A 71,741-nucleotide genomic window follows, 5' to 3' on the forward strand; every position below is an offset into this window, starting at 1 on the left:
TGTGTCCCAATCATTTAATTATATATAACATGTTATGTGACAATAAAATTTGTAATCTATTGTATCCCGTGTAAGCCTCTTAATGTACTCATGTCTCCTCCTACTCCAACCTAAATCATATTGAATCAGCTTACTGTATTTATCTCTTCATTAGTATGAATTATATAAAGAAAAGGTAAATTCCAGTAGCAAATGTAAAACAGAACGAGAACAAAAAAAGAGAGCAAGCGAAATGAGAAAAATCAAGCGATATTGTAGTTGGCAAGCGCAGCTACTTTCAGAATGGTAGAACACGTACAGCCAGATGTTCGTGAAGACGAGTTGGCATGGTCATGTGATGTTAATTTCCGCTCCGAAACGCCAGCGTAGCCAGGCGTTTTACTGGCGCGATTTGCTTCCTAAGATTGTCACTTTGACATTCTCTTTCAACGTTTCATCTTTGATGTAACATCTTTGGTGAGTATTTTCCCAGTGTTTGATGCTGATTTGTTCGTGCGGTTACGCAGCGGGTTTGGTGTATGTTGAGAAGAAGGTAGTAGTGTCGTGATACAATGGGTTCTAGATATGATAGAGCCATCACAGTTTTTTCTCCTGATGGACATTTGTTGCAAGTGGAATACGCGCAAGAGGCAGTTAGGAAAGGCTCTACAGCTGTAAGTGTATTATTATGTAAATAATAGTACTGTGTAGCCCGGAGTGTTGCAGAGTTGTTTGACATCTATGTAACTATATACTGATAGGCATTCAGTCAACAAGACTCCACACAACCTTAACCAAAGAACCTTCCATTTGTCTCGGATGTCACACACTGCAATAGCGTTACATGTATCTCCACTACATATCTCTCTATCTCTCTCTCTCTCTCTCTCTCTCTCTCTCTCTGTCTCTCTCTCTCACCCCCCCCCCTCTCCCCCTCCCTCCCCTTCCCTCTCCTTCCCTCTCTCTTCAGACATACACACCTACCTCTAAAAATATGCGCACTAATTTCTGATGAACATGTTATCTGTTTGTAGGTTGGTGTACGTGGAAAGGATGTTGTTGTTTTGGGAGTAGAAAAAAAGTCTGTTGCGAAGTTGCAGGAGGAACGAACTGTAAGGAAAATTTGCCTTCTTGATGACCATGTTGTTATGGCATTTGCAGGTACGTGTACAACCCGTAAACATTTATTTCGCGTGTGTAATCATCTTACGTGTCTTATGGAAAAGAAAGAATATAAAACTGTACATACTGTTTTTGGTGCGTAAATTAATTCCAGCCAATATGTTCTGTGAAGTGACAAGGTGTGGCATAATTCAGGTTAAATACTACCTCCAGTTGATGTTTCCACTAGCATGACCTGCCATTTCACTACTTCATTATCACAGTGCAGTGGCAGTAAGCCAAAAATAAATTAAAAATTTTATAAAGCATAATGGGTTTTTGTAGTTTTTATTAATTAATTCGTATAGCTTAAAGTGCAGTGTAAAAATACAAGTACATAACATTAGGTTTTGTATACAAAGAGAATACACACCGAGCGAGGTGGCGTAGTGGTTAGCACACTGGACTCTCATTCAGGAGGACGACGGTTCAATCCTGTCTCCGGCCATCCTGATTTAGGTTTTCCGTGATTTCCCTAAATCGCTTCAGGCAAATGCTGGGATGGTTCCTTTGAAAGGGCACGGCCGATTTCCTTCCCCATCCTTCCCTCACCCGAGCTTGCGCTCCGTCTCTAATGACCTCGTTGTCGACGGGACGTTAAACACTAATCTCCTCTCCTCCAAAGAGAATACAGAAAAACAGAACTACTTATAAAAGTATCTAAATTTCAATAGCTAAGTTCCTAATCCATATAAGAACTGTATCATCAACTTTCATGAGATCACTCCAAATCCCCCACTATCAATGCAAGGGGCATTCATCTGTAATGTGTTTGTATGATTTGCATTGTCCATGTGAACTCTGTTCAATTTCACCTAAGTACTTAGGGTACTTCTTATGGCAAAGAGTGTTTGCAATAAGTTTCACTCTGAGCTCTGCGTTTGTTATTCAGATGGAATGATACGTCAGTTTTACTTGTACTGGATTTAAAGTTGCCACTTTTTAAAATAGCTCATAATGGTTGGATCACATGTGAGAATTGTCGCAGCTTGTTTGAGATATTTGGTTCTACAAACCACAGCAATATCGTCTTTGTAGCAGAATTTTGTTGACCTAGTATTGGGGAGATCAGAGATATATAGACTGAGTAATAGGGTGGCTAGTGTGCTAGACCATTACTTAATTTCCTTTCCTTGCCCACATTTTCTCCCAAGTAAACGTGGAAATACCTATTGTTTATTTTGATGTTGATGAGAGTTAGTGTTTCGCAATCACATTGTTTCTTGTAATTTGCATATCATCTCTTCTCTCCAGACTGTCATATCCTGCTGTTAGGTCGATGAGCCGACAATGTCTTCATGTTTCCTTGGAAACCAGCCTCTATGAAAGTTGTTAGTTCCATTACCTGGTCGCAGCAAATATGCTGTGGCCTGAAACCTGCTTGCTCAGCTGCGATATGTTCCTGAACGAAGCCATTAATTCTACTATAAATGAGCCTCTCCAGAGTTTATAAGTAGGCCTACGGCTCGGCTCAAAAGGGAAATTGGTCTGAAACTTTGAGGGTGGTCAGCTGGTTTATCTACATTCAAAATTGGCATTATTTTTGTCCTCTTCAGCTCGTTGGGCAGTGATTGATTATCTAGGATGTTGGAGAACAAGCGGACAAGCCATTTTTTCCACCATTACCAGCGTTTATCAGAAATTCTGGGTGTATATTATCCAGACCAGGTGCTTTACCGAGTTTAGTTTGTTTCAAGGCCTCGTCCAATTCAGTCAGTGTTAATAGTGAAGAGAAATTGGATTCATTTGGACACTGAGCTTTTAGAGAAGTGTGTTTTCATTTTATTTTGGAAGTATGTTGTTTGTCTTGGGACGATCTAGCTGTTTCAACTATACGGTTAGCGATTTGGTTACCTGAAATACAAGGCTTCTGACCGCGTTTATTGGAGGCTCCACCAACCTCTCAAAGAAGGCTCTTTGCTTTTCTACCTGAATGTTAGATGTTTAATTTTCTACTATCTCATAACATCGTACACTTCTAGCAGCGTCGAAACTTTGACGGAGGTCATCTGCAATATCACTGTCACCAGTTCTGTCGCTGTCACCAGTTTAGCTATTTTCATCATAAAGTTCTTCACAGTGTTCATTCCATCCCGGTATATGTTCCTTTCTGTCTTCATGAGGGATAAAATTCTTAGCAGCAGTAAGAACAGCCCCAACAAATCAAGTATAGTTTTTAGGTTTTGGTGGAATAAAACAGATGTATTTATCTAGGTGCTCGAAAAAGCTCCACCCCTCAGCCCTGTGGAAATTCCATCTGGGTCACAATATGGATCCCGCTGTTGGAACAGAGAGCCCAATATCAAGGATTACGGGCCTCTGTCGGCTCTGGGCAGCAATTGGTAGAACATCCAGGGCCAGAGCACATTTGATTGCTTCTAAATATTATTTATAATGGTCACTTCCATTTCTGTTGACACATAATGTATCTCATTTTCTAGGGTTTAAACTAGCTCATGTCCATAATAGAATACTACACATGCACCCCAAGTAATGCCAAATGATCTAGAACAAATGACCAGTCAGACCAAGTATTCGATTTCCTGGCTACAAAATTACAGGTAAATCAAAATCAAATTTTTTTGTAGTTTGATACAGTAGCACACCAAAAGGCTGATACAGTTAATTACTTTATGTGACTTTGATTTGTCAAGATTGCTTGTTTCTTCTAATGAAAAACTTTATTTTAATTGTAGGCTACTGGATATGGTAATCTTCCCCGAAGTCAGTGAAAATGCCATGGTCAGCAATGGTTGCATTTAGGTATTTGGACATTTATGTTGAGTGTCTATAGTTCTATTAATTTAGCACTTGTGGTGGCATATTTACAATGCTTGCACAGAACGATCCATAGTGTTTACTGACCAGCAGCTTTCCAGTATTCATCCCAAGGTTGTAATCAGTTCCTCCACATATTTTGCACAGTTTCTTTCAATTTATCACCAGAATTGTGATTGTCACTTTCTCTTGCAAACTTTCTCTCGGTACCTACATAAACATTCCCCTTCCTTAAAATTGTTGTCATGGAGCATTACTTTTCTCTGACACCAAACCACATGATTTTGCTGAACCTTTTCACTAACCATGTTCTGCTCAAAAAGACACCTTTCTGTGCCAGTATGTTTGTGCTTTCAAGAGAAATCCCTCATATCCACTTAACACGATAAATCCTTTCTAAGATCCATATTCATTGATGGCATTTACATGATCTAAACCCATGGTGTGGACAGTGTTGCTGTTTCCTGCAAAACCCTGTCAATTTGCTGTCAGCAGTACCCCCTTTTTGACATTTCTCTTATCCACCATACATGAAACTGCATGCTTATTCCTCATGCCTTCACGTGACTGGAGCATGCCCGTAGAAGCATCAGTTTGTTTCTCCCCAGAGGGCTCATGGTTCTTTCATGAGTTTGTGCGTGGCGCACATCGGCCCCGAGCTGTTGCAGCCCAGATTTCCTTTTCAGGCTGCATTGCCTTTACCGTGCCCCTCCCTCCCCACCCTCGCTTCTTTCCAGCTGCCCCCTCTATCCTGTCTCTGTGTTTTGATTTATGTCAACCTGGATATTGGATATCCACCTGGTTCCCTGTATTCCTCCCCCCCCCCCCCCCGGTCCTTTTGTGAGTATGTGCATGGCGAGCACGGGCCCCTGAGCTATTGCAGCCTTCCTTCTTTCCCGGGCTGCATTTCCTTTCCCTTCCCCTCCTTTCCTGTCCTTGCTCCTTCCCCTCCGCCCTCTCCCCTCCCTCTCTTGGTGTCCTTGTTTATGTTGGCCCCGCTATCCTCGTGGTTATGTTGGCTTTGCGATTTGGTTTTGTTGAGTAATTACCTCATCCTTTTGACATTCTCTGGTCCCCATCGGGGATTTGACCTCCATTACTAAATTTCTCTTCCGTAGTGTAAGCCATTTGGAGAAAAGCACCTTACCTAGTGTCTCTGGCGTGTGCCCTCCTAGTTCCTTCCATCTTTTCCTTCACGTCGTTGTCTGATGCTAGGGTACATAGCCAGCCCGTGTGGTGGGGTTGCTATGTTCCCTTTTGGTTGAGCCCCCTGAAAACACAGGGATCACACTTCTGATACCTGAGCTGTGACCACCTCATGTAAGCCTAGGAATGGTTGCTTGTCATCATAAAGCATCAGAACTCCCAGCAATGGCCACCGTGCCAGAGGGTCCTTGCTGTGGCTGGGTGGTGACCTTGGGAAGAGCCCCCCTGATCAGAGTGGGTAGTATTAGGGCGGACTCTATGCAGATGAAACACATATGAGTCCAGAACTCTGGCCGTTCTTCTATGGCCATCTCTTTGAATGGAAATGATACTTTTAGTGCTGCTTCTTCTGCCCCTTCGGCCTTCCCCTCCATGGCTACCCCCTGGGAGGAGGGTCCGGCTCATTGGCTGGGGCCGAAATCTTTCCCCTGCTATCTGGTTTGCAGCAGGACTGATGGGGATACTTTCACCAATACCAAACCTTTATTTTTTGTGGAACACATTGAAAACAAGTTTGGCGATGTGGGCCATCTGAGCAAGATGCGGTCAGGTTCGTTGTTGATCAAAAGTGCTTCAGCAGCCCATTCTGAGGCCCTTCGTGCCTGTGACCATTTTGGCACAATTCCTGTGTCCATCAGCCCCCACCAGTCTTTGAATATGGTTCAAGGTGTAATTTTTCACAGGGACCTCATCCTTCAAACTGATGAGGAACTTGGGGACAATCTAGGACTGCAGGATGTTCACTTTGTTCGGCATGTTCAGAAGGACCCGAAGGACAATCACATTGATACTGGTGCCTTTATCCTGGCCTTTGAAGGGGATAACCTCCCTGAGGAGGTCAAGATTATGGTTTATTGATGTGATGTGAAGCCGTACATCCCACCACCAATGAGATGTTTTAAGCGCTTGCGTTTTGGACACGTCTTCCCACTGTTCACAGACCCCTCTCTGTGGTGGCTGAGGACGTCCACTCCATGAGGGGGGGTTTCCTGTGTTCCCCCTCCTGTGTGTGTTAATTTTCATGGCAGTCATTCTCCACGTTCACCGGATTGCCCGGCTTATAAGAAGGAAAAGAAGATACAGGAGTATAAGTTCTTTGATCATCTAACCTGCACTGAGGCTCATGAGAAGTATGCAGATCTTCATCCTGTGCCAATGACGTCTAGTTATGCTTTAGTTACATCTTCCCTCTTCCTTGCCCCACTCCCAAACCCCTCCCCTGCAGTTCCCACACTCTTCCCACCGGGCACCGCTTCCCGTCCCCAGCCAGAGAAGTGTCCCACTTCTTCGGCGTCTGCCGGTCAAGGGCACCCCTCCCAGGACCCCCCTTCCCGGCCAAAGGTCTGACGACCACGAGAACCATGGTCTGTGGGCCCCCAGGTTGCCCGCTCTCTTTCTTTTCCAGATCTTGCTGCAGCTGGCTCCTTTTTGCAGCACAGCCCTCCTCGATCTCAAACAGAAAAGAAGAAGAAACATAAGTCCCAGGGCAAGGAGCCTTCGGTGCCGCCAGGGGTCTCATCCCCAACTTCGCAACCTGACTCTGACCTGCTGTTATGGATGTCACCCCCTTCTTGTCAGTGACCCGGCTGCATGACTGGCTTTAACCTCCTCACCCCCCATTTGAATCATCATTTTATGGTTATCCAATGGAATTTTAATGGATATTACCGTCACCTTCCAGAGTTGAAATCCCTTATTTCGTTTTACTCTGCAGCTTGTGGTGGTTCTACAGGAATCTCATTTTACTGATGATCACTCACCGACCCTCCGTAGTTTGCTTGTTTTCTGTCAAAATTGGGTCGGCCCCTTGCGGGCCTCTGGTTGCGTTTGTACGTTGGTCCGTGCAGGTGTTCCTAGCACGTGGATTTCCCCTCAAACTACATTGGAAGCAGTTGCTGTTAAAGTCCACCTGGACTCTGAGGTCACAATTTGCTGTCTTTATCTCCCTCCTGACAGGGCTCTTACATCTGCTGCCTTAACAGCCCTTCTTCAGCAACTTCCTCCTCTCTCCCTCCTCCTTGGGGATTTTAATGCTCATCAACCCTTGTGGGGTAGTACATTTCCATCTAGTCGGGGTCTTCTCATAGACCAGTTTATTGCAGACCACGACTTGTGCCTTCTTAATGATGGCTCCTCTACCCATTTCAGTGCCGTTCATGGTACCTTTACTGCCATTGATCTTTCTCTTTCTTCTCCCTCCCTCCTCCCTTCATTACACTGGTCACCACACAACGACCTTTGCGATAGTGACCACTTCCCGTTGATTCTCTCGCTCCCTTCCCACTCCCCGATGGGCAGGTTACCTCCTTGGTCCTTCCAACATGCGGATTGGCCTCTATATACTGCACAGGTCAGTTTTTCTCCCTCTTTGTTGGGTCGTATTGATGATGTCCTACGTGACGTGTCTGATACGATTGTTCGCGCTGCTAGCCTTGCTATCCCACGATCATCTGAACCATTTTGCCACCGGCAAGTCCCGTGGTGGATTACGGCCATTGCCATCCTTGATCGCCGTTGAGCTTTGCAACACCTTAAGTGGCACCCATCTGCTGCCAATCTTATTACCTTTAATCGCCTTCACGCCAAAGCCCATTACTTAATCAAATGAGTGTGTTGGGAATGCTTTGTTTCTTCCCTTGGTTCTACTGTCCTTATGTTACAGTATGGGCTATACTTTGCTCTCTCCAGGTTGCCATCGGCAGTCTACCCTCCGGGGCCTTGCCCTCCCGGATGGCCTTTGCACGGACCCATTGATTCTCGCGGAACACCTTGCGACCCATTTTGCAACAGCATCAGCATCACCCTCCTATCTGTCTGCTTTCCTTCATCCAAAACAGCGGGTCGAAGCTTCCGCCTTATGTTTTACCCCTTGTCAGTCAGAATTTTACAACGGAGCTTTTACTGAATGGGAACTTCTTTCCGCACTTACTTCTTCTCATGATACGGCCCCTGGCCCAGACTCCATTAGTAACCAATTGCTTCAGCATCTCAGTGCTCCACAATGATGACATCTTCTCTGGGTGTTTAACCGTACTTGGCTCCAGGGTGACGTCCCTTCTCAATAGAGGGATAGCATCGTGGTTCCCGTCCTTAAGCCTGGTAAGAACACCCTGTTTGTCGAAAGCTATTGGCCAATTAGTCTGACAAATGTTGTTTGCAAGTTACTTGAACGGGTGGTAGCCCCGTCGGCTCAATTGGCTCCCCTACTCTCGGGATCTATTATCCCCTTACCAGTGTGGCTTCAGAGAGGGGTGGTCTCCAATCGATCATTTACTTCGATTGGAATCCGCAGTTTGGCAGGCTTTTCCTCAGCACTGCCATTTGGTTGCTGTATTTTTCAACCTTCGCAAGGCCTATGATATGGCTTGGTGCCATCGTATTTTACTTACACTTCATAAGTGGGGTCTTCGGGGCCCACTCTCGATTTTTATCCAGCAGTTCGTGTTCCATTGGTCGTTCAGGGTTTGGGTTGGTACTGTTTTTAGTTCTACACGGACCCAGGAGAATGGCATCCCACAGGGTTCTGTATTTTGGACTTGTAGCCTCTGTCTGTCCTTTGGTCACCCCTGCTCTATATGTGGATGATTTCTGCATTTGGGTTAGTTCCTCTTAGAGTGCCTCTGCAGAGCAGCAACTCCAGGGTGCTATACGGAGTGCCTCTGCATGGACCCTCTCACAGGGGTTTCAATTCTCTCCTTTAAAATCACAGGTGGTCCACTTCTCTCGCTGTACTACGGTCCATCCCGATTCAGACATTTACCTCGATGCACAACGGTTACCTGTGGTCCCACAGTTTCGTTTCCTGGGTCTTCTTTTCGACAGCAAGCTTACTTGGGTGCCTCATATCAGACTTCTGAAGATAGGATGTTTCTGTAAACTCAATGTCCTTCGCTTCCTTGCCCACACTTCTTGGGGTGCGGATCGTTCCACTCTTCTCCACCTTTATAGTGCTTTAGTGCTGTCTCACTTGGACTAGGGTTGTCAAGTTTATGCTTCGGCTGTTCCTTCTACACTGCGCCTCCTGGATCCAATCCACCATCGTGGTATCCGTTTGGCCACCGGTGCCTTCCCTACTAGCCCTGTTGATAGTCTCCTGGTTGAAGCTGGGATCCCCCCTCCCCTTTTCTGTTTGGCAGTCACAGCTTCTGGTTTCTTATGCAATCGCTGTCCGTTCCTCTCCCACTCATTCTTCCTATTCTATTCTGTTCCCAGACCAAGGATGTCGCCCACGTGATTTGTGCCCTCGGGCAGGTTTACCAGTTGGGCTCTGCCTTGCATCTCTTTGCTGTGATTTTCAGTTTCCTTCTTTGTCCTGTCTCCCACATTCCCTCCCCAACACCCCCAATGATTAGTTCCTCTGCCCCGGATTAGGATGGATCTCCACCAACATTCAAAACACTCCGTTCCCCCGATGGTGTTCCATTGTTTTTTCCGCCGAATTTTATGGGAGTTTCGGGATGCTGTTGTTTCTTCCTTCCCCACTGTAGCCTGCCCCTCCCCCCCCCCCCCTCCCTCCTCTCTGCCACAGTAAGTCACAAGCGCATTTATCCAACCTGTGTGGTGGGGCTGTTATGTACCCATTTGGCTGAGCCCCCTGACGATACAGGAATCACACTACTGATACCTGAGCTGTTCCCTCCCCATTTTTGCCAAGGAGTGGTTGCTTGTCATCCTGGAGCATTGGAACTCCTGGCAGTGGCAATCGTGCCAGATGGCCATTGCTGTGGCGCCCTTCAGGAGAGGTCCTGATCAGAGTGGTTGGTATCAAGGCAGATGCTTGGCGCATGAATTGTGTCAACCTGCAAAAAGCTGGCCATTCCCAAATGGCTGTCTCTTTGAGTGGTAGCGGATCATTGAATGCCACTATTTATGAACTTGCAGAAGAAGGGCCAAGCTTTACCATCTTGGGATGAAACTTTCCCCACCACCTGGTCTGGTGGATGGGGACACATTCACCACCATAAAGCCATTGTTTTTCTGGAGAATATTGTGGACAAGTTTGGCGAAGTGGAGTGTCTCAGACGCGATTGGGCTCCCTGTTGATCAACGCTTCTTCTGCTGCCCAGTCTGCAGCCTTTCGTGCTTATGATCATTCTGATGACATCCCAGTGTCTGTTATCCCTCACCATTCTGTAAATATGGTCCACAGAGTGATTTTTCATAAGGACCTCATCCTGCAAACTGGTGAGGAACTGCATACTAATCTGGAGCAATGCAGCGTTAATTTTGGTCAACATGTGCAGAAGAGTTGTGAAGACAACCATACTGATACTGGCACCTTTATTCTGTCTTTTGAGAGGGATAATCTCTCGGAGACCGATGTGACCTGCCACCCACGAGGTGCATGCGTTTTGGGCAAATGTCTTTCCACTGAATGGCTGACCCTGTGTGTGGCGACCATAGCAACCCACTCCATGAGGGAAGCCCCTGTGTTCTGCCACCTGTGTGTGTAAATTGTCATGACTGCCACTCCCTGTGCTCACCAGATTTCCCAGTTTACAAGAGAGAAAAGAAGATTCAAGAGTAAAAGTCCATGGATCGTTTATCTTATGCAGAGGCCTGCCAAAAATATGACCCCCTCCACCCAGTCTTGATTTCTTCTACTTTTGCCTCTCTTACATCCTTCCTTCCTCCCCCCCCCCCCCCCCCCCCCCACCTCTGACTCACCCCATCCCCATCCCACTCTCATCTTCACCTCACTTGTGGTTCCCACACTTTCCCCTCCAGGTACCACTCCCCCTCCCTAGTCGGAGAAGTGCCCCTCTATTTTGGTGCCCGCCAGTGATGAGGTCTCCCCTGTCCCCTAGGACCTCCCCGCAATATCTCTCAGGCTGGAGTCCTGCTGCCACAACTCGGCTATGGGATGCACTGTCTGTCTTCCCCAAGGTTGCCCGCTCTCTTTTGGTTCCAGATCTTGTGGAAGCCTGCTCCCCCTGTGTTCTGCTCTCCTCAAACTTCGAAAGAGGCGAAGAAGAAGAAGAAATGTAAGTCCCAGGACAAGGCTCCTACCCAATGCCCCACCCCCTGTGGGTCCGGGGGTAAGAATAGGCCCGCGGTATTCCTGTTTGTCGTAAGAGGCGACTAAAAGGAGTCTCAAATGTTTCGGCCTTATGTGATGGTCCCCTGTTGGGTTTGACCTCCATATCTCAAAATTTTTCCGAAGCGCGAGCCGATTGGCGAAGGGCGCCTTACTTGGTGCATTGTGTCCATCTTGCGTTGAGAATTTTCGCCAGCTTATTCGTCGTTGCATTGCAGTCCTGCCCACTCTCCATCTCTTGGGCATGGATCCGTTCCTGCATGCACTTTCCGCCATGCGATGAGCAGTGCCAGTTTCTGCATGGATGAAAACCATGGACGACATGTCACCTAAAATCCAGCTCGGTAGCCAGTCCGTTGTGGTGGGGCTGCCATGTACCCTGTTGGTTGTAACCCCCTGACAACACAGGGATCGCTCTACTGATGCCTGCGCTGTTAACTCCACACGTATGCCAAGGAGTAGATGCCCATCTCCCTGGGGCATCGGGACTCCCGGCAATGGCCATCCTGCCAGGTGGCCTTTGCTGTGGCTGGGTGGCGCCCGCAGGGAGGGCCCTTGGTTGGAGTAGGTGGCATCAGGGTGGATGACACGCAATGAAGCATGGCACATCTTCTCTTGCTGGTGGCCAGCCACCAGCAGTCTCTAAGCGTTCGAGGGCTCATTTTAAAGGTAACGTTTATGACCCCAAATCATTCCCCTCCCTGGCCACACCATGGGAGGAACAAAAGGCAATGAATGAAAGTGATACGTATTCGCCCAGGTATCTCGTCTGTACCAGAGCTGATGGGGAATCCTTTATATCCGTGAAGCCTCAGTTCTTTGTAGAGCATTTAGAGGACAAGTTTGGGGAGGTGGAGGGCTTGTCCAAAATGTGGTCCGGTTTGGTATTGATAAAAACGGTATCCTCTGCCCAGTCGCGGGCCTTGCTCGCTTGTAATAAGCTGGGGGTGTCTCCGTTACTATCACGCCCCATAAAAGTTTGAATATGGTCCAGGGCATTATTTTCCACAGGGATCTCCTTTTACAGTCCGATGACGAGCTGCGCGCCAACTTAGAGCGACGAGGTGTCCATTTCGTCCAGCGCGTCCACCGGGGTCCGAGGGATCATCAAGTTGCCACCAGTGCCTTCATCTTGGCCTTCGAGGGTGACACAATACCTGAGAAGGTCAAGGTGATGGTGTACCGTTGTGATGTCAAGCCATATATCCCTCCCCCGATGCGGTGCTTCAAGTGTTGGAAGTTCGGCCATATGTCTTCACGCTGTGCTTCCAGCCTCGTATGTCGCGATTGTGGTCGACCATCCCATCCTGATACTCCCTGTGCGCCGCCTCCCATCTGTGTCAACTGCGGAGAGCACCATCCGCCTTGCTCGCCAGACTGTCCGATTCTGCAGAAGGAAAGGAAATTAATGGAAATCAAGACCCTGGACCGACTGACGTACACTGAGGCTAAGCGGAAATATGATCGGCTTCATCCAGTGCGTATGACATCTTCTTATGCCACAACTGTCACTCCTGCTACAGTTCCATCAGCTCCAGTCAGCTCTCAGAGTCAAAGGACCACACCTCCCCCCTTGATGGTGGGGGGCACTAAACTCCCTGTTGCTCCTGCTCCATCTACTTCAGGAGCAACGCCCCCACAACCATCGGGGACATCAGTTCCCCCTTCCCAGCCGGAGAAGCGTACAACTTCTTCGGCTCCTCTCGCCAGGAAGGGGTCCCTTGGGGACCTCCCTTCGCAAGTTCCGACCGGTACACAAGCGGACACAAGTGGCTCAAACACCCACCGGTCCCTAGTCGTAGGGCCTCACGGTCGTCGTCCGTCCCTGAGACTGACCCAGTGAAGCCCTCCCAGCCTGAACCACCAAAGGCACAGCGAGATAAGCCGAAAAAGGAAAAGGTACCCAAGAATCCCGACATTGCGGTGGCACCCGTCCCACCGCTTCCTACAAGCTCAGCGTCTGAGGACGAGGTTGAGATTCTGGCATCTGCTGAAGACCTGGATCTCGCCGGTCCCTCAGACGCCATGGATGTCACTCGTGCGGGTACTGAATCAGTGGCAGTGAGTGAACAAGTGGCGTAAATTGCCTTCCCAGTCCCTTCACACCTTTCTCAGCCATGGACAATGTCATCCTCCAGTGGAACTGCAGCAGTTTCTTCCACCATCTAGCTGAGCTCCGACAACTTATCAGCCTTCACCCTTTCTTCTGCATTGCTCTTCAGGAAACTTGATTTCCAGCAATGCGAACCCCCGCCCTCCGTGGCTGTCGGGGTTATTATAAGAACCGGGCAGCTTATGAAAGGATGTCTGGTGGTGTCTGCGTCTATGTCCTTCACTCTCTGCACAACGAGTCTGTCCCTCTACAAACACCTTTAGAGGCTGTTGCTGTTCGGGTGTGGACGCCACAGGCTGTTACCGTCTGCAGTCTTTACCTTCCACCGGATGGTGATGTCCCACAGCATGTCCTGGCTGGGCTGATAGCCCAATTGCCACCACCTTTCTTGTTACTGGGCGACTTCAACGCCCATAATCCTCTGTGGGGTGGGTCAGTGGCAACAGGTCGAGGCGCCACAATTGAGCATTTACTGGCACAGCTCGACCTTTCCATTTTAAATGATGGTGCCGTCACTCACTTCAGCGTGGCGCATGGCACGTACTCCGCCATCGACCTTTCGATCTGCAGCCCTAGCCTGTTACCTTCTGTCCAATGGAGAGTGCGTGACGACCTGTGTGGTAGTGACCACTTTCCGATCTTTCTGTCACTGCCATAGCGTCACTCTTCTGGGCGCCCTAGCAGATGGGCTATGAATAAGGCTGACTGGGACTTGTTCTCCTCCATTGCCACTATTGAGCCTCTCTCTCAGGATGCCATGGATGCGGTGGTTCACTTGGTCACCACCGGCATCGTAGCTGCTGCAGAATCTTCCATTCCCAGTTCTTCTGGGTCCTCTCGGAGGAGGACTGTGCCTTGGTGGTCGCCTGAGATCGCTGAGGCGATTAAAGATCGCTGGCGGGTGCTACAGTGTCACAAGCGACATCCCTCCATTGAACACCTCATCACCTTCAAACGGCTGCGTGCACGGGCCCGCCGCCTTATCCACCAAAGCAAGCAGGAGTGCTGGAAGCGGTATGTGTCCACCATTGGCCTCCATGTCTCTCCATCGCAGGTCTGGGCCAAGATCCGATGCTTCTATGGCTATCGAACCCCTGTCAGCGTCCCTGCAATCTCACTGAATGGAGCAGTTTGTACAGACTCCGACGAAATTACCAACAGCTTGGCAGAGCATTTTGCTCTGAGTTCCGCTTCTTCCAATTACCCACTGGCCTTCCGCTCCATTAAAGAGCGGATCGAACGTCGGCGCCTTTCTTTTCGCACCCACCATCCTGAATCCTACAATGTTCCATTCAGTGAGTGGGAATTGCACAGTGCCCTCACTGCTTGTCCTGATACCGCTCCTGGGCCAGATAGCATCCACTGTCAGATGCTGAAACACCTTTCAGTGGACTGCCAGCGACGGCTCCTCGACCTTTCCAACCGTATTTGGGTCGAGGGTGAGTTTCCGTCGCAGTGGTGGGAAAGTATTGTTATCCCCATTCTGAAACCAGGCAAGAACCCTTTGGAGGTGGACAGCTACCGTCCCATTAGCCTCACCAACATTCTTTGCAAGTTGCTTGAACAGATGGTGAGCTGGCGCTTGAATTGGGTACTGGAGTCTCGGGGCCTTCTGGCTCCGTCTCAGGGTGGGTTCTGTAAAGGCCGCTCTGCCGCCGACAATCTGGTGAGCCTGGAGTCGGCCATCCGTACTGCATTTGCCCACCGTCAGCACCTGGTCACTGTCTTTTTCGACATGCGGAGGGCATACGATACGACATGGCGGCATCACATCCTTTCTACGGTTCATGAATGGGGTCTTCGGGGCCCTCTGCCGATCTTTATCCGAAATTTTCTGTCGTATCGTACCTTCCGCGTGCAAGTCGCGGCCTCCCATAGTTCCTCCCAAGCCCAGGAGAACGGGGTACCACAGGGATCTGTCCTCAGTGTCTGCCTGTTTTTAATTGCAATAAACGGGGTCGCTGCAGCGGTGGGAAATTCTGTCTCCGCTTCCCGGTATGCTGACGACTTCTGCCTTTACTACAGCTCTATTGGCATTGCAGCTGCTGAACGTCAGCTACAGGGCGCTATCCGTAAGGCGCAGTCTTGGGCCGTAGCTCATGGGTTCCAGTTTTCGGCGGCCAAGACCTGCATTATGCATTTCTGCCGGCGATGCACTGTTCACCCGGAGCCGCGGCTTTATCTTGATGGCGAACTTCTTGCTGTGGTGGAGTCACATAGGTTTTTGGGTGTGGTTTTTGATGCCTGGTTGACTTGGCTGCCTCATATTCGGCAGCTTAAACAGATATGTTGGCAGCATCTAAATGCTCTGCGATACTTGATCCACACTCGCTGGGGCGCCGACCAATCTACCCTGTTACGGCTCTACCAGGCGTTAATCCAGTCCCGTCTGGATTAAGGGAGCCTGGCTTATGGCTCAGCATCCCCATCTGCGTTGCGGATGCTGGACCCCATCCTCCACAATGGGATACGCCTTGCCAGTGGTGCTTTCCGGACCAGCCCTGTGGACAGCATACTTGTGGAGACAGGTGTCCCTCCACTGCGGTTACGACACCAACAATTACTGGCTGCTTATGCTGCCCATGTTTTTAGCTTGCCCGGGCATCCAAATTATCGTCTCCTGTTCCCGCAGTCTGTCGTCCATCTCCCAGAACGTCGGCCCCGGTCGGGTTGTCCGATCGCCGTCCGCGTCAAAGAGCTTCTCTCCGGGCCAGGGGTTTTCCGTGTTCCACCTCCTTTCCGGGCCCCTCTGTATACACCCCCGTGGTGTGTGCCTCGCCCTTGCCTTCGGCTCGAATTGGCACAGTGCCCGAAGGACTCAGTCCCTCCGGAGGCCTTCCGCCGCCGCTTTTATTCCATCTTAGCCACGTATCAGGGCTCTGACGTGTTTTAGACTGACGGGTCGATGGTTGCTGGTCGTGTCGGTTATGCGCTAACTCTAGGGGACCATTCCGAACAATGTTCATTGCCAGCTGGCTGCAGCATTTACACTGCTGAGCTGGTCGCCATCTTTCGTGCCCTAGAGTATATCCGCTCCTGCTCAGCTGACTCCTTCGTTATCTGTAGCGATTCCCTGAGTGGTTTACGAGCTCTCGACCAGTGTTTCCCTCGTTCTCATCTGGTGATGGCTATCCAGGTGTCCCTGCATACTCTTGCCTGTTGTGGCCGAACTGTGGCCTTTGTTTGGACCCCAGGCCATGTTGGGCTACCCAGCAATGAAAATGTTGACCGCCTGGTGAAAGAGGCCACCAGTAAACCATCTCTGGAGATTGGCCTCCCGGTGACTGATTTGCGGGCACTATTACGCCGCAAAATTTTCGATTTATGGGATGCTGAATGGCGCAACCTGCCCGTGCCAAACAAACTCCGTCGTATCAAGGAGACGATGACTGTGTGGCGGTCATCCATGCGAGCCCTCCGCATTGGCCACACCCGACTGACACACAGTTATTTACTGTGTCGTGAGGACCCACCTCTTTGTCGTTGTGGGGCGGCCTTGACTGTGGTCCATATTCTGTTGGAGTGCGCCCTTTTAACTGTGCTCAGGCAGACTTTTGCGCTGCCTGATACGCTCCCTGCGCTTTTAACTGACTACTCTGCCATAGCGGACTTAGTTTTGTGTATTATTCGGGCAGGGGGATTTTATCGCTTAATGTAAGTGTGTGTGTTTTTGTGCTGCTTCTGGCCTATGGCCTACGATTTTAGTCTGATTGTTTTTAATGTGTTTCTTGGTGGTTGGCTTTTCCTTTTTTGTTTCTATGGTCGGCCAACCACCGTCACACTCTGTGTGATTTTAGTTCATCTTGTCTGGTCTTTGTCTAAGTTTCTCTTGTTCTGTGTCGTCTGTCTTCTCTTCTGTTGATTGTTTTTATTCTCTGTGGGGTGTTTTTAGTATTTGGAAAAAGGGACCGATGACCGTAGCAGTCTGGTCCCTTTAATCTCCACAAACCAACCAACCAACCAACCAACCCAATGCCCCCGGAGGCGCCATCTCACCCTTCGCAACCTGAGTCTGACATCTTATTTACGGATGTCACCACAACTTTGTTGGTGACAACCACTCTCTGCGTGATGATCCAGTGGAATTCTTGCTCTTCAAGAAATGTACTTCCATAATGACCACTCTCCCATGTTTTGTTGTTATCGGGCGTTCTGTAGGAACTGTGCCAGACCCCGGATAGTCTCTGTAGGGGCCTGCGCTTTGGTTCACACCGATGTCTTCAGTGACTGGATCTCACTTTGTACCAACCTGGAAGCAATGGTGGTAGGTGTGCGAGTGACCTCAGCAATCACCATTTCCAATGTCTACCTCCTTCCAGGTAGGCCACTGCGTTATGTTGACATGTCTCTCATAATACAGCAATTCCCCACCCCTGTAACTTCTCCTTGGGGACTTCAGTGCGCACTACCTCCTGTGGGGTAGGATTGCCACTTCGATGGGTAGGGGTCTTCTAATTGACAAACTTATTACAGACTTTGATTTGTGTCTTCACGACGTCAGCCCCCCTGCCCCCGCCACCCAGGGGGCTTGCCGCTCTTTGGCGGGTTCATGCTTGGCTACCACAGGGCCCCAGCCTTTGCAGCATCTTTTTCGTTCCATGCTGCATGTCTATCCTCTTGCTGTTCTGTTTCCCCTCTCTTTGGGAACATGTCTGGGCTGTTTCTGGAAATGTATTCTGCATTTTTTACAATCAATATCGGAATACTCTACACTGTTTTTCATTCCTTGTTTCCTCCTTCGTGTGCCTTCTATCCTTCCTCCGCTTTGATGTTTTGTGTGTAATGCATAATTCACAGCCCCGGGTCGACAGGTAGAGTTCGCACGTACCACCTGGTACCAGTCGGGCCCAGGGAGGGGTGATTGCCTGAGCCGCTATCTTCCCAAATCGCCAATTGGACCCTCTGTCAGATGTTCGGGAGGTGTGACCGGAGGTGTGAACAATCACCTAAGGCAGGTTCGTCCCCTTATGAGGGGGTCCCCCAGTTGGAAGGAGCGTGCCATTGGAGATGCTGACAATCGTGGGGGATTTTCTCGCAGTGAGCCAATCATCTTCACAATCAACGTCTACAAAACCTAAACAGAATGAGGCTAGCAATTCAAAGACCCTTCCAGCTGCGCCATGGTTTCTCGTGATTTCACGTACTGAAGATGGTCAGTCCTTCACAACGGTAAATCCGTTTATTATTAGAAAGGTGTTGCTGCCATTGTTGGTCCTGTGAAACCCTGCACTCATTTACGGAATGGCACTTTGCTTTTGGGGACTATTTCTGAGTCTCAAGCGCAACAACTGCTTGCCACCTCTATTCTGTTCATGTTGAGGCCTATGAATTCTTCCCATGGTGTTATTTACACTAACTGCTCAAGTGCTCAACAGTCTGACTGAGGCCGAAATCCAATCTTACCTCTCTGATCAGAGTGTCATTGCCATCCATTGGGTGATTAAAAAGGTATTCTTCCTTAGTGCCCATTCGCACTCTTTTTTTTCACCTTTGATAGAGTGGTGCTTCCGTCCAGAATCAAAGCAGGCTATGAAATTATCACAGTCTGACCATACTTTCCGAACTCGATGCGCTTCTACCAGTGTCATCATTCCAACCAGACTAGAATGTCTTGTCAACAGTGAGCCAAATGTGTAACCTGTGGTATGGATGCGCAAGAGGCCGATTGTCCACCTCCTCCTCCCTGCTGTATCAACTACAATGGCGGCCATGCTGCCTCCTCTCGGGATTGACCCATTTTTCTTGATCCGGGTCAAGGAAAGAGTGCCTTACCAGGTCACCTGCAAGTTATTGGCTAGCCGTAAACCCTGCATTCTCCTGTCTGGCACTTGTAGTTCTGTTCTTGCTACCTCTCGCTCCATGAAAGACATGGCCACACAGACATGCGACCTCAAATTCAGCTCTGAGGTTGTGAAATCGCCCAGTGTAAAGGTAGCATCGCCATCCCCCCATGTAGCTGTGCAACAAGCCATCAAACTCTTGCTTCAAGGGGCAAAGCCATTAGCTACACAACTAGTAGGCTTGAAAGGACAGTAGTAGTACTCCTATGAAGACTTCCTACATCCCTCCTGCCAAATAACACCTGAGTCTTCCACTGCTAACCGGAAAGGCTCGAAGAAGTCCCACAAAGGCAAACAGTATTCTCCTTTGTCGATTCGAAGATCCTCTTACACAGTGTTGCCACGTGATACCTTAGCCTGGTTGGCCTTTGTGTCACTGGTGCGCACCACCAACCGTTTTTCTGTTTTGGACTCTACAAACTGACAGCACAAGCAAGCCGATGCTACTGTGGACTCCATGGAGCAGGATCCTCCTGCTTCTGTATCCTGTAGCAAAGAGTCTTCGCAGACTGTCACTTGGCAACATTCAAGGTGACACCCCTTCATTTCTTCCTCCTCATGACTCTCCTCCAATGGAATGTTCGCAGCCTTCGGTCCCACAAAGAAAATTTATGGCTGCTTTTAGCATCGCAGCGTTCTCTTGTACTCTGCCTTCAGGAAACAAAATTGTGTCCTCACAACTGTTTTGAACTTTCACATTTCTTTCTGGTTCATTTTAACCTTCCCCATGAGGTTGGCGTTCCATCTCATGGGGGCATCCTGTTGCTCATATGGGATGACGTTCTAGTCAGTCCATCTCCCTGACTACCCATCTTCAAGCCTTTGCTGTTCACCTTTCCTTTCCTCACCTGACGTTTTCCCTTTGTACTATTTATATCCGTCCATCATTCAATGTCAGCAGGGCAAACTTCCTTTAGCTTGTTGGGCAGCTACCTTACCCATTTCTGCTACTCGGTGACTTTAATGCACATCATCCCCAGTGCGGTTCTCCCAGAACCTGCCAGAGAGGTGCCCTCTTGGCTGATCTTCTTAATCAACTCAACCTCTTCTGCCTTAACACTGGAGTGCCCACATTACTTTCCAACTCCTTGCACACCTATTCCCATTTGGACCTATACTTCTGCACTGCCCAGCTTGCCCGTAGACTTAAGTGGTCTGTTCTTTCTGACACCTACTCGAACGACCATGTCCCATGTGCTGTCCATTTCCTAATTCCTACCCCACCTGCATGCACACCCAGATGGCAGCTTACTAAGGTGGACTGGTGGCTTTACTCCTCCCTGGCGACCTTCGAAGAACAAGATTTCCCCAGTTGTGTTGACCAGGTGGAATATCTCACTGATGTTATCCTTACTGCTGCAGAACGTTCCATTCCTTGCACTTCCTCTTTACAATGCCATGTCCCAGTCTCTTGGTGGACTGAGGCATGTTGCGATGCAATTTGCGCGCGGAGATGCGCTCTCCGTGTTTTTAGCCCTCATCATTGGGAGGCAAACTGCATTGATTATAAACAGATGCATGCAAAATGTCGTTGTGCTCTTCGGGATAACAAAAAAGCTAGCTGGATTTCGTCCACTAATTCTTTTAACAGTTCCATCCCTTCCTCTGTTCCCCCGGTGGGCCCGGGGGTTCGAATAGGCTCGAGGTATTCCTGCCTGTCGTAAGATGCGACTAAAAGGAGTCTCACACCTTTCAGCCTTTATGTGATGGTCCCTTGCAGGGTTTGACCTACATTTTTCAAAATTTTCCCGAAGAGCGAGCCAATTAGGGAAGGGTGCCTTACATGGTGCATCATGTCCATCGTGCATTGAGATCTTTAGCCCACTTTCTCGTCATGGCATTGCAGTACCGCTCATCCTCCCTCCCTTGACCCCCCCTGCGGGTTCGGGGGTTAGAATAGGCCCGCGGTATTCCTGCCTGTCGTAAGAGGCGACTAAAAGGAGTCTCAAACGTTTCGGCCTTATGTGATGGTCCCCTCTCGGGTTTGACCTCCATCTATCCAAATTATTCCGAAGAGCGAGCCAATTGGGGAAGGGCACCTTACATGGTGCACTGTATCCTTCGTGCAATTAGACCTATTGCCGTCTTTCTCGTCGTTGCGATGGTGTCCCGCTCGTTTTCGATCTCATGGGCGATTACCACGCTGCACTCTGCAGTGTTTCTTTTAACTGTGACGATGACCTTGGCCATTTTTGCACCTAAGATCCAGCACGGTAGCCAGTCCGTTGTGGTGGGGTCGCCATGTACCCTCTTGGTTGTAGCCCCCTGGCAACACAGGGATCGCTCTACTGATGCCTGCGCCGTTCACTCCCCACGTATGCCAAGGAGTAGATGCCCATCTCCCTGGGGCATCGGGACTCCCGGCAACGGCCATCCTGCCAGGTGGCCTTTGCTGTGGCTGGGTGGCGCCCGTGGGGAGGGCCCTTGGTCGGAGTAGGTGGCATCAGGGCGGATGACCCGCAATGAAGCGTGGTACATCATCTATCGCTGGTGGGCCTCCACCAGCAGTCTCTAAGCGATCGAGGTCTAACCTCAACGGGAAGAAATTGGATCAGAGATCGTTTCCCTCCCTAGCTACTCCATGGGAGGAACGTCTTGCTAAAGAAGGCAGTGGCGAATATTCACCCCGGTACCTTGTGTGTACGCGGGTTGATGGAGAATCGTTCGTGTCGACCAAGCCCCAGTTTTTTGTGGAGCATTTAGAGGACAAGTTCGGGGAGGTGGAGGGCTTGTCCAAGATGCGCTCTGGCTCTGTGCTCATCAAAACGGCATCCTCTGCCCAGTCACGGAGGTTGCTCAATTGTGACAAGTTGGGGAATGTTTCAGTTACCATCACGCCGCATAAGAGTCTCAACATGGTCCAGGGTATTATATTCCATAGGGATCTTCTTCTGCAGTCCGACGATGAATTACGCGCCAACCTCGAACGACGAGGTGTTCACTTCGTCCGGCGCGTCCATCGGGGTCCGAGGGATACTCAGGTAGCCACCGGTGCCTTCATCTTGGCCTTTGAGGGTGATGTCTTACCCGAAAAGGTTAAGGTGATGGTTTACCGTTGTGATGTGAAACCATATATGCCTCCTCCGATGCGGTGTTTTAAATGCTGGAAGTTCGGGCACATGTCATCTCGCTGTACTTCCAGCATCACGTGTCGGGATTGCGGACGTCCTTCGCATCCTGATACTCCATGTGCTCCGCCTCCCGTCTGTGTTAACTGTGGAGAACACCATTCCCCCTGCTCACCGGACTGTCGGATCTTCCAGAAGGAAAGGAAGATAATGGAATATAAGACCCTGGACCGCCTGACCTACACAGAGGCACGGCGGAAATATGAGCGGCTCCATCCTGTGCCCATGACATCCACCTATGCCGCTGCTGCAACAGCGGTCCGATCCTCTCCCGTGTCGTCACGTACTGTTGCCTCTCAGCTATGTCGAAATGACCCGGCCCCCTTGGTTGTGGGGAGCACTTCGCCCTCTGTTGCTCCATCTACTCCAGGAGCGACACCACCCCAACCATCGGGGACATTCGTCCCCCCTTCCCAGCCGGAGAAGCGTAGGGCTTCTTCGGCTACTCTAGCCAGGAAGGGGTCCCTTGGGGCCCTCCCTTCCCAGGCTTTGCCCAGTGTCAAAGCGGATACCCGCAAAGTTTTGAAGCAACAACCGGTCGCTGGTCATAGGGCTTCACGGTCGTCGTCCGTCCCTGAGACTGACCCAGTGGGGCCCTCCCAGCCAGACCCTCCCAAGGCACAGCGTGCGAAGCCGTTGAAGAAAAAGGCTCCCAAACATCCTGACATTGCGGTGGCACCTGTCCCACCGCAACCTTCAACCTCTGCGTCTGAGGACGAGGTGGAGATCCTGGCGTCCGCTGAGGACCTCGATCTCGCCAGTCCCTCCGACGCCATGGAAAGCACTGGCACAGGTGCTCACTTGGAGGCAGCGGGTGACCCAGTGGCGTAATCTGCCTTCCCCGTCCCGTCACGCCTTTCCCAGCAATGGCCAGTACCATCCTCCAGTGGAACTGCAGCGGTTTCTTCCACCATTTAGCTGAGCTCCGCCAACTTATCAGCCGTCATCCTTTCCTTTGCATTGCTCTGCAGGAAACTTGGTTTCCAGCAATGCGAACCCCCGCCCTCCGTGGCTATCGGGGTTATTTTAAGAACCGGGCAACTTACGAAAGGGTGTCTGGTGGCGTCTGCATATATGTCCTGAACTCTCTTCACAGCGAGTTTGTACCTCTACAGACAGCTTTAGAGGCTGTCGCTGTTCGGGTGTGGACGCCACAGGCTATCACCGTCTGCAGTATTTACCTTCCACCTGATGGTACTGTCGCGCAGCATGTCCTGGCTGCTCTGATAGCACAACTGCCGCCACCTTTTTTGCTGCTGGGCGATTTCAATGCCCACAACCCTCTATGGGGTGGGACTGTCTCCGATGATCGTGGTCGGGCCGTGGAGCATGTGTTGGCTCAGCTCGACCTTAGCCTCTTAAACTCCGGTGCTCCCACGCATTTCAGTGTGGCCCATGGCTCGTTCTCGGCCATCGATCTCTCTATTTGCAGCCCTGGACTTGTCCCATCCCTCCACTGGAGGGTGCATCCTGACCTGTGTGGTAGTGACCATTTTCCCATCTATTTGTCACTGCCACAGTGTCATTCTTCTGGGCGCTTGCCCCGCTGGGCTTTCCACAGGGCTGACTGGCCAGCTTTTACTTCCGCTGTAACCATTGCGTCTCCCCCACAGGGTGACATTGACGAGGTGGTCCGTGTTTTAACCACGTCCATCGTTTCAGCGGCCGAGGCTACCATCCCCCGTTCCTCTGGCCTCCCTCGGCGGAAGGCTGTCCCCTGGTGGTCGCCGGAGATTGCTGAGGCTATTCGCGACCGTAGGCGGGCTCTCCAGCGTCATAGGCGGCACCCGTCTCTGGAGACCCTCATCGCCTTTAAGAGGCTCCGTGCCTTCGCCCGTCGACTTATTGCACGGCGTAAGCAGGAGTGCTGGGAGAGGTACGTCTCCTCCCTGGGCTCCCGTGTCTCGTCCTCGCACGTGTGGTCCCGTATCCGGCGGATTTATGGCTCCCAGACCCCTGTGGGTGTCCCTGGGCTCTCCTTGGACGGCGCTGTCTGCACGGACGCTGCCGCCATTGCTGAACGGCTAGCCGCGCACTTTGCTCAGAGCTCTGCGACTGCATCCTATCCCCCCGCCTTTCGCTCTCTAAAGGAGCGAGCCGAGCGGACGCCGTTCTCATTCCACACGCGTCATTATGAAACATACAATGCTCCTTTCAGCGAGAGGGAACTCCTCGCTGCCCTCGCCGATTGCCCTGATACAGCACCAGGACCGGACTGCATCCATGCGCAGATGCTGAAGCATCTCTCCAGGGACTGCCAGAGACACATCCTCGCCATCTTTAACCGCATTTGGAACGAGGGCGTGTTCCCGTCGCAATGGCGAGAGGGTCTTATTGTCCCCATCGTGAAGCCCGGTGCGGACCCACTGGCGGTGGACAGCTATCGTCCCATTACCCTCACCAACGTTTTGTGCAAATTGCTCGAACGTATGGTGGGGCGGCGTTTGTGTTGGGTTCTTGAGTCGCGCGGTCTCCTCGCTCCATCCCAGGGTGGCTTCCGTCGGGGCCGGTCTGCAGTGGACAATTTGGTGCGGCTGGAATCTGCTGTCCGTACGGCTTTTGCCCGACGTCAGCACCTTGTTGCTGTATTTTTCGATCTGCGGAAGGCGTATGACACCACATGGAGGCATCACATCCTCGCCACGTTGCATGGGTGGGGTCTTCGTGGTCGGCTCCCGGCTTTTCTTCAAAGCTTTTTGTTGCGCCGCTCTTTCCGGGTGCAAGTCGGTGCCACCTCTAGTTCCTCTTATATACAGGAAAATGGGGTCCCGCAGGGCTCGGTGTTGAGCGTCTCGTTATTTCTAGTGGCCATTAATGGTCTGGCTGCAGCAGTGGGGTCGTCGGTGTCTCCTTCTTTGTATGCCGACGACTTCTGCATCTCATTTAGCTCCACGACTACGGGAGTCGCCGAACGCAGGTTGCAAGTCGCCGTTCGCAAGGCAGCATCATGGGCTCTGGCTCATGGTTTTCAGTTCTCTGCTGCCAAGACTCGGGTTATGCACTTCTGCAGGCGTCGGACGGTCCACCCTCATCCTGAACTTTACCTCGACGGCCACCTGCTTGACGTGGTGGACACTTGCCGCTTCTTGGGACTCGTGTTTGATGCCCGGCTCACATGGGTTCCTCATATTACTCAGCTGAAGCAAAAATGCTGGCGGCACCTCAACGCCCTCCGCTGCCTTAGCCACACGTCTTGGGGTGCAGATCGCTGCACGCTACTGCAATTGTACAGAGCCCTTGTGCAGTCCCGGCTTGATTATGGGAGCCTGGCCTATGGGTCTGCGTCACCCTCAGTGTTGAACTTGTTAGACCCCATACACCACTGTGGGGTCCGGCTTGCAACTGGCGCTTTTCGTACGAGCCCCGTGGATAGTTTACTGGTGGAGGCCGGGGTTCCCCCGCTGCGGTTTCGCCGCCATCGACTGCTCGCCGACTATGCTGTCCACGTGCATTGCTCGCCAGGCCATCCCAATCGTCGCCTGCTTTTCCCTGCCATGGTCGTCCATCTGCCCGAACGGCGACCTAGGTCTGGGCTTTCCGTAGCTGTCCGTGTCCAGTCCCTGCTGTCAGAACTGGGGTCATTCCCTCTTCTGCCTCCCTTCCGGGTCCATACACCTACGCCTCCCTGGTGTTTGTCCCGGCCGTCTGTCCGTCTGGATTTGGCACAGGGCCCTAAGGACTCGGTTCCGCCTGTGGCCCTCCGTCGCCGTTTTCTTGCGCTCCTCGAATCATTTCCGGGCTGTGAGCCTGTCTACACTGATGGTTCCCTGGTTGATGGTCGCACTGCCTACGCCTTTGCTCACTCTGACCATATTGAGCAACGCTCCTTGCCGGCTGGCTGCAGTATTTTTACTGCAGAGCTGGTGGCCATCTTGCGCGCTCTTGAGCACATGCGTTTCTGCTCAGGTAGGTCCGTTGTCATCTGCAGTGACTCCCTGAGCAGCCTTCAGGCCATCGACCGCTGCTATCCCTCCTCTCCTCTGGTGTCCTCCATTCAGGAGGCTGTTTCCGCCATTGCCCGTTCTGGTGGTTCAGTGGTCCTGGTTTGGACGCCCGGTCATGTTGGCATCCCAGGGAACGAATGTGTAGACAGGCTGGCCAAAGGGGCGATAGACGCCCCAGCTTTGGAGATCGGCCTTACGGCTCGCGACCAGCAGCTGGTGTTGCGCCGTAAGGTACTTGGGATGTGGGCTGCTGAGTGGCGTGGCATGACAGCCCCAAATAAACTGCGGGCTGTCAAGGAGACGACCGATGTGTGGCGTTCCTCCCTGCGGGCTTCTCGCAGGGACTCGGTAGTCCTGTGTCGGCTGCGCATCGGCCATACGTACCTGACGCACGGCCATCTCTTGCGTCGGGAGGATCCCCCCTTGTGTCAGTGTGGGTCCCGGCTGACGGTCGGCCACATTTTGCTGGAGTGTCCTCGGCTGCGCACACTCCGGCAATCTTTTAATCTCTCGGGCACTTTGGCTTTGGTTTTATCTGACGATGCCTCCATGGCTGATGACGTTTTAAATTTTATCCGTGGTAGTCCTTTTTATGGTTCTATTTAGGGAGGTCCTGCGCCTTTCCCTTTCTGTGTCTTTTGTCCTCGTGTCTGTTGCTGTTGTGGTAGGCCGTGAGATGGTTGACTCTTTCCCTTTTTTTGATCTCGTGGTCAGTCAACCAGTCTCCGGCCCTCTTCCTTTCTTCTGTTTCTTTCTGTCTGGTGTTCCTCTGTTCTGTTCTTGTCTGTAGTGTTCGTTGCTGCATTTGTGTTCTTTTAGCGCCTGTGGGGACGTCTCCTCCCCCTTTGGTTTTTATCTGCTTCGTAGATTTTCGGCTCGCCTGATTTTGGAATGGGGGACTGATGACCTTCGCTGTTTAGTCCCCCTTAAACATCCAACAACCACCACCACCCTCCCTTGACCAAGGACACCATGGGTGCGTTTTCCTCCACCCACTGTGCAGTGTTGTGTTCTGCACTAATGAGGATCGTGGAATTCTTTGCACCTCATATCCAGCACAGCAGCCAGTCCGTTGTGGTGGGGCCACCATGTACCCTGCCCCCTGACAATACCGGGATCGCTCAGCTGGTGCCCGCACCATTAACTCCCCACATATGCAAAGGAGTAGATGCCCTTTACCCTGGAGCATCAGGACTCCCTGCAATGGCCAACCTGCTAGGTGGCCTTTGCTGCAGCTGGGTGGTGCCTGTGAGGAGGGTCCCTGATCGGAGTGGGTGGCATTAGGGTGGATGACACTTGATGAAATGTACCACGTCATCACTTGCTAGTGATCAAACGCCAGCAGTCTCGAAGCATTCCAAGTCTCAGTACAATGCAAGGAAGTATGATCCTAAATCGTTCCCCTCCCTGGCCACACCATGGGAGGAGCACCAGGCTAAGGATGGGAGCGAACCTTATTCACCCCAGTACTCCGTATGTACGAGAGCTAATGGGGACTCTTTTGTCTCGACGAAGCCTCAGTTTTTTGTAGAGCATTTGGAGGACAAGTTTGGGGAGGTGGGGGGGCTTGTCCAAAACGTGGTCAGGGTCAGTCTTGATAGAAACGGCATCGTCTGCCCAGTCACAGGCTTTACTCGCTTGTGACAAGCTGGGGGATGTTTCCGTTACCATCACACCTCATAAGAGCTTAAATATAGCCCAGGGTATTATATTCCACAGGGATCTCCTTTTGCAGTCTTATAACGAGCTGTGACGAGGAGTTCATTTTGTTCGGCACGTCCATCAGGGTCCGAGGGATAATCAGGTTGCCACTTGTACCTTCATCTTAGCCTTCGAGGGTGGCACATAACCCGAGAAGGTCAAGGTGATGGTCTAGCACTGTGATTTCAAGCCATATATCCCTCCCCCAATGCGGTGGTTTAAGTCCTGGAAGTTCGGCCATATATCTTCCCGCTGTACTTCCAGCATCACATGTCGAGATTGCGGACGTCCATCCCATCCCAATACTCCATGTGCCCTGCCTCCCATCTGTGTCAACTGCGGAGAGCATCGTTCCCCTTGCTCACCAGACTTCAGGATTTTACAGCGAGAAAGTAAAATTGTGGAATACAGGACCCTGGACTGATTGACCTACATTGAGGCCAAGAGGAAATTTGAGTGCCTACATTCTGTGGCTATGACCTCCTTTTATGCTGCCACTACGAGAACAGTTCCGCGACTACCAGTCGGCTCCCAGAGCCGGAAGACTACACCTGCCCCCATGACAGTGGGGAGTCACTTCCCTCCTTGTTGCTCCCGCACCACCTACCTCGGGGGCACTATCCCCCCAACCATCAGGGACACCAGTCGCAACTTCTCAGCCAGAGAAGCGCAAGTCTTCTTCTGCTACTCTTGCTAGGAAGGAGTCCATTGGATCTCTCCCTTCCCAAGTGTTTTTGCTAGTGGGGTAGGTGACACCCACCAGTGGCTGAAATGCCCAAAAGCAGCTGGTCGTAGGGCTTCATGATCATAGTCAGTCCCTGAGACTGAATCAGTGAAACCCTCCTGGCCAGAGAAACCAAAGGATCAGCGAGAGAAATCCAGAAAGAAGACCCCCAAGACCAAGGGAATTGCGATGGCACCCACACCACTGCTGCCTACAAGCTCTGCCTCTGAGGATGAGGTGAAGATTATGGCATTTGCTGAGAACCTAGATCTCCCCAGACCCTCAGACACAATGGATATAGCCTTTTCAGGAAATAAGTCAGTGGCAGAGGGCATAGACTACCTCATTGAGTGTTTCATTCCTTCCCAGTCTCACAATCACATCATCTCCAGTGGAATTGCAGTGGTTTTTTCCACCACCTGGCTGAACTATGGCAACTATTAAGCTTTACACATGATTTCTGCATTGCCTTCCAGGAAACCTGCTTCCCGGCAGTGCGGACCCCTGCCCTTTGCGACTACAGGGGATAGTACAAGAACCATAGCGAATATAATAGTGTCAGCTGGAGTTTGCGTTTATGTTATGAACGTGCTATATGGTGAACCTCTGCCCCTTCAAACTCCTCTTGAAACTGTGGCTGTCAGGATATGGATGATGCAGGAACATATGCAACATATATCTCCCTCTAGATGGTGTCGTACCCCTGAATGTATTGGCTGCACAGATTGATCAACTCTCTAAACCTTTCCTACTTTTGGGGGAATTTAATGCCCACAACCCCTTGTAGAGTAGCACCATGCTTACAGGCCATGGCAGAGATGTCGAAAATTTACTGTCCCAACTCGACCTCTGCCTGTTAAATACTGGGGCCACCACACATTTCAGTGTGGCTCATGGTAGTTACTTGGCCATTTATTTATCAATTTGCAGCCCAGGACTCCTCCCCTTTATCCACTGGAGAGCACATGATGACCAGTGTGGTAGTGACCACTTCCCCATCTTCCTGTCAATCCTCCAGTGTCATACCCACAGAGTCCTACCCAAATGGGCTTTTAACAAGGCAGGCTGGGTAGCCTTCACCTCTGCTGTCACTGTTGAATCTCCCTAATGTGGTGCCATCGATGTTTTGATTGAGGAGGTCACTACAATGATAATTTTTGTGGCGGAAAATGCATTCCCTCTTTCTCTAGGGTGCCCCCAGCAAAAGACAGTCCCTTGGCAGTCGTTGGAAGTTTGCTGAGGCAATTAAAGAGCATTGGCGAGCTCTACAGCGATATAAGGGGCACCCTTCTCGAGAGCACCTAATAGCCTTTAAGCAGCTTCATACCTGCATTTGCCTGCTCATAAAAACAACGGAAACAGGAGTGTTGGGAGAGGTACGTGTCGACCATTGGGTGCCATACATCACCTTCCCAAGTCTGGATGAAGATCAGACGTTGTTTTGGGTACCAGTCCCCAACAGGTGTCTCTGGCATTAACATCAATGGCTTGCTCTCTACCGACACAAATGCTGTTCCAAGCACTTTGCTGAGCACTATGCTCGAGCCTCTGCATCGGAGAACACCCCCCCCCCCCCCCCCCCCTTGCACCCTCAAATGGCGGATGGAAAGGAAAGTCCTCTCATTCACTACACACCACAGTGAATCCTATAACACCCCATTTGCTGAGTGGAAGCTCCTCAATGCCCTTGCATATTGCCCCGACACAGCTCTTGGGCCGGATCGGATCTACAGTCAGATGTTAAACATCTTTCATCTGACTACAAGCGATGTCTCCTCATCATCTTCAACCGGATCTGGTGCGATGGAGTCTTTCCACCCCAATGGCAGGAGAGCACCATCATTCTGGTGCTAAAACCCGGTAAAAATCTGCTTGATCTGGATAGCTATCCGTCCATTGGCCCCACCAGCGTTCTCTGTAAGCCGTTGGAACGTATGGTGTGTCAGCGGTTGGGTTGGGTCCTGGAATCAAGTGGCCTACTGGCTTCATGTCAGGGCGGCTTCTGCCAGGGCCACTCTACCACTGATAATCTTGTGTCCCTTGAGTCTGCCATCCGAACACCTTTTCCAGACGCCAACGTCTGGTTGCTATCTTTTTTGACTTACGTAAAGCATACGACACAACCTGGCAACATCATATGCTTGCCTCATTGTATGAGTGGGGTCTCTGGGGCCCACTCCTGATTTTTATCCAAAACTTCCTATTGCTCCATACTTTCTGTGTCCAAGTTGGTGCCTCCCATAGTTCCTCCCTTATTTAGGAGAATGGTGTTTGACAGGGTTCCGTATTGAGTGTATCTCTATTTTTAGTGGCCATCAAAAGCCTAGCAGCAGCTGTTGGGCCGTTGGTCTCCCCATCTCTGTATGTGGATGACTTCTGCATTTTGTATTGCTTCTCCAGTACTGGTGTTGCTCAGGGGCGCCTACAGCGAGCCATTCACAAGGCGCAGTCATGGGCTCTAGCCCATGGATTCCAGTTTTTAGCCACAATGTCATGTGTCATACACTTCTGTTGGCACCGTACCATTTGTCTGGAACCTGAACTTTATCTTAATGACGATCCACTCACTGTAGTGGAGACGTATCGATTCTTAGGACTGGTTTTAGACACCTGATTGACTTGGCTACCTCACCTTCATCAGCTTAAGCGGGAGTGCTGGGCAGCACCTCAATGCTCTCCGCTGCCTGAGCAACACCAACTGGGGTGCAGATCGCTCTATGCTGCTCCAGCTCTACAGGGTCCTTGTTCAATCCCGCCTTGACTATGGGAGTCTGGTTTATGGTTCGGTGGTGCCCTCAGTGTTGCATTTCCTTGACCCAGTGCACCAGTGTGGCGTTCACCTACCGACAGGAGCTTTTAGAATGAGTCCTTTGACCAGTCTCCTGGTGGAGGCTGGAGTCCCTCCATTGCGGATCTGACGTGCACAACTGCTCACCAGTTATGTTGCACACACTCGTAGTTCTCCTGAGCATCCAAATGACCGTTTCCTTTTCCCACCCTTGGCAGTTCATCTCCCGCATCGATGGCCCAGGCCAGGGCTCACGATTGTGGTTTGCGTGCAATCCCTTCTCTCTGAATTGGAGTCCTTCCCTATACCATCTCTACTTGAGGTCCATTCACATACACCTCCATGATGTACACCTCGGCCGAAGCTACATCTGGATCTTTTGCATGGCCCTAAGGACACCGTTAACCCCGCTGCTCTCCGCTGTCACTTCCTCTTGATTCTTGACGTGTTCAGGGGCTCTGAAGTTGTTTACACCAATGGTTTGATGGCTGATGGTAATGTCCACAGAGGCCATATTGAACAGCATTCCTTGCCCTCTGGCTGCAGTGTATTCACTGCAGAGCTTTTGGCCATATCTCGTATGCTTCAGTGCATCCATTCCTATTCTGGTGAGTCGTTTCTTCTCTGTTCTGACTCCCTGAGCAGCTTACAAGCTATCGACCTGTGCTACCATAGTCATCCTTTGGTAGGGAACATCGAGGAGTCCATCTCTGCCGTGGAACAGTCCAGTCATTCAGTGGTTTTTGTGTGACCCCAGGACACGTCGGAATCCCAGGTAATGAACTTGCTGATAGGCTGGCCAAATAGGCTACACAGAAATTGCTCCTGGAGGTGAGCATCTCTGAAACTGACCTGCGTTCTGTCTTACGGTGCAAGGTTTTTTGGCTTTGGGAGATGGAGTTGCATAACAGTATGCACAACAAACTGCGTGTCATTAAGGAGACTGCGAATGTGTGAAAGTCTTCCCTGCGGGCTTCTCGCAGGGAATCAGTTGTCCTTTGTCGACTCCACATTGCCCATACGTGGCTTACACGTGGTTACCTCCTCCGTCGCTGTGGCTCCCAAATGACAGTCGTCCACCTCTTGCTGGACTGCCCACTTTTAGCCGCTCTGTGGCAGGATATTTACTTTCCCAGCACCCTACCTTTAGTGTTGGGTGACAATGCCTCAAAAGCAGTTTAAGTTTTACATTTTATTTGTGAGGTTGAGTTTTATCATTTGAGCTGAGTTTTAATGCATGTCCTTTCTCCCTCTGTGTCCTCCATCCTAGGACTTATTGGTTGGAGGTTTTAATATGTTGCAGAGTGGCTGGCTTCTCCTTTTTTATTCTCATGGTCAGCCAGCCATGGTAATCTGCTTACTTGTTTTTAATCTCCTCTCCCAGTTTCTTGCGTGTCTCTTTGGTTTTCTTGTCCTGTTTTGTCCATTGTAGTGTTTAGTCCTGTAACCCCCCCCCCAGTCAGTCAGTCAGTTTGTTTACCTCAAATTGATGATGCGCTGGCTTTGGCAGCCGGTTTGCTTGTGTTGCAAAAAAATGGGGGGGGGGGGGGAATGTAGTATGTGGAGTAAAGAAAGATTAAAGAAACAAAAAATATTATTCCCATAGCAACTATTTGCAGTAAACACACTACGGAACATGTCTCACTGTATAAATTGCCGTCTTTTTCTTTTTTTCTTCATGTGGTATTGTATTCTTTGATTTGTTCTACATTACAGTACAACCTTTGCACAGAATGTAATGTAAAAAAAAAAAAAAAAAAAAAAATCATGGTGAAAGCATCCACAAGCCTCCCTGTTCTTGGTGTACGTGCTTGAACGCTTGCACAAGCACGCAAAATGAAAATTCAGTCAAGTATCAAGCTTCTTGTACAGTTCTAATGCTGGTGCAAATTTATCCTACACTCTCTCAAGTGTGCTTGCACTAGCACACATGTACATGCATCCTTGTCCAGCAGGCAGTTGTATTTGTGGTTGACTTAAGTTGTTACCCTACAGCCATTTTAATTATAGACACATCTCCACAGGAAAGTAGCAGTTATCAAAAAGTGCTGGTATCTTGCAACAGATAGACAGTTTCATAACTTGTTATTCCTGAAGCAAATTTACAGTGACATTCTTTCCTGTGATACCAACCAACTCATAACTAATGGGAAAGATGCATAAACTAGTACTTCCTTCCAGGCCTTGAAAAAATTAAGCACCTTTTTTTGTCTGGCCTTGAATTAAGGACTACCACTTTTCGTGTACTGAGATGGGAAATACCCAGTGTCCTAGTCTGTCGTTTCCCACCCTCATCTATTGTCTCCCACCTATTGTGCTGGAAAGCCAACAGCCACAGTGAAATGTTCCTGGAAATGTAGTCACTGCAGCTTGAGAACCTAGCAGCATTTTGAATTTCCTTAAAAGTATTATTTTCATTTGCTGTCTGGATTTGCTTGGGACTCTTTCACTACACGTTCAGTTCTTTGTTAATTTAGTTCATGTATAACATAGTCCTAACACTTCCTCATCCATCATAAAGTTATTGACACAATGCTACAGAACTGTATGCTAGGCAAACGGACGAGGTCTAGCAGAAATCATTGGTGAACAGATGATGTGTTAAATTTTATCAAAAGGAAACTTCAGTGGAGAAAACTGTTCAGTAACATAGTGACAGAATAGTTGGTTACTTCTTACCTTCAGGAGGCAAAATACAATACAGTAGGAACTACTCTTAGATTCGCGAACCTGTTTTATCTTCCTTCTTCAAGAAGGATGAAGGATCAAAGAATTAGTTGGAGAAGGCAGGAAAGATGGAGTAGATTTCTCATTCCCATGTTAATAGGGGACCCCCACCCCCCCTTCCCTGCCTCCCTGTAATTCGTCTTAATATTTTATCTCCCTCAGTCCTGTCCCCCATCCCTCCCACCTCCCTTTTCCATTCTTGTTCTAATTTTGCCCTGGATAGTTCATATTTTATCACCCAGTAGCTTCACTACAATTTATCATCTCTTAACCTTCCATTTACTAACAGTGCATTAGTAATAGTGTTCCATAATTTGGAAATTCTCTGTTAGATCATTGTTACAGGAGAATTTTTTTCCCCCCCTGCCATTTGTGTGTCGTAATACGGAGTTTTGTAGTGCCGGAATCACTAGCTGTAGGGAAGATTTCCCTAAAGGATCCCATTGATCTCCAGAATCTTTTGTCAGTTCATTTCATTGACATTGATACCAAAGAGGAACTAAGTATAAAGTTAATATTGTCATTTCACTTGCACCAACTCAGCTAAGTGCAGTTTGGTTTTTTCAACAGCATTTATCTAAATGTGTTAAATTATGTGTAATGGTAAAACTAACTTCTTTCATGCCAGTATATCAGAAAGTAATTATTATAAACACATTTATTAATAATAATAATAATAATATTTTTACAGGTTTGACTGCTGATGCTAGAATACTGATAAACCGAGCCCAGATTGAGTGCCAGTCTCATAAGTTGACAGTGGAAGATCCTGTTACATTAGAATATATCACTCGCTACATTGCAGGTAAGTGCCTTTTCTCTTCTTATCACTTATTTATAGCACAGTTTCTGGAACTGCATAGACATTAGTAGAGATTAAATGGGGACATGTGCTTATTGCTGGTGTTGATACAAAAATTCTTGTGAAACAACTAGTGAAGTGGAGGTCAGAATCAAAATCCAGAAAGATGGGGCAGCTTGACAGAAGCCAACCATTTCAAATCAAACATTGCTTCCTACACAGCTTATTGCCCATTAAACACCACATTTGCAATGACAAGGGTACCTGTCAGTGTAATGGAATTCTCATCCAAAATCTTTGATAACTGACACCATGCCATCCAGCTTTGTCCAAAAGCAATTCCCCTGTGCCTCATCCTTAGTGCACTAAACACTCCTTACACATATGCTGACCTGTGCCTCCTTTGTTACATGATACCACCCAGGGCTGCAACCACAGTCTGTGTGAGGACGGACGTTGACTACAAATCATTGTCCTCAGAGATAAGGAACAGCTGATAGAATATTGTCCACCACTACGCCACTTGTGTTCCTGCCCCCCCCCCCCCCTGCTCCCCCTTGTTCCCCTCCCCCTCTCTCTCTTCCCCCCCTCCCCCCTCTCTCTCTCTCCCTCCCTCCCTCTCTCTCCCTCCCTCCCTCTCTCTCTCTCTCCCTCCCTCCCTCCCTCCCTCTCTCTCTCTCTCTCTCTCCCTCCCTCCCTCTCTCTCTCTCTCTCTCTCTCTCTCTCCCTCCCTCCTCTCTCTCTCTCTCTCTCTCTCTCTCTCTCTCTCTCTCTCACACTCTCTCACTCTCACCCTCACCCTCACCCCCACCCTCACCCCCACCCTCACCCCCTCTCCCTCTGCCCCCCCCCTACCTCCAAGAGTCTTATCTCAGTCTAAGGCTGCTTTCACACTGGTGACTTTGCTGTGGTGATCCAGCTGCTGCAGTGCATGTGGTTGTATCACTGGGCACACATCTGAACTGTGCACCTGAAGCTCTATGGCATGAGCTATCTGCATGATGGGGTGAGCCAGTTACTAAATGTAATCTGATGAGGGGGCATTGCTTTTTGTTTTGTTGCTGAAAAGAAAATGCAGATGTCAGCAAAATCTGTAAACCTTGTTTCCTGAATCACAAATTACAGGACGACATTCTGTTTCAGTGATGGAAATTTCCACTTTCGAAGTCAGCTGGAAAGTGCACAAAATTCTTTAAAATGACTCAGGAAATACACTTCAGTTGCCAGTGACAAAGTGTGACATACACAACACAGCCCGATGAGGTGGCAACTGTTTACCCTCTCCCTCTGAAACCTAGCTGTCAGGTCGCCAAATGTGATTAAGTGGCAGACGTGATTGAATTGTCGTGGCGGGGACCGGCAGTTGCACAATGGATCGTGCGGTCAAATCACCAGTAAGGCTTTACAAGAAGATTGTGTTAAATGAAGACTGTGGACAGGGCACATGGGCAATTCACACAACTAAATCGCTATGTAAGGAATGTAAGAGGCAGATTGTTGCAAGGCCTCACTTAATACATCCAACCAACACTTCCTATTTCAGTTCCGTCGGTGACATTTGCTGTGCCATCAGAAGCACCAAGCTGGGAAAGCAGCCACACTAGACAGCAACAACTTACTATAACCACTAAGCAATATTGTACCTCAGTATGACTACAAAGTAAACTATCCAGTGGGCTAATGGCAATTGCCAATCTGTGGCTAAGAGCTAATACCCAGACGTTGAACATGCTGCTCAGTGTAAAGTGTGATTGAGCTTGTCTCTTATGTCGACAGCTCACATCATCTGGGCATGCCTCTCCACCCTTCTTCTTCCGAAAGTGGTAATCATGATTTTATAATATATCTGTATGAGGTATGAAATCCAAATTCCAAACTGTTGCTCATTATGTATACACTGTGAACAAACATTTTTGGATACTACTCTGAATGTGTCCTCTCTGTTATTAGGCTATGTATCATTGTCATAAACACGTGTTCTGTCAGAGTGAGGCACTGGAAGGAGTTGGATTTCTACCTACATCCAGCTTAATGATATTGTAATAACCAAAATGGGGAAGTCAACCAGCTACCTAAATCTGTTTGATGTGTGGGATAAAGAAACGTAAAACAGCACAGAGATGGTGCCTGCTTTCATGATACTGGTTTTTTCCTAACTAATGTGTGCATTCTCATTTGGAAAAAAAAGGTTGGTGTAAGAGCTCTTTTTAAAAAGCAAAAGGTTCTTAAGGCTTATATAGTGTGCTTGCATTCATTGGAAGTTCATCATTCGGTGTTGCTAATCTACACTTATGCAGTGTTAATTGGCAACATGAGAATATTATTGGGATTAATAAGATTTATTAACTTAATTTGCAAATAATGAATCTTTTTTAGAAGCTTACAAGGAAATAGACGGTTATCAGTAAATTAAAGGACAAGATGAAAAGTCAACAAAATACATCCTTCAGTTGCATAGTAATACAGTAAGCAAAGAAATGAAGATATACTTATGGTAATGATCACACAAAACTATATTTGTAGGTTTGAAGCAAAAATATACGCAGAGCAATGGACGACGACCATTTGGAATATCATGTCTTCTTGCTGGTTTTGACTATGATGGATCGCCGCATTTGTACCAAACAGAACCATCGGGCATTTACTATGAATGGAAGGTAATGTGCAGAACTATGTTATCTATTTCGCAAATTTTCCTCAGTAATGTCTAAATAAATCAAACTTAAATTATGATGTAAACTAGGTAAACACATTTAAAATGCGAAGTTATCTTACTCAGCTACACAGAAACACAAGCATTAAAGTGATTAATCAATTCAGTTGTCCTTGCAGACTCATAATTACATATTGCTCAGAGCTGCCAATCTGTTTTAGACTGTGGCATTTTTCTCTGGCAGGTTCTACATCATTAAATTTGAGCATAATATTGTATGATTTGTTGATCTCATCATTGTTGCAACATGTTCAGGTGGCATGCTTTGTATTGAGAGGGTGTGGTGCTGATGTTCAGTGAGTTCCACTCCTCATACGGAACATGAGGTATGGTCTTGTAAGAGATTTCAGTCTTGCTTGAGCACTACCCATTTCTTCTGACAATAGAGGAACACTTATTCTTACATGTTCTGTGGACTTGTCAAGACAAGGAAGGAACAAACTGTTTCCCACTGCATACATCATGGGTTAAGAACAAGACCTTAGAATTAGAATAACCCACGTGCTACTTTCCATGCACTGTCTTTGATGAGCTTGAAGTGGGTTAAAAAATATCAAATATTAAATGCTCTGAATAACCAGACATCACCCATTGGTATTTTTTGTGATCTCTCAAAGGCCTTTGATTGTGTAAATCATGGAATATTTTTAGATAAGCTAAATCATTACGGTTTGAGGGAGGCAGTGCACAAATGATTTAATTCATACTTAACTGGAAGAATGCAGAAAGTTGAAATAAGTGGTTCATGTAATGTTAAATTGGCAGACACACTCAGTTTGAGAAAACAGATGAACAGGAGTCAGATTTTATCATACAGCCTCCATTTAAACAGTGTTTAACAGAAAGTAATCAGAAACTGCCAGTTCATCTTCACCAAAGCAGTTACAATCCCATTAGTATGCAGTATCAGTTATCTTTATTACACTAGAACATTCCGGGACTTAGAAATAAAGTTGATGAACTACTCATTTGTATCGATGAAATGAATTCATCTAACCAAATTGACATAATCTGCCTCTCTGAACATCAAGTGACCATTGACATAGATATGTTAGACATTTCAGGATTTAAGCTAGCTTCCTACTTCTGCAGAGTAGATATGGATGGAGGAGGAGTTGCCACATTTATCAAAAACTGCCGTAAATTCAAGAACATTGACTTTAATAAATTCTGTTTAGAGCAGCATCTAGAAGCATGTGCAACAGAAGTAGAGTTCCATGACAGATCCTATATAATAATAACTATTTACCGAGCACCTGCAGGAAATTATAATCTATTCTTAGATCATCCAGAAGCTCTTTTGGGTTATTTAACAGGAAGAAACAAAGAAATTTTGATTGCTGGTGACTTTAATACAGATTTTTTAATGCAATCTTCAAGTAAACATTCACTGCAGTTAGTAATGTTGTCTTTCAATCTAACTCACACTTTAAACTTTCCAACTAGGATCACTAAATCCTCAAGGACAGCCATTGATAACATTTTTATAGACAAATCAGAGGAACAAAATCATATCATAAAACCTGTTATAAATGGACTATCAGATCATGACATGCAGCTCCTTGTTTTAGATGTAAATTCTAAGCAGATTATCAAGACTGCTAAATCTGAGTACAGGAGAGTAGTCAATCAACCAAAAATTGAGTGTTTTAGAAAACTGCTCAAAGATATGAACTGGAAAGATTTTTATAGTGCTCATGACTTGAATGAAAAATATAACACATTCATGAACAATGTCAGTACCATGTTTGAAAACTGTTTTCCTCTAAAAGTTACTCAAATTAAACAGAAGTCTATAATAAAACTATGGATTACACAAGGAATAAAGATTTCCTGTAAGACAAAAAGGAAAATGTATCTGTCGACCAAGAATAGCTCCAATGCTGATGATTTAGCTAAACACAAGGAATACTGTAAAACATTAAAAAAAGTAATTCAGACGTCTAAACAAATGCACTACGAGAAGAAGATAGCAATGTCAGGGAACAAAATAAAAACAATATGGGATATAGTGAAAGAGCAGACTGGTAGAACCAGAAAGGAACAGGAGCTAATAGCACTAAGGGTAGATGACACATTAGTAACTGATGGGCATAGTGTGGGAAATCTATTTAACAAGTACTTTATATCCGTTACTGATAGAATGGGACTTTCAGGATCAGTAAATAATGCCCTTGAATATCTGAAACTAGCCTTCAGAAATAGCTTCAAGTACATGAATATATCACTCACTTCACCAAAAGAAATAACTTCCATAATAAAATCTTTAAAAACAAAGCATTCTAGTGGGTACAATGAAATATCAACAAAGTTAATTAAGGCATGTTCTTGTGAGTTTAGTACAAATCTAAGTTACTTGTGTAACCAGTCAACTATAACTGGGACCTTTCCTGACTGGCTGAAATATGCAGATATTAAGCCTCTATTCAAGAAAGGGGATAAAGAGATATCATCAAACTACAGACCGATTTCACTTTTGCCAGCGTTCTCAAAAATTTTAGAAAAAGTAATGTACAGGCAGCTGCTCAACCATCTGACCACAAATAACATATTATCAAGAACACAGTTTGGATTTCTGAAGGGTTCTGATATCGAGAAGGCTATTTACACCTACAGTGAAAATGTACTTAATTCATTAAATAACAAATTACAAGCAGCAGGTATTTTCTGTGATTTGTCAAAGGCATTTGATTGTGTGAACCACAACATCCTTTTAAGTAAATTAGAATTCTATGGTGTCATGGGCAGTGCTGCAAAATGGTTCAAGTCATACCCCACTAACAGGAAACAAAGGGTGTCAGTGCAAGGGACTAGTGAATTAAGTCATCATCAGAATGGGAAGAATTTACATGTGGTGTCCCACAAGGATCCATCTTAGGGCCATTGCTTTTTCTGGTGTACATTTATGATCTCTCATCAGATACACTGCCAGAAGCAGAGTTCGTTTTGTTTGCAGATGACACAAGTATTGCAATAAATAGTATGTCAAGTGTAGTTCTAGAAATATCTGCTAATGATATTTTCATGGATATTAATAAATGGTTTAAAGCCAACTCACTGACATTAAACTTCGAAAAGACTCACTATATGCAATTCAGAAGCTGTTAGAGGTTTCCACCCAGCATATGCATAAAATACGAAGAAGAGCAGATAGAAGAGGTTGACAGTCTTAAATTCCTGGGATTACAACTTGATAATAAATTCAGTTGGGAAGAGCACGCCACAGAACTGCAGAAACGCCTTAACAAATCTATATTTGCAATTCGAGTGTTAGCAGACATAGGCGACATAAAAATGAAAAAGCTTGCATACTTTGCCTATTTTCATTCCATAATGTCATATCGTATAATATTTTGGGGTAACTCTTCAAGTCAATCAAAAGTTTTCAGAGTCCAAAAGCGTGTAATACGTATTATTTGTGGAGTAAATTCACGGACGTCCTGTAGAAACCTCTTCAAAGAACTGGGTTTACTAACTACTGCCTCTCAGTATATTTACTCATTAATGAAATTTGTCCTAAATAATATATCTCTTTTTCCAACAAACAGCTCAGTTCATACATACAATACCAGGAACAAAAATGATCTGCACAAGGACTTAAAAGCACTTACTTTAGTTCAAAAAGGGGTCCATTACTCAGGAACACACATCTTCAATAATTTGCCAGTAAACATAAAAAATTTAGTTACAAATAAAGATCAGTTTCAAAGGAGACTGAAAGACTTACTAGTGGCCAACTCCTTCTACTCCATTGACGAATTTTTTAATAGAAACAAATGATGTATTGTATATATTCATACTACTAGTATTGTTATTTCAGCTATTTAAAAAAAAAAAAAAAAAAAAAAAAAAAAAAAATTACATGTTCCACATCCACAATGATCTCCTCAGCACGGATCTGTGGAACGAAAAACTAATCTAATCTAATCTAAAAACAACAGCTGATTCCTCAAACTGGGGGGCTATCAAGTACGGGGTCCCACAGGGTTCGGTCTTAGGTCCTTTACTGTTCTTGATATACATTAATGACTTACCATTCCACATTGATGAAGATGCAAAGTTAGTTCTTTTTGCTGATGATACAAGTATAGTAATAACATCCAGAAACCAAGAACTAAGTGATGTAATTGTAAATGATGTTTTTCACAAAATTATTAAGTGGTTCTCAGCAAACGGACTCTCTCTAAATTTTGATAAAACACAGTATATACAGTTCCGTACAGTAAATGGCACAACTCCAGTAATAAATATAGACTTTGAACAGAAGCTGTAGCTAAGGTAGAATTTTCAAAATTTTTAGGTGTGTCTATTGATGAGAGGTTAAACTGGAAGCAACACATTGATGGTCTGCTGAAACGTCTGAGTTCAGCTATGTATGCTATTAGGGTTATTGCAAATTTTGGTGATAAGAATCTCAGTAAATTAGCTTACTATGCCTACTTTCATTCACTGCTTTCGTATGGCATCATATTCTGTGGTAATTCATCATTGAGTAGAAAAGTATTTATTGCTCAAAAACGTTTAATCAGAATAATTGCTGGAGCCAACCCACGGTCATCCTGTAGACGTCTATTTAAGGATCTAGGGATCCTCACAGTATATATATTCACTTATGAAATTTGTTGTTAATAATCCAACCCTGTTCAAAAGTAATAGCAGTGTGCATAGCTATAACACCAGGAGAAAGGATGATCTTCACTATGCAGGGTTAAATCTTGACTTTGGCACAGAAAGGGATAAATTATGCTGCCACAAAAGTCTTTGGTCACCTACCAAACAGCATCAAAAGCTTGAAAGAAGCCAACCAACATTTAAAAATAAATTGAAAGAATTTCTGGATGACAACTCCTCCTACTCATTGGCTGAATTTTTAGATATAAATTAAAGGAGGGAAAAAACCCCAACTTAAACATTAGTGTCATGCAATATTTTGTGTAATGTAATATCTTGTACAGACATATTTTATTAACCTGACACGTTCCACATCATTATGAAGTGTTGTATTCATGATCTATGGAACAAGTATTAATCTAATCTAATCTCTAATCTGAAGCCGAGGTATTGTTTTCAAACAACATTACACAAGACTAAGAGCTTACTCAAAATGAACAACACATTTACCTTGTATATACCAATTGAAAAGGGTCAACTTGTACAAAATTAGTGGAGGAAATCAGTGATAAGATACATTGCTGCTAAGACTGAAATATTGAATTTTTTGTGAATAACATGTGGTTGCAGATAAGAGATTTAGTGTGTAAGTATCACAGTGGAAAAGTAATTATTTATATATCTTTAGCAGTTTCTAACTCTCTCTCTGTGACCAAGCTGTCAAGAAGGCATTAAACACTAAATGACATAAAGGTTCAGTATTCTAAAAACTGCCGATATTTCAATATAATAGCCATATTAGAACATAGGGATCTTTTGCACGTGTGGTCATGCATTTGTGGGGGAGGATGGGCTCACTGTACAGTATTTGATAAATTCTGATATGTGATGTTCTTTGTTTTCAGGCCAACGCCACTGGTCGTAGTGCTAAGACAGTTAGAGAATTTTTGGAGAAATATTATACCCCAGAGGTTGTGTCCACAGAAAGAGGCACTGTCAAGTTAGCAATTAGGGCACTGTTGGAAGTTGTGCAGTCAGGAAGAAAAAATCTGGAGATCGCTGTGATGCATCAAGGAAAGCCTATGCAGGTGTGTACCTTTCCAGTCATTAATATTTTATGCTACAGGTTATTAGTAAACAGCCTTATAAAGTGCACATGTATGTGGTTGTGTTAAGTTTATTCTGTAATTTACATGTATAGATTTGTTGATAGTGTGTATATTACACTTACAACATTTTGTATGTCAGTATGTAATTAGTAAATAATCATGTAGGTAAATAGTTACCATTAGTTCTTGGTATTTTGTGCACCATTTTTCAGTTGTCTGATACATTTACCACAACATGTTTTGTGATTATGGTAGCTCTTTATCAAGTGCTATAAAACAAAGAAACAAATCAGTACATTGCAATACTATGCCTACTGACAACCACATAAATGTCTATGCTATCCAGCAATGAAACATAACTTACTCTCCCATTAGGTGCTGTTGACATTAAAAAGTCAGCAGCAAGTGTATATTGTCAAACATAAAACTCTTCCGTGAACATTTGATATTCGTGCAAATATCGGCTCAGTTGTGAAGTACAGGCAGCCGTCTCAACCTATTAAAGATAGTACTAGCTCATAAAGAATGTATCGTAGCCCACATTGATTCCACTGGCTACCATAAAATCTTTTTTGAACTGTGTGTTGGGTCCTAGCAAATAATAAAAACCAATGCTGCTCTTGTGCTACAATGTGTGCATCCACATAGAATGACCAACAGGACACATTAAAATTTAACACTTCTAACTGCTCTGAAGTGCCAAAGAAACTGGTATAGGCATGCTTATTCAAATACAGAGATATGTAAACAGGCAGAATATGGCGCTTTGGTCAGCAATGCCTATATAAGACAGAAAGTGTCTGGCACAGTTGTTAGACTGGTTATTGCTGCTACAGTGGCAGATTGTCAAGATTTAAGTGAGTTTGAACATGGTTTTATAGTTAGTATGTGTGCGATGGGACACATCATCTGTGAGGTAGCAATCAAGTTGGTATTTTCCTGTGCGATCATTTCATGAGTGTACTGTGAATGTCAGGAATCTGGCAAAATGTAAAATCTCTGACATTGCTACAGCCGGAAAAAGATCCTGCAAGAAAGGGACCAACGATGACTGAAGAGAATTGTTCAACATGATAGAACTGCAATTCTTTTGCAAATTGCTGCAGCTTTCAATTCTGGGCCATCAACAAGTGTCAGCATGTGAAACATTCAACAAAACATCATCGATATGGGCTTTTGGAGCTGAAGGTCCACTTGGGTACAGTTGATGACTGCACAACACAAAGATTTATGCCTCGCCTGGGCCCGTCAACAAAAACATTGGACTGTTGATGACTGGAAACATGTTGCCTGGTCTGATGAGTCTCATTCCAAATTGTACTGACAGATGGATATGTATGGGTGTGGAGACAACCTCATGAATCCATGGATGCTGCATGTCAGCAGGGAACTGTTCAAGCTGGTGGAAGCTCTATCATGGAGTGGGGTGCGTGCTGTTGAAGTGATATGTGGCCTCGATATGTGTAGATATGACTCGTAACAGGTGACACATACATAAGCATCCTGCCTGATCACCTGCAGCTATTCACGTCCATTGTACATTCCGATGGACTTGGGCAATTTCAGCAGGACAATGTGACACCCCACACATCCAGAATTGCTACAGCTTGGCTCCAGGAACACTCTTCTGAGTTTACACTTCCACTGGCCACCTAACTCCCCAGACATTAACATTTTGAGCATATCTGGGGTGCCTTGCAACATGCTATTCAGAAGAGATTTCCACCCCCTCGTACTCTTATGGATTTATGAGCAGCCCTGCAAGATTCGTGGTGTCAGTTCCCCCCAGCACTACTTCAGACATTAGTTGACTCCATGGAATGTCGTGTTGTAGCACTTCAGTGTACTCGTGGGGGCCCTTACACAACATTAGGCAGGCGTACCAATTTCTTTGGCTCTTCAGTGTAGAATAAGTTGGTTGTTGCTTTTCAAGGAGGACATTGCTGAAGTGGGCCGAGAAATGCCCTTTTGGCATATCTGTCTCCTCATTTAATACATGGACACAGTCTTCTCTTAAAATGCAAAAAAAATCAACTTCCTCGGTGCTGCTACCCAACAAATGCTGCTTATTCTTCAGTTGCTTAACCACTGTTGATGAGCCATTTTCCTTATCATTATTCTCTTTAAACGTTATTGTAAAATTTCTTCCCATTTTTTTCCCCAAGCACACACAATCTTTACACTTTCTTTCATAAACTACCATTCCCCCTACCCCCACCCCCTCCCAGTTCTCTGCTGTGCCAATCTTGTGCTTCAGCCTTAGCTCCAATGAATTGTCTATCCGGAATGCAGTTTTAACCTCTTTGTTGTTAAGCAGCCTTGCCACTTCATGACGGATAATCTCCCAATATGGCATGACTCTGTACTTTTGTGGATTTTTCTTGTTTTGTCAGTTCTGTGCCCTACCAAAATAAAAGCAGGCAAATAGTGGCAGAAAATGGTTTCGATGTTGGTTTAATATTTAGGATTGAGGCAGCCTTAGGACACAGAAACCAACAAAGCAAGAAAATTCCACAGAAATATGTCATGCCAGTTGTGGAATTATCAGTGAGGTTATTTAAAACAAAGAGGTTAAAATTATATTCAGGATGGACAAGAAACTGAAACAGAGACTGAAAGGTAAGATTGGCACAAGGTAGAATTTGATGGAGAAAGTAGGAATTTATGAAATAAAGCATCAGGGTTGTGAAATGAAGTATGTGGGGAAAATGTGAACAAACTTTAAAGAGAATAATTATAAAGAGAATGGATCATCAGCAATGACCATGCAACTGAAGAATGAAGAATGAGCAGCATTCATTGAGTAGCATCACAGACAACATGAGTATATTGTACTTTGAACAAAAAGGGTGGTTGCTGTCAGATTTAGACGGAGTTAAGATTTTTCGCATTTTAAGAGATGAATGTGTCAGTGTGCTAAATAAGAAGACAGAAGTGTCAAAAGAGCATTTCTTAGTCCACTTCAGCGATGTCCTCCTCGGAAAGCAGCCACCATTTTATTCTACTGAGTGGTGTTAGATTTCGGTGTGTCCTGTTGGTCATTTTGTATGGATGCACACATTGCAATATAAGTACAGTATTGGTTTTTAGTATTTGCTAGGACTTGACACAATATTCAAAGTTTTTACAGTAGACAGTAGCATCAATTTGGGCTGTGGTAGATGGTTTACGAGATAGTACTATTTGTATTTGTATTTATTTATTTATCCTGTGGATCACATATTGTACAGAGTACACATGATATAGGACAAGTCATTTTTCTTAACAAATATGTAGTCTGGAGAAAAATCTATCTTTGGTAGGTTAAGGCAGCTGCCTTCAGTTTACAACTGAGCCTTATGAGAGTATTATGCACCAACATGAGATGTTCAAGGAAGAGTTTTATGTTTGACAATGAATTTTACTGCTGACGTTTTACTTTTGACAGTACCTAATGGGACAGAAATATCGATATATGTTACACTGCTGGACAATGTAGATATTTACATAGTTGTCAGTATGTTTAGTGTTGCAGTGTATTGAATTATGTCCTTGTCTTGTAGCACTTGATAATAGGACAACATAGTCATGGTACATGTTGTGATAAATATCACACATCTGACAACTAGGGCATAACTTTCTCACTATTGATTCATGAGGCTGTTGTACGATGGCTTGATAACAGATAAATAGTTTGCAATTATAGATATGCAATTTCTTTGTACTGCTCGTGTGTAATGGCTGTTAGCAAATAATGTGGTAGTGTTTGTGCGATTAGTATGTATGCTGTTAGCTGTCCTGCTTCACCCCAATATTGAGGAACAGTCTGCATAATTCTGAATAATTCACATGTTCTTCAGGTGTACTTCTTTAAATTTCATTAATGTGCTATCCTGTAATCTTTCCTTTTTTAATGTAAATTACTTTTTGTTATCCTGGTCAACACAATACATTCTCATCAGTTTTGATATATGAAAGTACTATCTTCAAATAATTAAGAACTTGGGAAGAAATCAACAGTTGCTTAACTGGGTATTGTCTCTCAAATTCAAAATACTGTTTGTTGAAATTAAAACCATGTCCCTTGCTTCTGAGTAGAAATTAGTGTTTAAGAACAACTTCGACCAGGACTGTTATATTAGTATGCTATAACCTTAGTATCACAAGGAAGTGAGCTCACGAGACAAGGAAGACAGAAATTTCCTGAATAGTTTATGTTGCTACAACAGTGCTGGCACCACCAATGCGTACATTGTCACAGTCTCTGGCAGCATGATGTAATGATGCCATACTCCAATCATTAAGAAGCTGTGCTGTAAATAATTGCCCTGACAGTCAGGTGCTCCTGGCAAAGACAATGGAGAATTTTGTCAAAAACTCAAGATTTTACCCAAATGTAATGTGGCAGGTATACCAAGAATGTTTTAAACAGATAGCAGTTTCAATATTGTTGTTTCAGTGGGGTAATGAGTTGGGCGTTATCAGTAGAAATAAAGCATTTTTCTCAGAGTTCTAAGCGTAAGGAGTTTTGTTTATCAAGAAGCCTACACTGCATAGTAGAAATAGCGTTGAAAAAAAATTATTTAACTTAAGCTTTGAAAAATCATTTTCATATCTTGATGAACAAAAAGTTTTGATTTTACTTTGATGAGGTAAAAATGCAGTGGACACAAAGATCTGTACTTTTGTTTGTCTGTATACTTCACTTGAGGATCTCAATGGATCTAGACTGCTTTGTTATATTAAACAAATTTAGTCTCAAAGTAACACAGTATCAATCTTTAATTTCAGATGTTAGATGCTGACAAAATAGAAGAATATGTGGTGGAAATTGAAAAAGAAAAGGAAGAAGAAGCTGAGAAAAAGAAGCAAAAGAAGTGAGCTTTATTTGTTGAAGGGGAAAACCATCTGTCTCTCATTTGTGTCTTGAATTTCATTTTTGTGTGAAAATAAAAAAAAACTTGCTTAATGTTTTGGAGATTTTTAATTTTTTCCAGTCATAGAAATGACTGAATTTTTCTTGTGTTCCATTATTTCACATTTTCACAATCCTACATTTCACTTCAGTTATGAGATACAGTAACACTGTGCTATCTTGTGGGGACATCATGCATTACACAGCAACTGAAAGATAAATGCGCACGTGCAGTGACGTCCAGGATAAGAAGACATTTAAAGAAAATCCAGAATTGTATCTACATGGTTCTCAGCTAATGCAAATTAAGTGAAAAGAATCTTCTTCTTCCACATTTTTTAATTTTTCTGTCAAGCATCTGGATGCCTTGCTTTGGTGTAATGCTTTTTAACCACAAAACAATATGAATTTTAATTGTTGAGACAGGGACAGAAATTGGTTTGTGACAAAATGTAGAAAGAATAAAGTTGAAAAGGAGGGAGGTTCAGGCTTAGCCATATGGATTAGGCTACCTTGTATATCCATATTTCCAAATAGTGATTTATTCTTCCAACAGTTATAATTTTTCTTTCTCCAGTGTTTAGTGAAATATTTTAACCATTGATTTTAAAGTGATCTTTTATATTATTTTTCACATTAGTGAGCCAAAACTGTACGACTACTGCCCACAGCAAGACTGAATGTAGTCTGGTGGCGCTGCAGGTATATGATGTGATTAGTAAAGTGTATAAACAGAGCAGAGATGAATCAAGAATTATTCTCCCAACAATATGGGACACACATAGGGAAAACCACTGATGTAAGTGATGTTGACAAAGGGTAGATCGTTATAGCTCAGCACATGGGAACAAGCACCAAGGAAACAGCAAAGCTAGTCAGCTATTCGTGTGCAGCTATGGAAATTGGTTGAAGCTGAAACCAAGAGTCGGTGACAAAGTGCTGGAAGCTCATGCCTCATCACTAAATGTGGATTTCACCAGCTTGCCTGCTCTGTAAAGCTGGATAGCCAGTGATCTGTGGCAGATTTGATAACAGAGTTAATGTGTTTTGACACACTGTTAATCACACATTGTTGAACATATTAATCTGCTGCAGACAACCCCTAAGTGTTCCCATACTGACCCGAGAGCATTGTCAGTTGTGATCGCAGTGGAATGTGATCATCAAAATAGGACTGTGTTGGTGGAAATGTTTGATTGAATGAAGGATGCTTCCCGTTCCTGTTGGGATATGCTATCATCACTGGAAACAGCTACTCAAAACATGCACCATGCATGGATGCAGGCCTACGAAGACAGTGGAAGACCATGGAACATTCATCTGGGTAACATTTTTACAGACTACTTATGTTTCTTGATGCTTGATGTTCTCACCAATGGCAATGTCATCTTGCAACAACCCCCACGGGGCTCACAACTCTTTTGTGCGTACATGCTTGGCTACCATGGCTCCCCAGCTTTTTCAGCACTAATTCCCTTTCTGTGCTGCAAGCCTGTACATCCACTGACCCTATCCCTTTTCATTGAATGGTGTTTGTGGCATACATCCTGCTTGGACCTGGTGCACGATTTAAGACCCTAGTTTTCCATTTCACTTCCAGCACTCTCTACAGCTTTTCATTAATAAGTACATGGTCTCCATTGTTAGGTTTGACCTGTCACCACTTTTCCAAATTTGTCAGAAGTGTGGATTGTGTAGGGAAGGTCACCCAATGTGATGTCTGTTCCACCTTTATGCCTTTCCATCTTACCATCTTAGCACCCTTGCTTTCCAATAAGGTATTACACCCAATATGGTAGCCACCCCACTTTTTTTGGGGGGGGGGGGGGGAGGAGGCGGTTCATCAAGTACCTGCACAATAGTAGCCACTGACCACACAGTGATTGCACTATTGGTGCCTGAGATGAAACCTTCCCATGGGCAAGGAGTATGTGCCCATAGTCACTGGGGCATGGGAGCTCCGAGCAATGGATTACTGTCCCAGTAGCTGTTGTTGAGGCTGGGGGGCACCATGGTGGGTGACTTGCATGTGAAGCAGATGAACCTTTCTCTTGCTGGGGGTCACATGGTGCTAGCAGTCTCTTCAGAAGGAAAGAACTTGTTCAACTTAGAGTTATGACCCTAAAATGTTTCCTTCTCTGGCTGCATCGCAGGAGGAACATAGGGCTGAGAGACAAGCAGATATACATACTGCTTCCAATACCTGGTTTATACAAGGACAGATGGGGATTCTTATTCTTTGTAGAGACTATAGAGGGCAAGCCATCTCCAAAATGAAGAGTGGGTCAATTTTGACTAAAACTGCATCCCCTGTCCTGTCACAGGCGTTGCTTACTTGTGACAAGCTGGATATCACTTCCCATAAAAATCTAAACATGGTTCAAGGCATTTTCCATCGTGACATCCTCTTGCAGACCGATGAGCTGTGCACCATCTTGAAGTGACAGCGTGTACTCTTTGTCTGTTGCGTCCATAAGGAGCCAAAGGACAGTGGGGTTGCTACCAGAGCCTTCATTGTGGCCTTTAAGGGTCATTGGCTGTCTGAAAAGGTAAAGGTGATGGTATGCCTGTGCCTTATGATGTGAAATTGTACGTCCAACCACCTTGCGCCCCCCCCCCCCCCCATGCAGTGCTTCAAATGTATGAAATTCGGCCACATGATATCGCATAGTGATGCTAGCTCACTCTATAGGAATAGTGGACGACAACTGCATGCAAATGTTCTTTGTGCCTCTCTGCCCATCTGCGTCAACTGTGAAGAGAACTATTCTCCCTCTCACAAGAGAGAGGGAAAAAAACAGGAACTGGGCAGACTGACATACCAAGAGATGAAGAAAAAGTATGAGCCTCTACATCCTGCATGCATGACGGTGTCGCACACTGCAGCTATGACGGCTTTGTTCCTCTGCCAATGTTATTCTCCTCCATTATGCATCCTACGGCAAGCCTTCAGGGTCGCTCGACCATGTCTGCCCACCTGAAAGTTTGGGACTTCCCCCACACCAACTTTGGGAGTGATGGCTCCCCATCCACTGGGGATGCCAAGCCTGTTCCCCAAGCCAGAGACGCGTCACCCTCAGACACCTCCTCATGTCAGGAAAGGGTCCCTCGGGACACTTCCCTCCAAGGTTTCTGCTGGTATGCCACTGGCTACCAACCAGTGGCTGAAGGAGCCAAAGGCTGCTTGTCGTAGGGCTTCACAATGTTTTTCAGTCTCTGAAACTAATTCAGGGAAGCCCTTCCAGTCATGCAAACCCCTTAAGGAAAAGAAAGATGAAAAGAAGTCTTCAAAGATGAAGAAAATTCTGGTGGCCCCCCATCACCAGAGCCCACATGTTCTGCTTTCTGTGGCCACAGCAGCAATCCTTGTGGCTTCTGAAGCTCCAGATCACACTACAAAACATGTCTTATTACCTGTGTGTCTTGATTCCATTCCCTCTCAACCAGTGGCAGCAGTAGACTCTGGGATAGAAGCTGCCTCCTTAGTCCGTTAACGCACATACGGTATACTGACAGCACAATTCTCCATCCAACACCTGGTTGAACTACATCATCTCTTAAGTTCCTCCGCTGTCTGCATTGCCCTTCAGGAAACTTGGTTTCCAGCAACATGAATCCCTGCTCTTTGTAGCTACTGGGGATACTTTAAGAATCATGGTGATTATGATAGGATGTCAGGTTTAGTTTGCAGGTGTGTTCTGGACTCTTTCTATAGCGAATGTGTGCCTCTTATACAACTTTGGAGGCTGTGGTTGTTCGGGTAAGGGCATTTCAGGATTTTACAATCTGTAATGTTTATTTCCTTCCTGACGGTGGAGTGCCTCTGGATGTATTGTCTGTATTGATTTCTCAGTTCCACCTTTAATAATCCTGGCAACTTTGATGCCCATAACCCTTTGTGGGGTGGGATCACGATCACTGGTTTGTGGTAATGACATGGAAAACTTACTGGCAGATCTCAACCTTGGTCTTTTGAATAATGGTGCACCCACACCCTTCAGTGTGGCACATGTAATTTAATCGGCATTTAATCTCTATTTGCAGCCCTGGTCTTCTCCACTTCATTCATTGGAAGGTCCACAATGACCTGTGTGGTAGCAGCCACTTCCCAAGCTTACTCAGGCTCACACTCACACTCCTGGGTGCTCACTCTCCTCAGGCTCACACTCCTGGGTGCCTACCTAGATGAGCTCTCCACAGTGCCTACTACGGTACTGTCACCTCCACTGTCATCCTGTGCTCTCTGCTGATGAGACTGAACAGAAGCAGCAGCAGCAACAGCCATTCTATCATAAGTCAATTTAGTGATCCTCTATTCTTCGGGATCCCCCCTTCAGTAGGCAGTACCTTGGTGGACCTTGGACATCACTGAGGTCATAAGAGATCGTAGACAGGCTCTCCGATGCCATAAGCGGCATCCATCAATCGAACACCTGTTGCCTATAAATGGCTCCATGCCTAGGTCCAACACTTAATAAAATGACAGAAGCAAGAATGCTGGGAATGGTATGTTTCAACCATTGGATCACCTGTACCTGCTTCACAGGTTTGGGCAAGATCGGATGCCTCTATGGATACCAGTCCTCTGCAGGTGTACTTGGTGTTTCCTTGAACAGTGTGGTTTCCACTGACCCAGACACTGTACCCAAACATTTTGCTCTGTATTATTCTCATGCCTCTTATCAACCTGCCTTTTGTGTCAAACAGTGGATTGAGCAATTGTACTTATCTTTAACTACACACCACCTGGAGCCCTGCAATGCTTCATCCATTGAGAGGGAGTTCTTCAGTGCCCTTAGCTCTTTGCCCCGGTACAGCACCAGGGCCAGACCATGTCAACAACCAAATGCTCAAACACCTATCACTGGACTGTCAGCATCATCTTCTTTAACGTCCTCAATTGTATTTGGAGTGAGGGTGAGCCCCATTGTCTATGGTGGGAAAGCATCCTCTAGAGATGGACAGCTATTGCTCAATTTGTCTCACCAAGGTTCTCTGTAAGTTGTTCAAATGCATGTGAGGTGGTGTCTGTGTTGGCTCCTTGAGTCTTAGGGCCTTCTGGCTCTGTCCCATGGCAGTTTTCACCAAGGCTCTTCCACTGCTGATGATTTGGTTTGCCTGGAGTCTGCCATCAGGACAGCATTTGAGCAATATCAACACCTTATTGCTGTCTTATTTGACCTATGAAAGGCTTAGGATGGCACATGGTGACACCACTTCTTCAATACCTTACATGAGTGGGGTCCGCTTCCGATTTTTGTCCAGAACTTCTTGTCTCACCTTACTTTCCAGGTTCGAGTTGGTGCTTCCCACAGCACACCTGTATACAAGAGAGTGGGGTCCTACTAGGCCCTGTATTAAGTGTCCCTCTGTTTGTACGAGCTATCAACAGTCTAACAGTAACTGGGCAGTTTTCAGTGTTGCCCTTCATGCCAGCGATTTTTGCCTTTACTTTTGCTCCTGAGTGTTGTTGAACACTGACCGCATGGCGCCCTTCGAGAGGCGAAGTAATGGGCCTGTACCCATGGCTTTCAGATTTCTGCTGCCAAGACTCATATCATGTAGTTCTGTCACCATCATACTGTTTATCGACAACTCGTAGTTTACCTTGACAACCAATTAGTGTGGTGGAAGCTTGCTGATTTTTGGGACTGGTTTTTCGTGGCCGGCTGATGTGGCTTCCCCATCTTCACCAACTTGAGCAAGGATACTGGGTACACCTTAATACACTTTGCTACATTGGTAACAGCAGCTGAGGTGCAGACTGCACTTCCCTTCTGCAGATTTACAAAGCCCTAATCCTGTCCCATCTTCACTATGGGAGTCTGGCATATGGATAGGCACTACCCTCAGCATTGCAGTCACTGAACCTGATACACTACTGTGGGGTCTGACTGGAAACAGGAGCCTTTCAAACTAGCCTATTGAACAGCCTACTCTTGGAGGTTGAGGTCTCTCCACTATTGATCAGGTGCCAACAACAGATACTCCATTATGTTATGCACTTTTGCAGCTCCCCTAAGCATCCAAACTACCATGTTCTTTTGCCTAGTAGGGAGATCTCCAGAACTGTGGTCACCATTGCATTTCGACTACAGTGTCTCTGCTCTGAACTCAAACTTCCCCCACTGTTGCTATTTGTCAGCAATGGTGTACACACCTATTGCGTGTACCCCGACCTCGGATCTGTCTCTATTTATCTTTTGGACCGAAAGATTCAGTTGACCTCGTGGTTTTTTTCCACCTCTTCCTGGCTGTGCTAGATGCATTTCCGGATACAGAAGTGGTATATACTGACAGCTCAATGCTCAGAGGATGAACTTGTTTTGCATACACACCTTCAATGTGCAGTGAACCGCGCTCCTTGCCTAATGAATGGAGTGTCTTCACTGCTGAATTGATGTCCATCAAATGAGTCCTTAGCCATGCTAGTTCTTGCACCGGCTAGATGCTTCTAATCTACAGCGACTCTATAAGGAGCCTCCAGGTGATAGACCTGTGCTACCCTCATCACCCATTAGTCGCAACTATCCAGGATGTTCTTTCTGGTTGCCATCAAGCTGGATGGCCAGTCATCTCTGTTGTGAACCCTGGACATGTTGGGATCTCAGGGAATGAAAATGCTGACCACTCCGCAAAGTTGCCTATGAGATTGCGAATTTTGGAAATAGGGGTCCCAGAACTAGACCTTCGCTCAGTTGTACACCATCAAATGTTAGTTGTCTGGAACTCGGAATGGTCTGCCCTGGACTCCCCATACAAACTGAGGGCAGTAAAGAACAAAGTGACCAAGTAGCAGTCTTCCCTTCACATTTCTCACAGGGAATCCACTGTCCCATGTCGACTACACATTGGCCATAGTTGGCCGACCCACAGCCACGTTCTCTGATGTGAGGATGGGTTGGAGGGGGCAACCCTTGCCTGCTGTTGCTCTTGCTCGACCATCTGGCCTGTTTCCTACCCTTCGCAACTTTATATTCTCTTTGTCCTTTTAGGTTTGCTGTTTTTGATGTGATGTCTTTCCTAAAATGTTATCATCTGTCTGTGTTGCTCATTTTCTTGGGGTAACGGATGGTGAGTTATTGCTGGTGGGATGCAGAGGATGTGTCTCCCATCACTCCGGGGTCCACAACTGCATTCTGCGCAGAGCGTCTCACTGTACCCCCTCTCACTCCCTTCCTACTTCTCTTTGATTTTCTCTCTATCTTATTGTATCTTGCTTACAGTTGGGCTTCCCAAGATTTGCCTTTTGTATCCTTGAGGATTATTCCCAGTTCGATGTATATAGGATGAAGCGACCGATGACCTTGCCCTTTGGTTTCTTTAATTCCAACAACCAACCAGTTTCCCAGCAGTATAACTGTCCCTGTCACAGGATCAGAACCATGCTACAGTGGTTTGAGAAATGTAATAGTAGACTTATATTGATGTCTCAGACAACTAAATTTGCCTGATCGGGAATAGATAGATCACAGCTGGGATACTGTCAGACGACAGCTCTGTGAGCTCAAACCACCAGCCCACGGTGTACAGGAATTGCATGGCCCATGTGCAGACATCTGCTGTCTCAAATCTCCAGAATCCTACCACAGACTTGTGAAATCCATCCTGTGCTGAATCACTGTAGTGTTGCAGTCGAAAGATGAACAAACACACTATTAAGCAGAATGAAATTTTCACTCTGCAGCGGAGTGTGGACTGATATGAAACTTCCTGGCAGTTTAAAACTGTGTGCCGGATTGAGACTCAAACTCAGGACCTTTGCCTTTTGTGGGCAAGTGCTCTACCAACTGAGCTACCCAAGGACGACTCACGACTCGTCCTCACAGCCTTAATTTCACCAGTACCTCGTCTCCTACCTTCCAAACTTCACAGAAGCTCTCCTGTGAACCTTGCAGAACTAGTGCTCCTGGAAGAAAGGATATTGCAGAGACATGGCTTTGCCACAGCCTGGGCATGCTAGTTCTGCAAGGTTCGGAGGAGAGCTTCTATGAAGTTTGGAAGGTAGGAGACGAGGTACTGGCAGAATTAAGGCTGTGAGGACGGGTCGTGAGTCGTGCTTGGGTAGCTCAGATGGTAGAGCACTTGCCCACAAAAGGCAAAGGTCCAGAGTTCGAGTCTCGGTCTGGCACAGTTTTAATCTGCCAGGAAGTTACACTATTAATAATGTTTGGCTCATCATTGTCTCTTGTGCTGCATTTTGATTAGTTGTAAAACAGTCCTTCCTTCAAATTTATATTGTCATTATTAACAGCTTACCTCATTTTTCAAATTAGCCCCTCTAACTAGTAATCACTTAAGCTATTATAGCCCATTAGGAATACTGAAGAACACAAATTATATGGCAATGAAAAACTCAGCCCAGCATGTCTACAGAAATTTGTGGATAAAATACACATTAGGATCACAACAAGTTACTTGCCTAGCCGAAAGTCTAACAATTAGAGTGACAGCAGGAAAAAACACACAGGTGTGGAAAGGTGCAAACTTTGAGAGCCAGTGGTTCCTTCTGGCAAAATGGTTAAAGGTTAAGGACTGGCGAGGTTTAAGAAATGAGTAAAACCATCCGAACTCTGGGGCAATGGCGGGAAGGCATTGTCATCTCCGTTTTGAAACCTGGACAGACCCCTCTGGAGGTGGACAGCTACCGTCCCATTAGCCTCACCAACGTTCTTTGTAAGTTGCTTGAACGGATGGTGAGCCGGCGCTTGCATTGGGTACTGGAGTCTCGGGGCCTTCTGGCTCCGTCTCAGGGTGGGTTCCGTAAAGGCCGCTCCGCCACCGACAATCTGGTGAGCCTGGAGTCGGCCATCCGTACTGCTTTTGCCCGCCGTCAGCACCTGGTCGCTGTCTTTTTTGACATGCGGAAGGCGTATGATACGACATGGCGTCATCACATTCTTTCTACGCTTCATGGATGGGGTCTTCGGGGTCCTCTGCCGATTTTTATCTGCAATTTTCTGTCGTGTCGTACCTTCCGCGTGCAAGTTGCGGCCTCGTATAGTTCCTCCCACGTCCAGGAGAACGGTGTGCCACAGGACTCTGTTTTAAGTGTCTGTCTGTTTTTAATAGCCATTAACGGGCTTGCTGCGGCCGTGGGAAATTCTGTCTCCGCTTCCCTGTATGCTGACGACTTCTGCCTTTACTACAGCTCTACTGGCATTGCAGCTGTTGAACGTCAGCTACAGGGCGCTATCCGTAAGGCGCAGTCTTGGGCTGTAGCGCATGGGTTTCAGTTTTCGGCAGCCAAGACCCGCGTTATGCATTTCTGCCGGCGCCGAACAGCCCATCCTGAGCCGCGGCTTTATCTTGCCGACGAACTTTTTGCTGTGGTGGAGACCCACAGGTTTTTGTGGGTGGTTTTCGATGCCCGGTTGACTTGGCTGCCTCATATCCGGCAGCTGAAACAGACGTGTTGGCGGCATCTAAACGATCTGAGATGCTTGAGCCACACCCGCTGGGGCGCCGACCGCTCTACCCTGTTGCGGCTCTACCAGGCGTTAATCCAGTCCCGTCTGGATTATGGGAGCCTGGCTTATGGCTCAGCATCCCCATCTGCGTTACGGGTGCTGGACCCAATTCTCCACAGCGGGATACGCCTTGCCACTGGTGCTTTCCGCACCAGCCCTGTGGACAGCGTACTAGTGGAGGCAGGTGTACCTCCACTGCGGGTATGACGCCAACAATTACTGGCTGCTTATGCTGCCCATGTTTTTAGTTTGCCCGGGCATCCAAATTACCGTGTCCTGTTCCCGCAGTCAGTCATCCATCTGCCGGACCGTCGGCCCCGGTCGGGTTGTCCGATCGCCGTACGCGTCAAGGAGCTTCTCTGCGGGCTTGGGTTTTTCCCTGTTCCGCCTCCTTTCCAGGCGCCTCTGCGTACACCCCCGTGGTGTGTTCCTCGCCTTTGCCTTCGGCTCGACTTGGCACAGGGCTCGAAGGACTTGGTCCCTCCAGAGGCCTTCCGCCGCCGCTTTTATTGCATCCTTGCCACGTATCAGGGCTCTGGAATTGTTTACACTGACGGGTCGATGGTTGCTGGTCGTGTCGGTTATGCGCTAACTCTAGGGGACCATTCCGAACAATGTTCATTGCCGGCTGGCTGCAGCATTTACACTGCTGAGCTGGTCGCCATCTTTCGTGCCCTAGAGTATATCCGCTCCTGCTCAGCTGACTCCTTCGTTATCTGTAGCGATTCCCTGAGTGGTTTACGAGCTCTCGACCAGAGTTTCCCTCGTTCTCATCTGGTGATGGCTATCCAGGTGTCCCTGCATACTCTTGCGCGTTGCGGCCGCTCTGTGGTCTTTGTGTGGACCCCCGGTCATGTCGGTATCCCGGGCAATGAACATGTTGACCGCCTGGCGAAAGAGGCCACGTGTAACCCATCTCTGGATGTTGGCCTCCCAGAGACTGATTTGCGGGCAGTCCTCCGCCGAAAAGTTTTTGCGCTTTGGGACGCTGAATGGCGCGATCGGATTACACCCAATAAACTCCGTGCCATTAAGGAGACGACGACTGTGTGGCGGTCATCCATGCGAGCCAACCGCAGGGACTCCGTCGTCCTCTGTCGGCTCCGCATTGGCCACTCCCGGCTAACACACAGTTATTTACTGCGCCGGGAGGACCCTCCTGTATGTCGTTGCGGGGCGGCTTTGATGGTGGCCCACATTCTGTTGGCCTGCCCCCTTTTAGCTGTGGTCAGGCAGACATTTGCGCTGCCTGATACGCTCCCTGCCCTTTTAACAGACGACTCCACTATGGCTGACTTAGTTTTACGTTTTATTCGGGCAGGGGGATTTTATCATTTAATCTGAGTGTTTCTGTTTTATTTTATTGTTTTGTGTTGATTCTGGCCTTTGGCCTATGATTTTCAACTGATTTTTTAAAATGTGTTTCTATGTGGTTGGCTTTTCCTTTTTTATTTCTATGGTCGGCCAACCACCGTCCGACTCTGTGTGGTTTTAGTTCGTTTTGTCTTGTCTTTGTCTCAGTTTCTCTTGTTCTGTATCGTCTGTGATCTCTTCTGTTCCTCGTTTTTATTCTCTGTGGGTGTTCTTTGTCTTTGGAAAAAGGGACCGATGACCATAGCAGTCTGGTCCCTTTAATCCCCCAAACCAACCAACCAACCAACCGAACTCTGGGTCAGAGGAGACTTACTATGCGAGAGGGGAAGGAAAGAGTGAATGGTGGTGTCTTCACTGAGCAAGATCTGAAAACCTGAGAGCTTAAAGGTGGAAGGCAGGGTAATAAGCAAGATAGATTACTGAAAAAACTCATGAAAGAGTCAGTAAGAGTGGAAAGCTAAGTTGATTATACATACTGGACAGGTTAGAGGAGCAGGGAAAAATATATAGGTCAGAAAAAAAGGAAAATAAAAGCGAATGAAAAAAAAAAGGAATACTGTAGATCCTCATTATTTCGAAAACAGATAAACCAAAAACTCTGTTAACCTGTACTAGCTGTTAAGTTCATCAAGCCCTCAGGGGCTCAGCATTGATGTGCCGGATACAGGTTTGGCGACCCCAGGGTTCCTGAGCTGGGAACTGGTAAGCGCTGCCAATCACCTGTCACCGTAAGCTGTGGGCATGCTTCAGCGACCACCGCGTGTCGTGGCAGTGGAACATGTGTGTCTCCGGGAATGGGGATCTTGGCGTGACTGCCTGGATCGTGAGGGCGGGATAAACCTCTATAAAAAAAACCATCATTCTCAAGGTGTGCTCGTACACTGATGGAATGCATGGCTGTTCATTGGAACAGTCATTAGTGGGCAACCTCTGGAGAATCTGCCGCACCACAGTTGTTTAAGGCTTACTCGGGCACGTGGGGCTCTGTCTGAGTGGACCCTCATTTCCCTAGCTGCTTATGGGACCCCTCAAAATCTTCTCCTCCCATCAGAAAGGGTGTACCACCTGGGCACATTCGCACCCGTTCATCCAAAAGAATGAGACAGGCTAGTCTTCCAGATAATAAGAATACTTTGGATTGTAGTAACAGGGCTCATTGAGTCATGAATAACAATGTGTTTCTAGTGATAAAGAGGAAGGAGGAACATCCATGAGGGTTTGGAAGGCCTTGCTGAAACATTAAAATCTATAAAACGATTGCGTAACAGTGCATTGTTGGTCGAAACTAATAGGTCAAAGCAGATAGACCTTCAGAAATCGCAGAAACTGGGTGACTATAATATCATTGTTGAGATGCGCACCTCTCTCAATTCCAGAAAAGGCATTGTCATATGCTGAGCTGTCATGGACATGGACATAGCAGAGCTGAAGCAAGAATAGGCATCCCAGGGAATAGTCAACGCGGAGCAATGAACGTGCAGGGATAATGGAGTAACTGAAAAGACTGCCACTTTCATTGTCACATTCAGTTCTCTGGCACTGGCTGAACATCTTGTGGCAAGGTTCCTTTGACTTAATGTTCAGCCTTACATTCGAAACTCTATACAGTGCTATAAATGCCAGCATTTCGGCCATTCAACCATGAGTTATGGAGGTGTCACGATCTGCAGGAATTGCAGAAAAGCCACTCATGACACTGGGACTGACTGCCCATCTCCAGCAATCTGCATCGACTGCTCTTGGAACCATCCAGTCTGGAGCCGAGACTGCCCTGCTTTTGCTAAAGAACGCAAAATACAGGAGATAAAAGTGACCAAACGGATCCCCTATGTCAAAGCCAAAAAAGAATGTAAGGCAACGAAACCCTCTTTCTTTCTCACCTCATGTTCTTCCATGGTGCAGAAACCTATTCCCAAGCCCTACGCGTTGACACAGACGACGCCTAGTATGCCTGTATCCACCACAAGCATCTGTTCTTGCTCGTGTACATATAAAGGGAAAAAGAGTAGGAACAAAGCAGTCCAGGCAGCTGCACCAGGAAAGACCAATAAGTTTCGCAGCAAGCATCCAGAAGGTACAAGAGAAGCAGAGCCTCTCAAGCCCCCTTTCCCCCCATATCCTTGAAGGGACAGGGTGCGGGGAACGGCTCATCCAGCATTTCGTTGTTATTGTGCAACTGCAGAGGGGGAAATGTTGGACGTCAGGTCCAACAGTTCTGAGGCCTACAACTCCTTGTTCTCCATGTTGGAGCTCGAATCAGCACTGATTGAGATTCATGACACTGCATCCAGTCATGACCAAACCCGGTACTGCATTTGCCAGCGGCATCAAAGGAAATCCTCCTCAAATGTTTTAATCTAATATGGCAGACAGGCAACTTCCCCAACTCGTAGAGGGAGGCAATTCTGATCCCTCACCTCAAACCAGGAAAGGACTGCACATGTCCCAGTACTGGAGTATCGCCGCAACAAGCTGTGTAGGAAAGATCCTGGAGTGAATAGCTAACCATCATCTGGTCTGGTTGTTAGAGACCAGGCAAAGCCGCTATCAGTGTGGATTCTGAAGATTTTGGTCCAGTGTCGACAATCAGACCATCCTAGAGGCAGCTATTAAGCAGGCTTTCCTCCATAAGCATCACTGTGTTGGCATATTCTTCGATATAAGTAAGGCATATGATACTACTTGGATACACTGTATTCTCACACAGTTGCATCAGCGGAGCATTTGTGGCCACATCCCTATCTTCGTACGGTCTTCCCTGTCTCAGCGATTTTTTAAGGACCAAAGTTGGTGGCAGGCTGTCTCTTTCTCAGCTCATGAAGAGAGGTAATTTTGATTCCTCTCCTCAAACCAGGAAAGGACTGCACATGTCCCAGTAGTTCCTTGAGTGTTGCCTTAATGACCTGCGTAGGAAAGACCCTGGAGTGAATGGTTAACCATCGTCTGGTGTGGATGTTAGAGACCAGCCAACTCCTTAGCTTCTTTCAATATGGTTTCTGAAGATTTTGGTCCACTTTTGACAATCTGACTCTACTAGAGGTTACTATTCAGCAGGCTTTCTTATGTAAACATCATTGTCTCATTGTATTCCTTAATAATCAGTAAGGCATATGACACTACTTGTAAACACACTGTTCTCATGCAACACCAGCAATGAGGCTTCCATGGCCACCTTCTGATACTCATACAGTCCTTCCTGTCGAAGCACTTTTTAGGTCCTGAATTGGTGTCATGCTATTGGTTCATTTTGAGCAGGAGATTGGTGTTCCTCAGGACAGTGTTTTAAGTGTTACCCTCTTTGCCATATCCATCAACAGTATCACATGTACGGTAAGGAGTCATATTCTGTGCTCCTTATTTGTAGACGATTTTGCTGTTTGCTGTTCCTCCTCCAGTGTTCCAATGGCGAGCCGTCAGATGCAGCTTATAGTGTGAAGTTTAGAGGAGTGGGCTGCAAAGATGGGTTTCCAGTTTTCTGCGGGTATCTGTGTGTGTGTGTGTGTGTGTGTGTGTGTGTGTGTGTGTGTGTGTGTTCATTTTAATCGTTCTCGTCATCTTTTTAATTTGCTTACCTTGAATATGGGGGACTCCATCCTACATTTTAGAGACACAGTGCGGTTTCTGAGCCTCATTTTTGATTCCAGATTGTTGTGGTTATCACACCTGCGAGACCTGAAAGCCAGAACCCTTAAGGCACTGAACATCATGAAGTGCCTTAGCCACAGATCTTGGGGAGCAGACAGGGTGCATTTCTTTCAGTTTTACCAGGCTTTTGTGCATTCGTGGCTTGACTGTGGTTGCACAGTGTATAAGTCAGCGAGACCCTCTTACTTGCGGATCATTGACACTGTCCATCATGAGGGGATTCGGCTGGCCATGGATGCTTATTGGACCAGTCACCTACCTAGCACCTGTGTTGAGGCGGGGGAACCATCACATACTATCAGGTGCCAGCTCCTCATGGTGCGTCAGGCATGTAAGTTCCTTGCAGCTCCAACTTCACCCACACACCATACTGTTGCTTGTCCACCCCTGGAAAGCCTTTTTTTTCCAACCATCCACAAGCCTCGATACCATTTGGGATCTACGTGCAGTGTGTGTTGGAGTCACTCGGTGTGGAGCCAGTACGAGTCAAGAGTTTCAACCGTCTGCTGCCCTGGTTACTGGAGAGGCCCAGAGTGATATTAGATTTGGTGTGGTACAGGAGAGATAGCACTCCTGATTCCGTTTTTAATGTGATATTCTCTGATATTTTATCTGATTACCATGACCATGTAGCTGTTTTTACGAATGGGTCTAAGCAGGGGGACTCTGTTGGTTGCTCTGTCATTTTCCTGGATCGTGTCCTCGAGGTCAGATTTCCTCCAGAATTTACAGTCTTCGATGCAGAATTATATGCGATCTTATGAGCACTGTAGCAGATGAGGCGTTCTCCTGGTGTTAGATTTCTCATCTGCTCAGATTTTCTGAGTGCCCTTTACTCTCTGCAGTGTTTGTAACCAGCAGATACATTAACCCAGAATATCCAGGATGCCCTCCTACAACTACAATGACTGGGGAAGGTGTGTCTTTCTGCTGGGTACCTGGGCACATCGGAATTGTGGGGAATGAAGGGGTGGATCGAGCAGCCAAGGAGACGTGTCGTGATCCTCTGGTATTTCGTTGTGTTATCCCCCTGCATGCTATCACCTCGCTGCAGGTATAAAGTCATATGTCAATGGGGAGATGAGTGGCTGGCAGTGACCGATAACAAGCTCCGTGTCATTAAGCCTACAACTCAGCTGTGGAATACTTCCTTCCAGCCACGTCAGTGAGATGAGGTCCTTCTTACTCATTTTCACATAGGCCACGGCCCTATGACACATGGATTCTTACTCCACTGAGAGAACCCTCCAGTGTATGGTGCTTGTGGCGTGCAGTTCACCGGGCACCACATTTTATTGGACTGCATTCTATTTGCCAACCAGTGGACAGCGGTGGATTTGCTGGTGGATGTGCTGTCTATTTTGTGCTTTCCTTTTAGTTCTTCTGGGTTTTGTTTTCTCTGTGTTTTAATTTCTTGATTAGCTCTCTTCTCTCCAAATTGGTTTTAGCGCATGTGAGAGTGCATGTGATACAGAGTGACTGTGTGGTCATTTTGAGTGCATGCATGTACAACACTTTTAGTTCATCTCCACATTCGTTTGTTTTCATAAGTGTAAGGGCACTGATGATCTTGCCGTTGGGAGCCTATCAGATCCAAACACAAGTTTCACTTAATTTTTCTCGATTCTGTACTGTACTGTAATTTTGAAACAATGGCCCGATCACTTGTTTGCTGCTCACATGTCACTTCCACAGTGTAAGACACAAGCATGGTCAGCAGATCACACACAGTCTGCAACATGCAACAGTCCAGAGAGCTCTCTGTCTCCGTTCATGAAAAGTGAATGTGTTTTTCTCTTTTTGCTCCATTACTTGCAATATTCCACCAAAACAGAAAAGAGTTGATAATGTTCTAACACTAAAACAAAAGCAGCAAATTCTAAGTATGTGCTAACAACAAATGCCATTTTCCAGCCCCATGTTCAAAGACAATTGCCCATAGAGAGGGAATTTTTGGGTTTGTTTGCTCTGAGTGCTGGATGTGGCCTTTTTAGAAGAGGCATAAACTCAGTGCTGTCAGTGTATATGGAAAAGCACATAGTGGTTGAGGAGATACCAATGAGTGGGCACAGCAATTTCAGTCCAAGCTGTCTCATTGGCATTACCCAAGAGGTGTGTTTAATATGGATGAAACTGGTATTTTATATAACTTGATGTCTAGAAGAAAAAAAGGGCGAAAAATGCCATGAAGGGAAATGCAGCAAAGGGAGACTAATGGTCTTGTGTTGTAATGGAAACAGTTTTGAGAAACTCGAACCATTAGTGATTGGAAAATACACAAAAATCCATTTTGTTTTAAAAATGTCAACCTACTCAGTCTGCCATGATGTTATACTCATAACAGTAAAGCTTGGATGACCAAATCTCTCTTCTGTAGCTGGCTCCAGATTCAACAAGAAGTGACAGTGAGGAACAGAAATATTTTGCAACTTTGGACATGTGCTCTGCAAATCAGTTAAGTGATGCAAAACTTCTGAACATAGAAGTTGTCTTCTTACCAGCTAACACCACAAGCCAACTGCAGCCCCTGTATCAATGTATAATCAGCTTTATTAAACATAATTACAGATGCCATCTTGGTAATGGTGCCATCAGTGCTACTGAACTACAAGAAATAGTTCCACATTGGAATGTACCTATCCAGGCCATATGCTGCTTTGGATGAAGTTGCAACAGACACCATAACTAATTGTTTAAAGGAGGCCTGGCGAGCAACTGATAATGCCGCTGAAACTGAAGAAGAAACTGGTGATTCATGGTTTGAAGTTATAATGGTAATACCAATTTGGATTCAGACGTTGCTCTTCTACAGGCTTACATCCGGTCAGCTCCCTCTTATACTGTCAATATGGGAGAATGGACACAGGCAGATGACAACATCAGTGTTGGTGAAGAACCATTCATCATTTCTGCTGATGATGCAGAAGATGATTCTGAGGAGGAACACGAAGATATAACACTGCCATACCATGCTGAAGTTGCAACTACAATTGCTGTTCTCAAGAGATTTGCTGTCACTTCTTATGTCTCCATGGCATTTCAGGCTGCTCTGAATGTGGCTTGTCTCTTCAGAGATTGCCATAATATTACAATCAACAATCTGTCAAACAACAGTCAATTATTTTTTCAAATTAATGTAAAGTAAAACATGTTATGATTAAAACTTATTGAATTAAAGAACAGTATGTTAAAGTTTTTCTTAAGATTACTTTTTACAGCACACTAAGTCAATGGTTCAATATTATTCCACAATATGTATGTTACTGTATTGTTAAAAGAAAAGAAAGAAGACAAAGAAAAAGACAAATATCTGGGAATATGTACATATACTTTCTTAATTAAACAAATGCTAGAAATACAATTATATGTGTACAGTTTAGTTATTTTTATTTTTCTTAGAGGTCATGAAAATAGAACACCCTAATTCATTGGAACCTTTAACAAGAAGATACAGGGGCTGCAGTTGGCTTGTAGTGTTAGCTGGTAAGAAGACAACTTCTATGTTCAGAAGTTTTGCATCACTTAACTGATTTGCAGAGCACATGTCCAAAGTTGCAAAATATTTCTGTTCCTCACTGTCGCTTCTTGTTGAATCTGCAAGAGCCAGCTACAGAAGAGAGATTTGGTCATCCAAGCTTTACTGTTATGAGTATAACATCATGGCAGACTGAGTAGGTTGACATTTTTAAAACAAAATGGATTTTTGTGTATTTTCCAATCACTAATGGTTCGAGTTTCTCAAAACTGTTTCCATTACAACACAAGACCATTAGTCTCCCTTTGCTGCATTTCCCTTCATGGCATTTTTCGCCCTTTTTTTCTTCTAGACATCAAGTTATATAAAATACCAGTTTCATCCATATTAAACACACCTCTTGGGTAATGCCAATGAGACAGCTTGGACTGAAATTGCTGTGCCCACTCATTGGCATCTCCTCAACCACTATGTGCTTTTCCATATACACTGACAGCACTGAGTTTATGCCTCTTCTAAAAAGGCCACATCCAGCACTCAGAGCAAACAAACCCAAAAATTCCCTCTCTATGGGCAATTGTCTTTGAACATGGGGCTGGAAAATGGCATTTGTTGTTAGCACATACTTAGAATTTGCTGCTTTTGTTTTAGTGTTAGAACATTATCAACTCTTTTCTGTTTTGGTGGAATATTGCAAGTAATGGAGCAAAAGGAGAAAAACACATTCACTTTTCATGAACGGAGACAGAGAGCTCTCTGGACTGTTGCATGTTGCAGACTGTGTGTGATCTGCTGACCATGCTTGTGTCTTACACTGTGGAAGTGACATGTGAGCAGCAAACAAGTGATCAGGCCATTGTTTCAAAATTACAGTACAGTACAGAATCGAGAAAAATTAAGTGAAACTTGTGTTTGGATCTGATAGGCTCCCAACGGCAAGATCATCAGTGCCCTTACACTTATGAAAACAAACGAATGTGGAGATGAACTAAAAGTGTTGTACATGCATGCACTCAAAATGACCACACAGTCACTCTGTATCACATGCACTCTCACATGCGCTAAAACCAATTTGGAGGGAAGAGAGCTAATCAAGAAATTAAAACACAGAGAAAACAAAACCCAGAAGAACTATCAAGAACACCCTGATTACCGGGCTCTCGCACTCTGAGGCAAAGGGTTGGAGAATCTACTTCGCACTGAAGAGCTAGGTGATTGCACCCTATCGTGGCTACCATGCTGACGGTATACATTAGTGAGCAACACAATTAGTGATGACATTCTGTGGAATATTTGGTTATTTGGCCTGTCACCTGATGCACAGAAGATATTGACAGTGTGCACCGGCAATCTAGATGCACTCTCACGATTCGCAGATTGCGCAGCAGAAATGTATCCATCCATATGCGTCACAACTGTTTGCCCTCAGCCTGAGACAGATAACACCCTCTCTGCACTACAAGCATGGGTTCCCAGACTACCAGTCACCGATATTAACGCGACAGCTCACCAGGAAAGCACTGCTGCTCACCTTCATCAGCAGGAGTTTGTTGGTACAACTGAAAGTATGGTTCCAAGGCACATAAGTGTAGCCCACCATGCAAACAAGGAAATGCAGCAGGATGATGGCCACTGGCTCTCCAGAAGGCAGCCATTGACTGTTTGTAATGGAACATGGCACTAAGTTATAGTTTTTGGTAGACATGGGTGCTGATATGTCAATCTATCTGCCCATCCGTTGTGTTGCAACTTTGCTGTCAGTAGCTCTACAATTGCAATGTATGGTCATGTCACATTAGTGTTGGGCTTAGGCCTATGGCACAAATTTGAATGGCAGTTCATCATAGCGCACGTGACACACCCCATATTCGAAGCGGATGTTTTATCATTTCATGGACTCCTACCTGACCTCTGTCACTGACACCTTCTTGACACTACTACCAACTTAGCAATCTAGGTTGCTGCGATGGAAGACACAGCAGTACAGGTGATTACCAGTGAGTCTCCATTCGTAGAGTTCCTCAGACAGTTGTCGGAGATCACATGCTGGACTTCCTTACTGTACCTGTTCAGCACTTGATGATGCACTATATTTTGACTACACCTGGACCAGCTGTTCGTGCTTGATCACACTGCTTGACGCCTGGGAAACTGAAGATAATCAAGCATAAATTCTTGTCAATGCTTGCACAAGGAATTTGCCTCCCATCGAGCAGCAGTTGGTCATCTACACTGCACGTGGTCCCAAAAAAGAATAATGGATGGCCATGTAGTGATTATAGACAGCTCAATGCCAGAGCCATTTCGGACCTATATCTAGTATTGCATATTGAAAATTTCACTTTCAGTGTCCATGGTAAGTACATATTTTCTACATTGGACTTAATTCGTGGATTCTACCAGATACCTGTGCACTATACAATGTTTCCAAGACCACTGTCTGCATGCCATATGGACTGTTTGAATTTACCCGAATGCCATTTGGACTTTGTAATGCTGCCAAAACATTTCAACAGTTCATGGATGACATCACAAATGACTTAGACTTTTGCTGTCTGTGTATTGATGATGTTCGGGTCATATGAAACTCAGAGCCAGAACACCTGTCACACTTACGACAGATCTTCACTCTTCTATGAGCACATGGCTTGCTCATCAACCCATCAAAGTGTCTCTTCAGAACAAGAGTCACAGTTCCTAGGCTGTACTATCAACATGCCAGGCATATGGCCACTGCAAGAGAAAGTAGAAGCTTTACTTAATTTTCCACAGCCTGTGGCACTTAAGACTTTCGATAATTTCTTTTTGTAACCAGTTCTTACCGTCAGTGTTTTTTCAATCATGTCCTCGTAACTGCACCACTGAATAAATTCTTACATGGTTCTCTGATGCCAAGGATGGAATCCGGTGGAATAGTGATGCCAAATTGACATTTATCAAGCTGAAGACTGCCATTGCAGAAGCTACACTTCCTCCAAATTGTTGAGCTGAACGTGTCCTCCTAGACCTCGTAAGACACCTCCCACTGTCAGGAGGATACAACTACTGCCTTACAGCCATCAATCATTTTACACACTGCCCAGAAGTGTTCCTGATTGCTGATATTACTGTTGAAACTGTCGCGACTGCTTTCTTCCAGGGATGGATTGCCTGTCTCAGTGTGCATCTATGAATTACAACAGACCAGGGAAGACAATTTGAGTCATATCTGTTCAAAGCACTCACCTGTGTATTAGGTTCGAAGCAAATTACAACTACAGCTTACCACCCAGTAATGAATGGTTTATTTGAACACATGCACCACCAACGGAAAGTGTCGCTTCGATGTCACGACTCACAGCGATGGACGGAGACATTGCCCATCGTCCTCCTGGGTCTGTTTGCGTAGCTGAAAGAAGACTTGAAAGCCACGAATCCAGAATTGTTTATGGCCAGACAATATGACTGCATGGTGAGTTCTTTGCCAATGTGCCAGATAACTGCATTGACCTGCCAGTTTTCATACAAAAGCTCCATATATGGATCTGCCAACTACACCCTGGTGCTCCAAGGGACCAGCAGACCTGTAGTCTTTTTAATTTTTGATGAGATACGGGAATGCCATCATGTTAATACAGCATGATGCAAAATGCAAGCTGCTGCAGTCACCCTAGTATGGACTGTAACGTGTCATCAGTAGGGAAGACAAGACATTCAAAGTAGATGTAATGGCTACACCAACTACCATCACTGTTGACAGGCTTTCCATGCACCCTACATTGGCACGGACTCACCTAGTCACCACAAAGGACTCAACAAATGCTCCAGCTGCTGCACTGTCCATTATAGATCAGCTGCAGTTGACGTCAGAGGCAACCTCTAATGTGCCTTCAGCATCGTGTTACCTGGTCCGTATGCCACATCTCATTCAACAGTAAATATCGTTGACACTGTGGGGGTGGGTAGTGACAAGCAAGTTGTGTAGTGGAAGTGATTGATGTCTTTAATATAAGGGGGGGAGTCTTTCTTTACTATAGGTTGCAGATGTTGATCAACCAAGATATAAATGCAGTGGATGCTTTCAGCCCAGCAATTGTGGACATTCAGGGTGGTTGGATTTGTGGATCTTAGAAAGAAGGTGAAAGGTGCAAATGCATGGTTTGGGTTGGGTAAGAATCCCTAAGGACTGATGTGTTGGTCCTTGCGAGGGGTCTGAGCTTTTAAGGAAGGACTGCATGTCAGTTTGTACCACAGGGATGGTGTCTTGATGACAGAAGCTGAACATAGAAGTGTCAGAAAGCTGGCATACACCCTCACTTACATTATCCCGTTGGTTTATTTTTTATTTACACATCAAGTTCCATAAGACAAAATTGAGGAGAAAATCTCAAAGGTCATGGAATGTGTCGGTACATGAAATTACAACATAAAGGTAATAACAGATAAAAATAAAATGTTTATGAACCCGAAAATAGTCAAGCCATAAGTTTATCTAAATGCAATCAACAATACAACAAGAATCAGCTTAATTTTTGAAGGAACTCCTTGACAGAATAGGAGGAGTGACCCATGAGGAAACTCTTCAGTTTTGATTTGAAAGCACATGGATTACTGCTAAGATTTTTGAATTTTAGTGGTAGCTTATTGAAAATGGATGCAGCAGTATACTGCATCCCTTTCTGCACAAGAGTTATGGAAGTCTGATCCAAATGCAGGTTTGATTTCTACCAAGTATTAACTGATTGAAAGTTGCTTATTCTTGGGAATAAGACAATATTGTTAACAGGAAATGACTGTAAGGTGTGTATAAAAAAAAAAGCGCTGGCAGGTCGATAGACACACAAACAAACACAAACATACACACAAAATTCAAGCTTTCGCAACAAACTGTTGCCTCAATAATTTTTCCCACGTGGAATGTTTCCTTCCATTATTTATTTTTATATATATATATATATATGAGGCCAATGTCAAAATACTCACTCGTGAACAGGGTCAACAAGAGGTTCGTGAACTTACACTACTTATTGCCCGAACCGCCCGTTTCTGAGCCAAAAATATTCTTTTAGAATGGGAAGAGTTACCCCAGAATATAATACCATACGACATAAGCAAATGAAAATAAGCAAAGTAGACTAATTTTCATGTCGAACGATCACTCTTTCAGATACTGTTCGAATAGTAAAAATGGCAACATTAAGTCTTTGAACAAGATCCTGAATGTGGGCTTTCCACGACAGTTTACTATCTATCTGAACACACACAAATTTGAACTGTTCAGTTTCACTAATCATATGTCTATTCTGTGAAATTAAGATGTCAGGTTTTGTGGAATTGTGTGTTAGAAACTGTAAAAACTGAGTCTTACTGTGATCTAGTATTTTCTACAAGCCATGAACTTATGTCATGAACTGCACTATTTGAAACCAAACTAATGCTGCACACAACATCCTTTACTACCAAGCTAGTGACATCAGCAAACAGAAATATTTTAGTGTTACCCGTAATACTAGAGGGTGTGTCATTTATATAAATAAGGAACA

The 71,741-nt window shown here is 46.1% G+C and overlaps 1 protein-coding gene across 1 annotated transcript; it reads left to right on the top strand.

Annotated features, from left to right (window-relative positions):
• Positions 1–455: 455 nt before the first annotated feature.
• On the top strand, positions 456–48,313 carry LOC126458390 (proteasome subunit alpha type-7-1). The gene is made up of 6 exons (XM_050095394.1): positions 456–653; positions 1,014–1,140; positions 34,818–34,931; positions 37,452–37,585; positions 43,158–43,340; positions 48,132–48,313. The coding sequence occupies exons 1-6, from the start codon at positions 552–554 to the stop codon at positions 48,219–48,221; spliced, it is 750 nt and encodes a 249-aa protein (XP_049951351.1). The 5' UTR covers positions 456–551; the 3' UTR covers positions 48,222–48,313.
• The last annotated feature ends 23,428 nt before the right edge of the window (positions 48,314–71,741 follow it).

Source organism: Schistocerca serialis, chromosome 2 (genome assembly GCF_023864345.2).
Source record: "Schistocerca serialis cubense isolate TAMUIC-IGC-003099 chromosome 2, iqSchSeri2.2, whole genome shotgun sequence".
Classification (NCBI taxonomy): Eukaryota; Metazoa; Arthropoda; class Insecta; order Orthoptera; family Acrididae; genus Schistocerca; species Schistocerca serialis.

Bases quoted from the DNA above. Each gene is read 5' to 3' on its own strand.
- LOC126458390 (XM_050095394.1), top strand. From the start codon at position 552: ATGGGTTCTAGATATGATAGAGCCATCACAGTTTTTTCTCCTGATGGA. The intron at 654-1,013 runs GTAAGTGTATTA...ATCTGTTTGTAG, and splicing joins TTAGGAAAGGCTCTACAGCT to GTTGGTGTACGTGGAAAGGA. The intron at 34,932-37,451 runs GTAAGTGCCTTT...CTATATTTGTAG, and splicing joins TATCACTCGCTACATTGCAG to GTTTGAAGCAAAAATATACG.